The sequence below is a fragment of the Triticum aestivum genome, chromosome 4A (assembly GCF_018294505.1).
Source record: "Triticum aestivum cultivar Chinese Spring chromosome 4A, IWGSC CS RefSeq v2.1, whole genome shotgun sequence".
Taxonomy (NCBI): Eukaryota; Viridiplantae; Streptophyta; class Magnoliopsida; order Poales; family Poaceae; genus Triticum; species Triticum aestivum.
In genome coordinates, this window is record NC_057803.1 from 55,330,446 (window position 1) to 55,402,534 (window position 72,089).

General features: G+C 46.9%; 2 protein-coding genes across 3 annotated transcripts; both read right to left on the bottom strand.

The window, feature by feature from the left end:
* Nucleotides 1-19,551: 19,551 nt before the first annotated feature.
* LOC123085093 (protein DETOXIFICATION 48) lies at nt 19,552-22,318 on the bottom strand. Of its 2 annotated transcripts, XM_044506676.1 has the most exons (3): nt 22,153-22,304; nt 21,833-22,063; nt 19,552-21,512 (listed from the first exon to the last, which is right to left on the bottom strand). In XM_044506676.1, the coding sequence occupies exons 2-3, from the start codon at nt 21,980-21,982 to the stop codon at nt 19,746-19,748; spliced, it is 1,917 nt and encodes a 638-aa protein (XP_044362611.1). In that variant the 5' UTR covers nt 21,983-22,063; nt 22,153-22,304; the 3' UTR covers nt 19,552-19,745. The 2 variants fall into 2 exon arrangements, with proteins under 2 accessions (XP_044362611.1, XP_044362610.1); XM_044506675.1 differs by having other exon boundaries at nt 21,833-22,318.
* An 8,646-nt stretch (nt 22,319-30,964) lies between these two features.
* On the bottom strand, nt 30,965-40,717 carry LOC123085094 (7-methyl-GTP pyrophosphatase). Its single transcript, XM_044506677.1, has 10 exons — nt 40,583-40,717; nt 40,407-40,478; nt 40,231-40,305; nt 39,416-39,508; nt 38,471-38,540; nt 38,285-38,376; nt 37,484-37,525; nt 37,266-37,346; nt 35,662-37,160; nt 30,965-31,413 (listed from the first exon to the last, which is right to left on the bottom strand). The coding sequence occupies exons 1-9, from the start codon at nt 40,604-40,606 to the stop codon at nt 37,080-37,082; spliced, it is 630 nt and encodes a 209-aa protein (XP_044362612.1). The 5' UTR covers nt 40,607-40,717; the 3' UTR covers nt 30,965-31,413; nt 35,662-37,079.
* Between the last annotated feature and the right edge of the window lie 31,372 nt (nt 40,718-72,089).

Here is a 72,089-nt window from a genome sequence, read left to right on the forward strand (position 1 = left end):
TCTATCAGGATCATGTGTTACTAATCCGTAGACTTATAAGATTGTTGGATTTAAGCTTAAGTTCAGTTCCTACGACTTCTGTATGTTAACTGTTGATCTCGAAACCTTGGTATTGTGCTTCTGAGTGGCTATGCCACCATTTTTGTAGCATGTCTCAAATCTTTTTGAGCATTTATAGCCGTTATGCTGTCCGAGCTATCCCAGGTTTCTAAATAATCTAATGCAATTGCAAAATCCTTTCCCTCTGTTTTGGTGTCCATTTGGTCAGAATAAGCACACTAATCGCCGGTTGAGGTACTCTGTTGCCTCAGTATATATGTTGGAGCTACTATTATGACCCTAGGAGTTTTAGGGAGTCACCTAGTAAGCTAGCCATGATTTGTGTCCCAGTGTGATGATTCTGGCCTTTATTCTCGAAAGCATTCCGTGATGCTACTTAGTAGTAGGTATTCTATTCCTGGGTTTTGAACCCGAGATTCACTCTACCTACTTCATGTTGATAGTGTTTGCTAGTTCCTTTAGGATATTAGTAACTTTGCGATAGTCCTCGAGGTCCGTGGTATTTCCTTCTTCCAAATACTATGAACTGCTTATGGCAGATGTTTATTGGATCAAAAGATCACAATTAGAGTACTCTTGAGGAGATCTCCATTCATAAATCGTGACTCTGCCAGTCCTACCTCTCTGCATGGGTTATCTGGAAGAAATGTTGATCTCGCTCGACATACTAATCTATGCATCCACAACTCAGAAAATTATATGTTCCTTTGAGTTGTTCTCTTTAGTTGCATTCTGACCCTCGTCTATCAATTGATAGTCAAGAGTATGCGTGCATTCGTTTATCGAGGCCTATTACTCTTGTGGTCCGTCAAGCCATTCTATTCCGGAATAACTAGGAGAAACAAACTCCAGTACCTTGTCCATTTCCAGGATTGGGTCAAAGCAGTCTTACTCCACAGATCGAATTGCTAATCTTGCTTTTGCTCTGTTCTACCTTAGAGTATTACCATCTTTATATCAAGAGTGTCATGGGAATTGCACACCATCCTATGAACTCTTGGTACAGTGATACTTCTTGCCATCATTGTTCATTCCTCGGTTTCCGTGTTTTTGTAACCGGAATGCCGACAAGTGAATCATGGTGTGTGAAATCAATACTGCTAGCAACTCCGTTGCTTGGTAGTTAAATGGACGATAACCTCATTCTTAGCGTGTTGATTATTGAATCGTCACCCTAAGGTTGATTGTGCTACCTAGTCCTTATTTCCGGTGCACCCCTCGATCAATGAGTTAGGATTGTGCCGATCCCTCGTTCTTGTGATCATATCGTCCTGTCATGGAAAGCAAGATTGTTCTCGAGCTTAGTAACATACCGGTGGTTCGTGATTTTCCGAATTCCTTCTCGGAAGTATCACCAGGTTGTCCCCTGACTGTTATGTTGAGCTCGTGATCAAGTTGGTTTTCCAATAAACCACTTTTTCTCCAAGAATCTGTGTTGGATACCCCTGAGCTAGTTTGTTAAGCCAAACAACAACTTGGAGAGTTGGAAGATAAAAGCTTACCTGACTTAGTTCATTTCAAAGGGATATCCTTTGTATGTGTGTGTTGAAGAAAGTTGATATTTCATCGACTGACCCTCGTGATCAGTTAATGGACCTATCATCTTGTCCAACCTTTGATTTGGGTGTGGGCTATCCTCAAATCAAGTCAGAACCAACGATGTTCGTAATGTTGTCTTACTCGTGGTTTTTCCTCGAGCATACACCATTATATTCTTTGGTCTGACCAATGCTATCACCGTGTTCACTTAACTATGGAATTCCTTTTAAAAGGAAACCCGGATGAATTGTTGTTGAGCCCATTGACAACATCCTTATCTCCTCCATGATTTTGTTGAACATTAAGCTAGTGTTGGAAACTTTTGAAAGCATTTCTTCATGCTAGTTCATGAAGCATATGTTCGGATGTAAGAAGTGACTTCCTCCAGTTCATGTGCATTTGATGCAAGTTGCCGCCGTGGATTCGAGAAAGTCAATGTTGTTTCCTTTGGAATCATCCCAAATCAGTCATGCATACGTGCGAAGTATTCTGTGGTTCGGAGACTTGCAACCTCCATTCTATATGTGTCCCTAGCACACCAAGCCACTGATTGATTTGTTCAAGGTTAATAAGTTCTAAGTGCTAGTCCCGAAGGTACCAGACGGATTTGTACAAAACTTCGATATCCTCGCTGATGGTTCCCCCTCCTGAACTCGGTAGTGTTTTATTATAAGACTACTTTGTGGTCATGCTTGTCTTGGACAACATGTTCACATGTTGTAGCAGAACCAGCTCATGTTTTGGAGCTTGCTATCGTAATTCATTTCCCGAGAATCTTGCAACGTCATCTCGTCGATTTGTGTTGCAAACTTTCATTTTTCTTCCTAGACTCGATGAGTCTGGAATATCCTGACACCAACCAGATCTGAATCTCAGGCAGATGTGATGGTTGGAACATTTCCCAAGAACTATAATATTGGTCTCGCGATAACCGGTAAAGTGGATGTCGTGGCCAACACACCCCGCCGGAAGACCTATTGTTGTAGTATCTTGATTGAAGAAGTTGGCCACCTCCCCATAAGGATCTCGTAGAACTTATTCTAGTAGTTGTTCCTTATGGATTTTTGTGCTTCCGAAGTCCGACCTTTACTTGATGTTCCAGATACCAGACCATTTCAAGGAATGGGATACGCTAGTACATCAAGGAGAACATTAGAAGTGGAGTGCTAAATGTCTCTCGGTTGATCGTCCAGATTTGCCCCTTGGCCTCGCTAAGATGAAATCTGAGAAGGTGTTATCTTCTTTTGCATCCGCATCGTCCGTCAGTATTCATCGTGGTAGTACGTTGTGTTGCCAGGATCCTTGACACGGATGTTGGTAAAACCCTGATGAATATGGAAATGCTCAAGTTCTTGAGAGCACGCACAAGCGCTAGGTGTTATCATCCACACTAACTGGGATGCTCTCAGTTTCCTCGGTTATGCTATAACTTTTCAAACAGTGGACTCACTCTCTACTGTTGAGCTTCTCCCCAATTACTAAAATCATCCCTTGTGTGGTTTTCAACAAGGTAATCCACATCATCCAAGTCCGAGTATGCCATTCTACCGACCCCCTCCAAACGATCGCTCGAGAATTGCCTTAGGCTGGTTTAAAGAGTTTCAATGATCTCTGAATCAAAGGTAATTCTTTTTGCCACTTAAGGGGATATATCTACGAGTCACCATCCCTAAGGTGCCTCGTTGTGGTATCATGGCAACTCAACTCCTCGCTACGTTGACAATCGTTTACCACCTTTTTAAGTGTGGAATTGTAGTCTACCTGGTAAACCTCCGTCATTTGTTCCACTCCTTTCTGCTAGAGGTGTGCTTCATCTCTCAGCTCAAGAGATGTTGCTATGTCTCGTTCCGTGAGTTAATCCTGAGTTGTTCGACCCTCGAGAAGAACGATTCTTTTGGGGTCTTTCCTTCCTCTCGTTGTCATGATAGTTGGAGTTCTCAGAGCAAGACATTGAGACAATGATGGTGAACGAATCAACGTTCATTTGAAGTGCAACCTGGATCGTGAGGATTATACTAGTTTCCGTTCCCCCTTCATCTTACCCTACGCTTGAATCTCGGGACGAGATTCTTGTTTAGTGGGGGTGAGTTGTCACATCCCTGGTCCTGTTATGCACTAGGCTAGACCCTCATGTGAGCATCATATTTTAATTCAAATGAAATTTGAATTGAGGAATTTTCAAAAGCCTCAGAAGACCTCTAAAAATAACCAACATTTAAATCTCATCAAATGAGTCCAAAGAAATGTTCCTGTTACTCTGTGAAAATATTGGTAAGAGTTAAAATTCAAACCAATATTTTTGGAATCACAGAATTATTTATTTTTGGGTCTTTGACTTAAACCAATGACATATTTGAGTTGAATTTATTTCTATTATATAAGAAATAAAGTTCAAATATTTTTGTAAGTTGCCTGTGACCTTGGACTAGTTTCTGAGCTCACATACAATTTACAGAAAGTTTTAGAAAAATGATTTGATATTTTAAATCAAATCAAAACCAATTGCAGAAATAGAAAAGAGAAAGAAAGAGAGAGAGAACCCACCTGGACTTACCTGGCGCCACCAACCGGCCCAGCTCCAACGGCCCAGCCCATCACCGCCTCCTCCCTGTCGTCTTCCTCCCTCGCCAGAAGGACGGAGGCGCGTGCCCGCCCCGCGCCGGCCACCTCCTCCCTCCCTGCCTGCCTGGCCCCTCTCCGATGCGCCTAGACGACGCCATGGAGATGCCGAACCCCCTTGACCTCTCTATCACTCTTCCCGTGGCCCTCCTCTCCTCTGCTTCCTCTCTCTCACTTGCCCGAACGCAGCCATCGCCACCGACGCCGTTCGCCGCGGCCACCGGCCACCCCTTGCCCTGCCGCTGGGCTCAGGAGCTCCGCCTCGACCCCCTCTTCCTCCCCACCGATCCACGGCCCTCCGGAAGCCCTGCAGCGTCGCCCTCAAGCTCATCTTCACCCTTCGGCCGCTGTCAACCTCATCATCGATTCGCCGCCGTTCGTGCTTCCTCGAGCTCGCTGACCCTTCCTGCATGATCCCCGTGAGCCCCTGAATCGATTTCCCCTCTCCTTTGCCCTGTAAGGCCGTTGTAGCCGTGCTAACCACCGCGGCCGAGAGCTTCTCGCCGCCGGCCATGGCGTGGCCGTGGCCACAGCCACCGCAGCTCGCTCCCGAGCCCACCGTCGTGCTCACCGCAACCTCAGTAGCCCGTAGCCACCACCAGCTCCTCCTGCCGTGCCTCCTAGCGACGACCCCGAGCTCGCCCGAGCTCTGGCAGCCGCCAACGTCGTCGCCGGTGTCTTTTCCGACCATCCCGAGCCCAACCGCCACCACCACTCGATGCGCGAGCTCCCCAGCTACGCGTAGCGCATCTCCGCCGTTGATTTGGTCGATGGAGGACCAAATCCGAGCCTCGCCGCCGTGTCTGGCCTCGCCGGTGTCGAGTCGTCGGCGGGTTTGACCCCGCTGACCAGGGGTTTGACCTCCCTGGGATTAACACGCGTGGGCCCTACACCTGACAAGATTAGTTTAGGACTAATTACCCCTACTGACACTGACAGTGGGCCCCGTGGCTATTAATTTGATTAGTTAGAATTAATTAACTCTGTTAGTCACTTGTGTCACTGACGTGTGGACCCCGCTGGTCAGGTTTGACCCGGACCAGCCCCTGTTGACCTGCTGACGTCATGCCAACGTCATGCTGACGCAGTAAACCCTTTTATGGATTTTAAATAAATCTAAACGATTTATTTATTTCAGAAAATAGCTAAAACTTCTAAAAATCATAGTAATTCAACCGTCACTCCAAATCAAACAAATTATATATGAAAAATTATCAGAAAAAATCAAGGAATCCATCTGTACCATTTTCATGCATGTTTGAACAATGTTTGTCCTCTGTTTTGGACAAAACAAATAAATGGCATTTAAACTCTCACATATGGAGTTTGAATTTGAATCTTGTATTCAAACCAACCCCATTTAACTTGTTGCTAGATGCATTAGCCCAAAACACATTCATATTGCCATGTCATAGCATGCATCATACTGTGCATTGCATTGATCGTGTTTCTTCTGTGTTTGTCGGTGTTGTTCCCCCTCGGTAGACGCTGTACCGATGATGTGATCGTTGACACTGATGAAGACTGAATGTTATCTTCAGAAGTGCCAGGCAAGCAAAAACCCCTTGTTCATTCCTATACAATCCTACTCTCTCGCCCTGCTCTCTTTTACTGCATTAGAACAACAACGAGTCATTTGTTACTTGCTGCGGTAGCTGAACCCCTTTATCCTCTACATGACCTGTCATTGCCACAGTAAATAGATGAAACCCACTAGTATGAGTAGGAGTTGTTTGAGCCATGTTGTGCCTACTCATTCATGTTTGTTTGTCATGCCTGCTACTGCTTAGAGTTGAGTCAGGTCTGATTCATCGGTAATGAATCAGAGGTGTGTGAACATGTCCTACTGTGTGTGAGCTAAGTGGTGAACACGATTTGGTAAAGGTAGCGGTGAGAGGCCATGTAGGAGTACATGGTGGGTTGTCTCATTTAAGCCGTCCTTAGGAACCGAGTTCTGTGTTTGTGATCCATGATTCAGCTACTACCATACATTGGGCCCTGAAATATGACCCCGCTCGACTTCTTATTCACCCTAGTCCTTTGTCCAGGAGTTGCAAGTAGTTTCTGGTGTTTGTAGCTTACAGGAGGCCGTGGACAGCGCTGACCGTAGGGGTGGGCTGTGATGCGGTAGGTACGTGGCACGGTGTACCGAATACCCGTTAGGTATCTCGGGAGCCCTGTACACATCGTTCGGGGCCGTATGGGAAACCTCAGCCGGACTCCCTGCGGATGGAACCTGGATAGGCGATAAACCTGGACTAGAGACTTAGGTGTTTAGGTAGGTCGTGGTCTACACCCACGTCGGCTTTCGCTTGAAGTCTGCCGAGCACATGTCGTGTGCAGACGCTAAGTGGTGGAAACATGTATGAAGAAGTACACCCCTGCAGGGTTAACATCATCTATTCGAATAGCCGTGTCCGCGGTAAAGGACTTCTGGGTTGCTTATATCAGTTCATAGACAAGTGAAAATGGATACCCTAAAATACGCAAGATAAGCGTGAGTGCTATGGATGGCGTTCTCGTAGGGAGACGGAAGCGGATCCATAGTGGTGTATTGATATGGTGAATATGTGGACTCGTGTGCGCCACCTCAAAAGAGTTACTTGCAGTCGTAGTTCAGGATAGCCACCGAGTCAAAGCTGGCTTGCTGCAGTTAAACCCCACCATCCCCTTTGTTGATAATGATGCATATGTAGTTAGTTCTGATGTAAGTCTTGCTGGGTACATTTGTACTCATGTTTTCCTATTTTATCTTTTTGCAGAGAGACTTCAGTCTCACTAGTAGTTCCACGTGGACTTCGATGTTTAGCTTGTTACCTCAGCTACGATCTTGTGCCTCGGCAGGATTTGGTAGATAGTCAGGCTTCTCAGCCTTTTTCATTTATAGATGTCTGTACTCAGACATGATAGCTTCCGCGTGTGTTCTGACTTGTATGCTCTGAATGTTGGGTCGTAGGACCCATGTGTGTAATATCTCGCTCCTCGGAGCCTATCGAATAAAATACTTGAGTTGTAGAGTCATGTTGTGATGCCATGTTGTATGTGCACATATCGAGCATATTGTGTGTATGTTATTGAAATGCTTGGTATGTGTGGGATCTGACTATCTAGTTGTTTATTCTTAGTACCCTCTCTTACCGGGAAATGTCTCCTAGTGTTTCCACTGAGCCATGGTAGCTTGCTACTGCTCCGGAACACTTAGGCTGGCCGGCATGTGTCCTTCTTCGTTCCTGTGTCTGTCCCTTCGTGGAGATGTCACGCGATGAATACCAGAGTCCTGTTAGCCCGCTACAGCCCGGTTCACCGGAGTCCTGCTAGCCCAGTGCTACAGCCTGGATTCACTCGCTGATGACCGACACGTTCGATGCTGGGTCATGGATGCATTCCCTGTAGGTTTGTGCCACTTTGGGTTTACGACTAGCCATGTCAGCCCGGGCTCCTTATCATATGGATGCTAGCGACACTATCATATACGTGTGCCAAAAGGCGCAAACGGTCCCGGGCAAAGGTAAGGCGACACCCATGAGAATACCGTGCGTGAGGCCGCAAGGTGATATGAGGTGTTACATGCTAGATCGATGTGGCATTGAGTCGGGGTCCTGACAAAATCGACACCCACAACAACTTGTGTTCTACTCGTGCATAGAAACTATGCATAGACCTAGCTCATGATGCCACTGTTGGGGATCGTAGTAGAAATTTAAAATTTTCTACGCATCACCAAGATCAATCTATGGAGTCATCTAGCAACGAGAGGGAGAGGAGTGCATCTACATACCCTTGTAGATCGCGAGCGGAAGCATTCAAGAGAACGGGGTTGATGGAGTCGTACTCGTCGTGATCCAAATCACCGATGATCCTAGCGCCGAACGTACGGCACCTCCACGTTCAACACACATACAGAGCGGAGACGTCTCCCGCACCTTGATCCAGCAAGGAGGAGGGAGAGGTTGAGGAAGAGAGCTCCAACAATAGCACGACGGCGTGGTGGTGGTGGAGCGGCAGTACTCCAACAGGGCTTCGCCAAGCTCTTAACGGAGGAGGAGAGGTGTTGGGGAGGGGAGGGGCTGCGCCTTTGATGTGGTGTGCAGCCCTCCCCTTGTCCCTCTATTTATAGGGGAAGGGGGAAGGGGCCGGCCCCCTCTAGATGAGATCTAGAGGGGGGCGGCAACCAAGGGGAGGGGCTTGCCTCCCAAGCAAAGGGGGGCGCCCCCTCTAGGGTTTCCCCCCAACCCTAGGCGCATGGGCCCAAGGGGGGGTGCGCCCAGCCCTCCAAGGGCTGGTTCCCTTTCCTCTATGGCCCATGAGGCCCTCTGAGAGAGGTGGCCCCTCCCGGTGGACCCCCGGAACCCCTCCGGTGGCCCTGGTATAATACCGATATGCCCCCGAACTTTTCCGATGACCGTATGACAACTTCCCACATATAAATCTTCACCTCCGGACCATTCAGGAACTCCTCGTGACGTCTGGGATCTCATACGGGACTCCGAACAACATTCGGTAATCACTTATAAGTCTTCCTAATAACCCTAGCGTCATCGAACCTTAAGTGTGTAGACCCTATGGGTTCGGGAACCATGCAGACATGACCGAGACAACTCTCCGGCCAATAACCAACAGCAGGATCTGGATACCCATGTTGGCTCCCACATGTTCCATGATGATCTCATCGGATGAACCATGATGTCGAGGATTCAAGCAATCTCGTATACAATTCCCTTTGTCAATCGGTACGTTACTTGCCCGAGATTCGATCGTCGGTATGCCAATACCTCGTTCAATCTCGTTACCAGCAAGTCACTTTACTCGTTCTGTAACACATCATCCCGTGACCAACCCTTAGTCACATTGAGCTCTTTACGATGATGTCTTATCGAGTGGGCCCAGACATACCTCTCCGTCATATGGAGTGACAAATCCCAGTCTCGATTCGTGCCAACCCAACAGACACTTTCGGAGATACCCGTAGTGAACCTTTATAGTCACCCAGTTACGTTGTGAGGTTTGGCACACCCAAAGTATTCCTACAGTATCCGGGAGTTGCACAATCTCATGGTCTAAGGAAAAGATACTTGACATTAGAAAAGCTTTAGCAGACGAACTACACGATCTTGCGCTATGCTTAGGATTGGGTCTTGTCCATCACATCATTCTCCTAATGATGTGATCCCGTTATCAATGACATCCAATGTCCATGATCAGGAAACCATAACCATCTATTGATCAACGAGCTAGTCAACTAGAGGCTCACTAGGGACATGTTGTGGTCTATGTATTCACACATGTATTACGATTTCCGGATAACACAATTATAGCATGAACAATAGACAATTATCATGAACAAGGAAATGTAATAATAACCATTTTATTATTGCCTCTAGGGCATATTTCCAACAGTGCCATCTCTGGCTGCATTGCCTGGATCCTGAGGACCCAGAGCAGGGGCACATACCCGGAGTGCGCCTAGAAGGAGAGGTGGGAAGAATGGCGGGGCCGGTGGTGCTGGATTGTGGAGGACGATCCGCAGGAGTTCTGTTGGGTCCGTCGAAAGCCACCGGTCCGCAGGAAGGCCTGGGGCGATGTCGACGCCAACGATAGAAGCTCATGATCGCCACCAGGATCCATCGCCTCAGCTCGGCCAGGCTCACTCTCGAGATGATCGGGGCCAATTTCATCCGTCGCCGGATTGCCCCGCTGCGCAATAAGGGGAGGTCGGCCTGGACTTCAGGAATGCAGCCGACATCATGAGGCTCCGCCCCGGTCTGAATCACAACTTCACGGTGCTACAGCACGCCCACCTCTGCTAGAGGCTTTTTCATCTCAAGGTCGATGAGGGCGGCAGGGCCGAGAGGACCGGCAAGGCCGAGAAAACCGTCAAGGCTAGCAAGGTCGGCAGGTCTCTGTTCGGGTTGCCAGCGGAGGTGGTCCCGCTGAGCAACAACTCTTGCCAGACCACCATCATCGCCATGATGCCGGTCTTCAACGCGCATGGCCTCGACCCAACTTGGGCCGAGCCAGAAGCAGAGTTGGTGTAGGAATTCTTTGACAACTTGTCGGAGAGGTACGTTCGCGGTGAGCCGCAGCTCATCCGTGACACCACCGCGGAGGAGCTAGCATACATCGCTGCCCGGGCGGAGGAGGCAGTGCTTGCCTAGGAGGCCGGCAGCCTCGGCACCGTGAAAGATGAGGCCGACGTGGCTGCAGAGGAGAGTAAGTTTGCTGAGTGGATGGGAGCTGCCGGGGGGTCCAGTGACGCCAGCGTTGGGGTTCCCCTCGTTGAAGACGTGGTCGAGGAGACGGTCGAAGAGAAGACCGAGGCGGATGACCCCCCGGCCCGGGAGAGAAAGCGTGTCCTGCGGCGGGCTAGCTCCGGCGAGCCGGTCCGGCCCGGCAGGACCATGCAGTGGCAACGGGACCAGGTGTAGCTCGTGCACGAGACGAGGGTTGCGGCAATGAAGAAGGACGTGGCCGCCGCTTCTTCCTCATCCAAGTGGCCTAGGATGCCTTCGCCTTCCCCTCCCCCTGCGGACGCCGCCCCGAAGGCCGACTTCGACCTTGGGTCCTTCAGCCCGAAGAGGAAGAGGAGGCCAGCAGAGGAGGATGAGTAAGCATTTCGCCCTTCAACATTTCTGACCCTTAGCCTATGCCATCTTCCCTGACTTGATCTTATCTTTGCAGCGACACAGAGACGCTGGCTCAGAGGGCGGTGAAGAGAGCGAAAGCTTCGACGGGTTTCCAGCCCTCGCCGAGCGCTCCACGCATGCCGGTGTTGGTGGTGATCAGCCCAAACAGGAGCCCTCGACGCAGCCTCCGCTTCAGCCCCCAGCGTGAGTTCATCATTCGCTTCCCACTAGCGGGCGTTGGGGCATGAACCCTTGGTGCTGACCTTGTCGGGTTTGCAGGAGGAGAGCGGCAACAGGAGGAGCCACTGAGGGCCACCCCCGACACGCCGCCCCCGTCAACCACGCCACCCAGAGGGGCATCACCGGCTAGGGAACCTTCCGCCGAGCCCACGCGTGTGGATGAGGAGGAGGAGGCAAGCATAGGCACCAGTGGATCCGTCCCGGCAACGAACGTCGGCGGGGAGGGAACCACTTCTGCCCAGCCTGGCACAGGTAAGCAGCCTGCCTCCCATCCCTTGCTATCTCTGCCATGCAATGTGCTCTCTTTTCTTTATTCTGAACTTTGATTTTGGCCTCGTCTTATTCTCTTTTCTGGGTTCCAGACCCTCCCTCAATGGACCAAGAGGACATCGACACCGTCATCGAGGAGGTCACCAGGGATGCCAAAGCCGAGGCCGCTAAGATCGCGGCTGACAAAGCCACCAGGTCTGCTGCCGAGGAGGCCGCCAAGGAGCCTGCCGAGGAGGGGATGGCCGACGACCAACCTTCCTTGCCTGCAGCCCCTACCTCGGGCAAGTACTTGAAGGTGGGCGATGACCTATTCATTCGCCTCCCGCGGACGGCAAGCACCAGAACGCCAGCCGAAGGGGAGGTGTTTTATGATGAGGTGCTCGCCACCGTCGGGATCCAGGTTGTTGGAGAACCGAGCGCTAGCGATGGCGGTTCCCAAGAGGAGCCATGAACGCCAACTTCCAGAAGCTCCAGGCACTCCATCGTGCCCGCCAAGACAAAGTGAAATCCAGGATGGTGGCGGTGGACAAGGCGGAGGCGGATTTTGAGGAGCACATCACTCAGACGCATGTCTGGTTTGGCGAGGCCCGGGAAGAACTGAGGACTGCCCTGGGTGAGCTGGATGAGCACAAGCGAGAGCTCATCCTGAAGCAGGCCGAGATAGAGAAGGCGCAAGAGGTGGCGAAGGAACAGGACGCCAAGGACGAATCCACCCGAGTGCAGCAGCAAGCCCTGCTGGACACCCAGGAGGAAGACCTCGTTGCTCGCGAGCAGGCACATGCCGCCACGCTCCACGGCAAGGATGAGAAAATCGTCACGTAGCAGATCCAGGAGCTGGAGCAGAGGCACAAGGAGGCGCTCGATGCTCTGGCCCTGGACCACGCCGGCAAGGTGGAGAAGCTAGAGCTAGAGCGGAAGGAGCTGAAGAAGAAGGTCTCAAAGCTAAAAAAGGAGAGGGACGCGGCCAACCGCTCTCTGGCAGATTCGCAGGTCACCGCCTTCGACCAGATCAAGCTGCTCTCCGAGGCCAACAACTCCATTGATGGTCTGAAGCTGCAACTGGGCGCTTTGAAGGGGAAGCTTTCAGAGGCCACGGCCCGGGAGGAGACCCTGAACAAGGCCCTTGAGACCAAAAAGCAGATGCGGAGTAATGACGACGCTGCCCACAAGGACTATGAGGATGACGTGAATCTCTGGATCAGCCGTCTCATCGGCGTTGCAGAGAAGCTCACCGCACAGCTAGCCGTCATGGGCATGCCGGACATCAGGTTCTCCCAGGAGGTGAACACAAGCCCCAATGCCAGGCTGACCTTGTTTTTCGAGCGCGTCCTCAACGCCCTGGAGCAGCTCCGCTCTAATCAAGCGACCTATCTGGCCAATGAGTCCCGGAGGCTTTGCCGGGGTGCCCTGACCAAGGTGCTCACCAAGGTGGCGTTCTGGAACCCCAACGTCGACTTCGCTGACGTGCTTGAGAGCTTGCTGGAGGGCACAGACCTCGCGGCACTCGAAGAGCGTATCGAGCCCATCATCAGCTGTGTCGACAGGGTCAAGAGGGTAGAGGGCCAGCGCCGGGACTAGCCACCCCATTTCTCCTTGCTGCCGCGAGTTCATGCCCAAGACAATTTATCTTAAGTTAGAACCGCGGCAATCATTGATGTAATATAACTCTGCAGTACTTTGAAATGAAGCATGCTATCTTCCTGTTCGATATTACCTTGTATGTACACACCCTACGCCTAGTTGGATAGGTTTATCGGCGCATAAACCCATGCTATGGCACTTTGAGGAACGGATCCTTAGCAGCCTGCCGGGGGGCGCTTGCTGCCGGGCAAATCACCTTGCCGTTCTCGGCGCAGCCGCCTGATCTGTTGAGCAGACTCCAAACAGAACAAGGGCGTTGCCAATAGAGGAAGGGGAAGGGTTCCCTTGTGTGCAGGTTTTCCATACAAGGAGCAAGATCTTTCGAGGAAGATAACCTTATGTAAAAAAAAGAAATTGCTCAAGGTTTTATGTGACTTAGCTTTTCGTTGCCACGCGGATGGTTATTGCGGCTGCGGACAACGTCGCCTCGCCTAGCTGATGGCACCAGAGCATGGCTGATCGACGTCGCCTTCTTCTCTCGAGCCATCGCGATGAAGGAGTCGATGAGTTGGCTTCAAAACCGGATTTTCACAGCCTCAGCGCCCCTACCTGGCGCGCCAAAGATGTCGGGGCTCAGGAGCGACACCTATGGGATCCCTCGGGGAGTCCTTTCTATGGTTGGCAGGGCATGGGGCTGCGCAAAGAGTGGGTCTAGAAGATCAACACGGGGGGATTTTTACCCAGGTTCGGGCCACAAACGATGCGTAAAACCCTAGTCCTGCCTTGTGTGTATTTATTGTTCTTGATGTCTTGAACTAGTTGTGGTGCATGCCTAGCCCAAAAAGTCTGAATCCTTTCTCAGTACGCCTCGGGCCTCCTTTTATATGTCAGAGGGGTTTCCACAGTGGCACACGGGAGGTGGAAAGTATGTACAGTGTACAAGTCTATCGCCTGGCATCGTAGGACAAATGCATTTAATGCGCTGCTGACGTGCCCTCTTCCTTTATCGGGGACGGCAAAGAAGCTCGCCCCGTCCTTCGCCGCCTCACCTCGCTCTGATGCGCGTCCAAGCTGACGAGGCATGCAGCACCATGCTGGCTGGCTGGCTGCTGAGCTGGTGCGGTGGTAGGGTCTTCTCGAAGATCTGCATGCCACCACGTAGGTGCTTGGCTAATTGGCCCCGAAGCTGCATGTTGCCACGCAGGTGCGTGCCTAGTTGGCATGCCGATTACCACGTCAGAACAGGCGCGGGGCAGTGAAACTCTGGCAAGTGCGGGCCTGGCCTCGGCCCTGCAGACGCTCCCGGCAAGGGCCTTGCCGGGATCTCGTGGGCGTCCTCGGCAAGGGTCTTGCCGGGGGGCTTGCGAGCATCCCCGGCAAGGGTCTTGCCGGGGGTCTTCGGTCGTCCCCGGCAAGATCTTGCCGGGGGGTTCTCATCTAGGCTTGCAGGCCTTTGGTTTCCACAAAGATCTGCTTGCCACCATGTAAGGCACTCCCGATCCTTGGTCTTGATGTTGTCGATGGTGTAATAACTCTCAGGCTCAAGGGTGGCGGTCTTGCTGGTGTTGGGAAAGTTGCCCCGGCAAGGCTCTTGTCGGGGCCATGTTGGCCGTCCCAGCAAGGCTCTTGCTAGGGGAAGCCCATCTTGTCTCTTCGCTCTTCATGCTTCTGGCTTGAGTGCTGCCTCGGCAGCCTTGTATCTTTGCTTCCTCTGCTCTGCCAAGCATGGCCGCAAGTATGGCTACGACTGCCCGTGCACAAGTAAAGGGTACAGAAAGGCCCCTACTTTTGTACACTAACACAAGGGCTACTGGGATTAGCGGTTTTGTGTTATCATTCAGGTGCATCTTAGGTTTTAGGCCACAAACACCTTGAGGGCTACTGGCTATACATTTCGGCAGAGAATAAATTACACCAATTGAAAAAAAATCAGCCCAAGGTTGAAGTGGTGCACCACCTCGGAAGTAGTATGACATAAAGCTCGGATTCGATTGGCTGGCTCCCCAATGGACTTTTCCAGCATTAAGCTCGGCCAACCTCCTTCAAATATTTTCAAGGCCGAGGTGGTGTATGACTCCTCGGATAAAGTTTGGTGTTGGAGCTTTTTGGCTGCAAAAACACACCGACACACAGGAAATACTTCAAACCTGAGGTGTGATGTAAAAATAACAAGGCATTGATAAAGACCAAGAACTTTAAGGGGCTCCTCGGATACCCGACATATGAACTCTTCGGATACACCTCGGCGATCTTCAAGATCGGAGATGGAAAGATTTGTTGAACCAACTTTCAAGACCGATGACTAAATATGAAGAACAATTCGGAAGAACTGAGGAGTGTCCCCAACTTGAAGACCGGTTCAAGGGGCTACTGATGGAGTCATAGGCTAGGGGTACTCACCACGTCGTCTCCCGACTAGGTGGCTCAAGCCGAGGACCCCCATGACGGTTCAGTAGTGGGCTTCTTCGGGCAACCCATGACTTATACAAGGGAGATTCCACAAGACTTGACACACAAGACAAAGACTCTCCACCGATGTATTCAACTAGGACTCTTGTTATCCTAGGCCTCAGCTGCATTATATAAGCCGAGGCCAAGCTAGTCGATATATATTTCAGATTATTAGAATCATACACAACAATCTTGTGGTAGATACCTGTACTCTGTACTATCCCCATATGAATACAATTAAAAGCAAGACATAGGGTATTACCTCTTCGACAGAGCCTGAACCTGGGTATATCCATGTGTCCATGTTACCATCGCTCCAAGACACATAGCTTAGGACCCCTATCTCGAGATATGACGGATTTAGCATCGACACCCACTCGGATCACTTTTCTTCCAATCTTCCGCCGCTCCCCCCCCCCCCCCCCATGCTCTGCATCCGCACCCACCTCGTTCGACGCGGTCATTGTAGCTCTCAGACCACCGTCCAGGCATTGCCGGACGTCCGCAACCCACATGCACGCGCCTGTCTGCCTTGTACTATGCTGCCGCCCACCCAGGATCCATCTGCAGCGAGGTACCCTCCGCCCCGCCAAAGCCATCCATGGTAGACACCAAACCCAATAGGTGTTCTATCAAATGCCATTGAAATTTTTGTTGAACTTCTTGTTGTTTTCTATAGTAAGCATAGTGATGATATAATCGGCGATGGAGGATGAGTTGTTGTGCGATATGTGGAAGGTCGTAAGTGCGGACTTTTTAGACATGAGGCAAGTGTACTCAACCTTTTTGGCAAAACGTGCGTGCTTTGTTTCATGAGCAAAAGCACGACGTGCGCTATGACTTGCACATGATCCATGATTGCATGTGAAGTTGCTAGCCAATTGGTGGTACACCATCTTCAACTCTATCAATTTTGTGGTGTGATTGCACAAATGGTGAGAAGATGGCCACCGAGCTCGCAAACCATTGAGATTGTAAGTTTTGCTTTCGTTGCTCTGCATGTTGGTCAATTCAATGATTCACTAAATATTGCAACTTGATAATCATCATGTTGTTTAGCCTGGACACGCTGCCGTGTTGTACTACAGGACCGAGGGCATGCCATTTATGTTCATACATTATTGGAAGCTCAAGGGGCACAATGCATGGGATGACATGTGCAGATTCTGGCTCGAGTATCATTAAATTTGGAATCAGTTAGTTTGAATTTTTTGTTGAACATCCAATTATCATTGATGTAATATTTATATTTAAACTATTGTTCCACTAGGGATATTTACATGTTTTTTCTGAATGGATTGTGCTATATTTCATAATTATTTTGAGTGTTGCGGACTTCAGAAGAAAAAACCCAAAAATGAACATTTAGAGGACAGGGTTAGATGGCCACATCTGGACCCATCCACAGGGTTTTTTTTAAAAGGAGGATTGCCGCGGGCCTCTGCATCGCAATGATGCATGCATCCATACTATTAAACAAAATCTTCAGCAAGTATGTAGTGTGGTACAAAATCTTAGAAAGAGTTGAAAAAAATGAGCAAAGCCACAACCCACAAAAATAATACTAGATGCATATGCACCTATCCTATTGTTGGACCGCCATTCACAACTGAGTGTAGGTATCCCGTGCTACCGTCTTCCAATGCTTGCACCCATAAGTCATATGCTCCTTGGCTTCTGCACGGCTGAGTAACGACCACATACGGATCCAGGAAGTTGCTCTGTAGATGACATGTGTTAAAAATGACGTCGTTCCAGCAGTTCCATGTGGCCTAAATTAATGCACACACTTCGACTCGAATATGTGCCGCTAGTTTAGGCTCCACCCCATTTAACCAAGTTCCAAATAAAGTATACATACTAGGTGGACTAACATTAAAGGCCACATGCACTATGTGCCAAAGTAGTCTGGCTAGTGGGCAATTGGTAAAGAAATGTTGAATCGATTCATCATGATCACAAGAACAACACCTTTTGCTATCCTCCCAACGACGTTTTCTCAGGTTATCTTTAGTCAAGATCATTTTCATGTGAAGAAACCACATAAAAACTTTTATCCTTAGAGGCACTTTAATTTTTCAAATGTGTAGCGAGTTAGGGATTGGACGAGTGTTTATCAAAATCAATATACATTGACTTCACTGAGAACACCCCTGACACCGGAAGTCTTAGTATAGTGTATCTGGCTCATCCAATAAATTAATTTCCATTAACCTACGCACGAGATGTAGCCATCTATTCCATCCTTCACCCACTAGTGATCTTCTGAACTGAATGTTCAAGGGAACCGATCCTAGAATTGTACTGACGAAAACTTCTTTCTGTTGTACAATATTGTAAAGAGTATGATACTGAATGGCCAGTGGTGTGTCCCCTAGCTATGTATCACCAGTTCGTGGATAGGTACAATGTCCATTTTACGCAGGGACGGATCTAGTGGGGGTGGCATGGCCTCCAAAATTGTAAAATAAATTTTACTATCAGTCTTGCTAAGTCTCAGTAGACTGAAACTTAACGAAGTCTCAGTCAATGCTATATCCGTGAGATTTTACATTGAGATTCATGCAAAAAAATTCTTTTAATTTTCTTTTTTCTTTTTTTCATGTTATGCCACTTGATTGAGACTTGATTAAATCTCAGTCGACTAAGACCTAGCAGCACCCTTTTACTATATATGAACCACTAAATATCTATGAAGTTGATGCTATTTTAAAACTATTTGTTGAGATTATGATGATATTTAGCGTAAATTTTAAACCGTAGCACCCCAATGTTGAGATTGTAGCTCCCCCACGGATTTTACGGCCGAGTAGAAAGTGTGCACGGGCGAGTTAACTCGCCTACGGAGACCGGCCGAGAAGCAGGCATGCGGCAGCGAGAGGGATACACGCGAGAGACATCATGGATAGACTTGACTTACGCCATGCGCGCGCTCATGGAAAACGTCTCGTCGATCGGGCACGGCGAATAGCAGCCGGACCCCGGTAATTGGCGATGCTGATTGAGCCCCGTCAACCGTCAAGGAATCTATCTTTATCTTCTGCTGCTTCTGCTGTGCCTGCCTCCCTGCCTCCCTGCCTTTGCCGTGTCCGTGGCCAGGACAGCGGGCGCTGAAATCCATGGTACACCATGCACTTGATGAGTGGTGGCACTGGCCGTGACCCGTTGTATTTTTCCCGCTTTTCTCCTTTTGGGAAAGATTTTCTGGTCCGGGGTCATGGTGACTGGCTTAGCTGCTTAAGAAAAAGCGCAATTGTACAAATGGGAATGGAATGTGGGGAGCTCGGTGATGAGGATTGGCCTTCACAAGGCATGCATTTTCTGCCGATTCTTTATTGGTACCACAGAAAAATCTTTTCGATTCTAGTAGTATTAATTAAAGCTCACAAACTGAACGTATAAAGAGTTCACAAAAACCACACGATTACAAAATGCAAACCCGAAACAAGAAAGAGGAAGTGGTCGTGAGCAATCCACTGATGCGCAAAAGGGCCTTTTCCATATCCGAGTAGTATCACACCGGGTGCTGCCATAAACCCCCACGCTTTATTCGAAGTTTGTACGGTGACAGGGCCAAATATTTGCCGTAAGATCCTTTTAGGAAAAAAAAGGGTGATCTGGGAGGGGAAACAGAGGCATGCATGCAGCAGCAGCAGCAGCAGCAGGCATCGTTCCTTTCCTTTGCGCTGCGCCACAAAGTTTATTCTTCGCAAAATCGCAAGACACCAGGGGCAGCTTTCTCGGCGAGTGCTTTGTAGATATCGGGGGATCGTACTACGATCTTTATCAAAAGGAAGGAAACGCACAAAAAGGAGCGGCAAATGAGTTGGAGGTGGGAGCGGGCGGTGTGCGTGGAAATGGCAGCAGCGGGGCGCCACCATTGGCCCCGCACGCTTGCATCCACTCGGGGAACAGCGCTACAGCATCAACTCGTCTCAAATCATCAGGCCACCAACAGTGGCATACGTACCAGTACCTCCACGCCCGTGGTGGATGGCTGCGTGCGCACACACGTGGGAGGCACTTTTCAACTCTCATCATCCATTGATAATGTGCACTCTCGTGAATATATAAATATAAAAATATATATATTGGACCTCTTATGGTGTGGCTAGTATTTACAGAAGGCTTCCAGGAGTACCAATCTGGGGCAATGATAAGCAAGAAAAGGTGAAAATAAGAAGGCCAATATACATAATCATTTCCTCCTCAATACTCTCTCTCTCTCTCTCTCTCTCTCCCTCTCGCTCGCTCTTTATCAAAACCTCGCCACCGAAAAAGAGGATGGCGCGGAGATGGATCAAGTCAATAGCAACAGCCTAGAGTTATCAAAACCCAGAACCAATCCATGGGGCGACCACCCTAGACCTGGCCGCCCCCACGGCCATCGCCGTCGCCATCGTGCTCGTGCGCCTCCTCCCCCTCCTCCTCCACGTCCCCCACTCTGATGAGCGGGGCCCGCTCCGAGACGCACTGCTCCTTTCCTTCCTCCGCCGTACAAACAGCGCCGCTGCCGCTGAAGCTGCTGCTCTCCCTGTCCCTATCCACCGCATTCGTGTCGCCATTGCTGCCGCCGATGCTGCTGGAGCTGGCCATGGGCATGAGCCCTTCCTCCAGCTTCTGTAGCGCGTCGTCGTTGCCGCTCTCGCTGATCGGCACGTAGCCGTTCTTGTTCTTGCTTCCACCGGCATTGCTGCCGGTAGCAGTTGCCGCTGTTTTGGTGCTAGCGGCAGCACTGCCGCTTGATGTGTTGGCGTTGCATTCGGAGCTGTTGGAGCTGGTAGTGGGTTTCGTCAGCTCCTTGGCGCGCGCCACCTCGACGTCCCAGTCAGTGGCGGCCACGGCGCGCGCCATCCACACCGCGCAGGCGGCCTGCGCCGCCAGGAGGCCGAGCCACAGCCCGGCGAAGCCAAGGCGCGCGCCGAAGGCCAGCGCCAGCCCCACCGGCATGCCGACGAGGTAGAAGGAGGCCAGGTTGATGCGAGCGCCGCTGGCGGGCTGCGCGCTCCCGCGGAGCACCCCGCACCCGGCGGTCTGCGGGAAGTTGCCGAGCTCGCACAGCCCCGCGATTGGGAGCGCCACCGCGGTGAGCCGCAGGATTTCCGAGTCCGACGTGAACATGCGGCCCCAGTGGTTGCGGACGGATATCATGAAGGTGGAAGCGACGGCGCCAATGACGAGGCCGATGAAGAGCGCAGCGCCAGCGGCGCGGCGGGCGCCTCCCGGGCGACCCGCGCCGAGCTGGTGGCTGACGCGCGTGGACGCGCCCTGGCCGAGCGAAGACGGGAACACGTAGACGAGCGACGTGGCCTGGATGAGGATTCCCATGGAGGCCACGGTGGCGCGCGGGTTGGGCAGAAGCCCAGACAGCACGATCATGAGCTCGTACCACCACCACTCGAGGCAGACCGCCGTGGCAGTGGGAACGGCGAGACGGAGCATCGCCCCCCAGCCGCGGAGGCAGTCGGAGGTCGGACCCACCCACGAGTCCCTGTGGGCCCCCGAGATGGCGAGGAAGCACAGGAGCGCCAGGAGCAGGTTGAGGTCGGTGAGCGCGACGGCGAGCGCGACGCCGGCGACGCCCATGCGTAGGCGCACCACGAGGAGGTAGTTGATTGGCCCGTGGAGCAGCACAGAGAAGAGAGAGCACGCGGTGATCGGCAGCGTGAGGTTCTGCGACCGGAGGTACACCCGCAGCGGGTGCAGGACGGCCAGCACCGCCAGGTCGGCGGACGCATACGCCGCGAACGTCTGCGCGGCGCTGGCCACGCCCTCGTCCTGGCCGAGCAGCTTGAGTATGTGGCCCGTGGAGGTGATCCACAGGAGGGAGATGGGCAGCGCCACCGCGAGGAGCAGCAGCACGGTTCGGTGGAGCGCGAGCGCCAGAAGCTTGCCACGGCGCGCGCCGAAGGCCTGGCCGCAGAGGGGCTCCATGCCGAGCGCCAGCCCGGAGAGCACGGAGTAGCCCGTGATGTTAGCGAAGCCCAGCGCGAGCGAGCCGCCGGCGAGCGCCAGCTCCCCCAGCTGGCCGAGGAAGAGCATGGAGATGAAGCTGCGCGAGTACATGACGAGCCCCGTCACCGCCATGGGCACCGACAGCCGCCCGATCGCCCGCGCCTCGCCGGCCACCTGGTGCCATCCGTACACACGAGCACACGTAAGTCGATCAGCTCAGAAAAGCAAACTAGCTCGAGGAGCTTTCCTTTTCCTCCCGGCCGGTTGCTGTTACCGGCCAGGCAGTAAATAAACATTAAGCAGCTAGCTAGGCAGCGACCTTTCACGTACTGTAGCTAGCTAGCAGCTGAATGTCTACCCTGCTTGTACGTGTGCATGCCATGCCAGTATGAAATTTACCGGCCGGGGCACATGCAGATGCAGGTGGAGGAAGCTGGAGATTATAGAATGTGCGCATCTACACGTAGAGCACGCACGCGCGCGCGCGCGTATACCTTGGAGAGCGCCAGTGCGCGGGCGCGGTGGTGGCTGTCGTCGTCGTCCTCCTCGTGGTGGTCACCCACGGGGTGGAGCAGGTGGGAGGAATTCTTGAAGCAAGTGAGGGGCGGCGGCGAGGGGGGCGGGCTGGCGCCGGTGTTGCACATGATGGCTCAAGGCCGGCTGGAAAGTGCTTCTTCCCGGCCGGCGGTGCGCCGCGCGCGCGTCTGGCTGGCGCGATCTTTCCACTGTTGGAGGAGATGTTAGCCGCTGGCTGCTGTCCAGCGCTGATTGGTGGGCGGTACAAGCTACAAGTACATTTGACTCGTTAGCTTACCACCCAGCTTTCTCTGCTTCTCTCTCTCTCCCCCCGTGGGATTGGTGCTTGCTGGTCCGGCCTTTTGGTCTCCTGGGCAGAGGTGAGGCTGGCTGGTGAGTGGCGAGTGATGAGGAGGAGGCGCTCTCTTTGCTGCCTGCTTCGGGTCGCAATGTGGGAGGGGGGGCTGGGCTGGCCCGTATATATACACGCGCGCGCGCGCGGTGGCGGGGGAAGGCGCGCACGTACGTGTCCCAATTCGCGCGCGGGGCCGGGCCGGGCCGGACCGATTTCCATCATGGAACGAACGAATGAATGAACACGAATGGAATATGTATTATTATTTTCTTCCGGGCCGGAGGAATGGAGTGAAGTTGGCTCGGCATATATGCGCCTGTCTCGGAATTCCCCTATCCCTTCGCCCGCCGAATGGCATAATCTCGCACGCCTCATCTGTCGGAAAATCGGACCCAACAACCTCGCCTCCCTCCCCGCCCCGCCCCGCCCCTGACAGCGAAGTCGTCGACGCAGATTACTTACCCCGTTGCTTTTGCCCTCCCCCGGTAATTATCTACTACTGTGTCACGCAAGCGGCCCGGTGACGGGTGAATAATCGGTGGCTCGCTGCCGAACTGTAGTATACGTAGAGTAGGGTTTGGGATGGGTCGATCCCAGGCGTCTCCGCTTGACCTACACGGTTAGCTTGCGCCGCGCGGTTATTCTCGACGGGTTACTTCTTTTCCGTACCCACTTCAACTTTTTCACTTTCGCTAGCTACCCATGACGTCGTATGTATATACAGAGCCATCAGCCATGCATGCTGCCGAATTTTGGATCGCGTCCATGAGCTAGCTAGCTAGCTAGGCACCATTTTCACCCACGAAGTCTGAACCAACCAAGTTTACTGCATCGAGTTCTTCACCGCACCAGAATGTGAGTTGTGAGAATGACACCATTAGCTGAGGGGGCTAGCTAGGGCGATAAGAACCGATCAATCGGGTCGCTGTGCATGCGCGCCTGTCCGTGCGCGCTTAATGGCGCTACACGTTGAGGCCAGCCAGAAGCAGAAGCGCAGAGGCTCTCTCATGCCAATGCCATGCATATATCTGCCCTGCACTTGCCCTGTCTGCCTGTCTCTCTGCATTGTTCACCGCTACTTGCGCACAGCGATCGACCGATCGATCGGCCACTGGCGCTGGTGGCATGCCGGTGGTCCCTGCGAGTGAACGAAATGAAAAAGAATAATTGTTCCCTTTTCAGAGTGGCAGCTAGCATTTGATCCTCGCTCCTGGCCTGGGGCATGCAGATGCAGTGCAGGATTTTGCAATCTAGCGAGACGATTCGTCGGAATTAAGCCGGTCGGTGTCTGTGCGGCGAAGCCCATGCATGTGGCCCGGTTATTCGCCGCTCTCTTCCTCTGTACCCACTTTGGCTCCTCCGCCGTCCTCCGTTGGTTACTGATAAAATCGCTGCCATTTGAGTCTGAACATGGCAATAGTACGAAGCAGTGACCTTTCATTCTAGTACATTCCTACCAAAAGCTGTATGGCCTGTGTCTTGCAATACGTTCCTTTCATTCCACCGCAGCCCAGCCCCAGAGCATCCTCGACGCTCTGTGCGTGGACTCTGCATTCGCTTCCTTCGCTGCTGCACGATGATGGCAATGCTACTGAATTTGTGCCTTCCGCAACTTGACGCACCATCCCTGTCAGCCAGGTGGCCTCCATTGCGGACGATCAAGAAGCATCCTCTAATTGACGCTCCATTTTGATGGCTAGCGTGTAACGTTCGTTCCAGTGCCTGTCTACACTTTAGCCCCAGCAGCTTATCTGTGTACGGCTGCTTTTAGCCGCTTTGTTTGCTTTTTATTTTTTGCGGGTGAAAACATGTATTACTCATCTCAAAGGTTCGTACAGTCGATCGTAGCTAACTCCATAGCAACCGATTGGCCTGGCCCAACCTAGATCATAGTCCTGCCCTCAGAACGAGCAAACTTCACTATACTATCACTAACCATATTCTGGCTATAACTTACATGAATAATACAAGATTTACATAGAGACATAAGATATTTGATCTCCTTGATGCGAGATGTGTAGACTGATCTATCCACCTCTTTTGCTTGGATCAACTTAAATGCAACAGGAGAATCCATCTCGATCTCGATGGGTAATTCGCTTCTCTGGATGGTAAAAGACATACCCTCCGTACATGCACACAATTCAGCTTCCAATGCTTGTCGACATGAAAAAAGTTGCCTACATGAAGAGAAAATGACAGTTCCCTTTTCATCTCTTAAAACCATATCAACTTTGTTTCAGTTGCTAAGTAGGTGTCGTTCCCTAGCATTCCATATCTCCAACCAAACTTTCTGAACTTTAGATTACTATATAATATGGATGCATGATGATATATACAAAAAATTCAATACAACGTCAAAAGACGCCACTACGGGCATCCTCGTCCAAGACCCGAACGGTTCATCAAATCATTATGTAATAACTCGTTCGCAACCATATGGGACTGCCCACTCATTGCCGACGTTTCCAAGCAAAACCATCAGCCAAACCATCATAGATGACTCTTACTATTTTAGAGACGACTGTGGTGAAAAAAAAGACAATTGTGGATTGGAACTATCTGTGACCGTAAAATCGAGGCCAAATTAGCTCCGACCGTTCCTCGTCATGCGAGGGGTATAGTCAGTCTTAGGTCGATACTGGGTTTTATGATTAATTAATGGCGAGGTAGTTAAGAAGACACAAATTTATTTTGGAAACATAGCTCGTATTGATAGGTGGAAGCATCTTCTGTTGGAGAAATTAGGTATTTTCTGAGCGAGGCCTCCTCCACTGCCTTACCCGCCACCACGCGGCATCTAACGTTTCCTTGTATGCCGATGACGTCGTCATCTTCTGCCACCCGGACGCCCACGACATTTCTATGGCCCGAGGGATTCTCCACGTCTTTGGTACAGCGACTGGGCTTCACACCAACCTGTCCAAGTGCTCAGCGGCGCCTATCTGCTGCTCGATGAGCACCTCGCCATCATCAACACCGAACTAACTTGCACGATCACCCACTTCACGGCAATTAAAATACCTTGTTATCCCCTCTCCATCAGGAAGGCGACCACGTTGGACCTCCCATCGCTCGTCGAGAAGTTCGAGAAGAAGCTCTCTACCTGGCTCGGGTGCATGTCATCCCTCGTGGATTGGCTGGAGCTAGTCGGGCATGTTCTCTACACCATGCACCAACACTTTCTCATGGCGATTGTCCTAAACAAATCCATCCTCACAAAAGACTAATTGGATCATCCACGGCTTCTTATAGGCGCGCCGCAAGGATGCACGTGGAGGGCAATACCGCATCAACTGGTTGCGTGTTTGCCGCTCTCTCTCCCTAGGCGACCTCAGGGTTCGCAACCTACAGCTCGCCGGGGTGGCTCTACATGCCCAGTGGCTATGGTTGCAATGGACGGACCCATCGTGCCCTTGGAGCCACCTTCACTTGAGTTGTAGCTACGGTCGTGGTGAGCGTTTCTAGTGGAACTTGTTGAATTGGTGGTTATTTTATTAGTTTCATGAAAATGAAATTAGGAGCTCTCCTTTGATCGAAAAAGAAAGAAAGCAGGTGATCATGCATATCCTCGGTCACCTTGCGATGGACCGAACCCAATAGGATATCCAGACCAGTCAACCCTTTCGACTCATATAACAAACCATAAAACTCATTTTACCACCCCGTTAATTCCTTGTATACACAGCGGCAAAGCGTAGTGGAGACCAAATCGGCTGCTTGTTCATGTCTCCCGATTTCCTCTTCGTGGATACAAATTTGACCAAAACAATAGAATTTTTTTTTGCAACAAACCAAAACAATAGATTTTTTTTGAGACAATAACCAAAACAATAGATGGCCTAGGCTTACCTCAAAAGAAAATGGATGGCCCAGGCCCACTGAGCAAGAGGTTGGCCCGTTACTCGATTTCCTTGACACTCCGTCGTTGTACACACACAATGATATATGGAACTATAATATGGGCGAATCAGATTAGAGAAACGTTGATGTGTACTGTTGTTGGCACGCATATCAAGGACACGAGGGATGCATGGAAGTGACGAGAAGAGTTGGATCGAGTGGACACAAAGTGCATGTGCAATGACTGGAGCGCGGGACCGATCGAGTACTTGCTCATTTAAACTGCCCGACCTTGGCGGTACCACATTACGATCTTGGGCCACTACGAGATTAGTACCAGCCTACTACCGGCTAGCCGTAGAGAGACGAACATACAGAGACGTAGAGAGAGACGTAGGTACGTTGGTGATTAAATGGTCGCTGGTCGCTGGTTACCAGTGAGGGAGCAGATGGCTGTAGGGGAACACCTCTTCCATGCACGCTAACAAAGCACGGCCCATTCCGCACCAAACAGTATGTACACACGACACACCGTGAAGGTGGCACTTTAACGGTTGATGACTTTGTTAATTCAAAGTCAGGCTTTTCTGAGGCCTTCGTTCTAAAAAGGTGACGCTCTGCTTCACGATGGAACAACGTCCCCTTTGCCTCAGCTATGATGCCGAACGACCATCATCAAGACATAAAGCAGCTAAATCGATATAAATCCATCATAACATCACACACCACAGGTTGACACGTACTTTTTTTTCGTTTCGAATTACTTGTCGCGGGTATAGATGTATCTAGATGTATTTTAGTTTTAGATACATCCGTTTCTGCGACAAGTAATTTGGAACGGAGCGAGTAGCATGTCATCCGTCTGGTGGTGGTTACGCGGGGCGTGCGTGGTAGCAGGGCCTGCACGCGCGTTCACAATATACTCAGGAGACAGGCGCGTTCGGCGTGGGGCGCGTATACGCACGTATCTTACGTACTACGCGCGCGGCTGCATCAGAAGTCGTACCACTGGCCTTTTCAACCCCTCCTTTTGCGTGCAGCAGGCACATATACGGACACGCATGTGGCCTCCAATCCAGTAAGATGTCGATACATATACGCGCGCACCGTCCGTCCGTGCTGATTGAACCGCTCGACATGACTCGAGTCGAATCGGATCGTGCCCCGCTACAGTGGCTCCGATGCGATGCGATCCAGGCCGGCCGCGATCGACCTAGCTAGCTAGCTAGCTACCGGTACAATGGCCCGGTACTCAAAGGCCGGCCTTGCCTCTTAGCGCACGACACGAGCCAGCCAGCCAGCCACAGCCACGCCGCTGCCGGCCGGGGTGGTCCCTCGGCCTCGGCCTCGGCGTGCACGGGAACGGGGGGCGAATCGGCCGCGGTAGGAGTATCTGCTGGTACGCCCACAGTGGCCGGCATGGACGGATATACGCCGGCACAGTGGCTGGCACCGCGAAAGGGGTGGGGGCGATCGCGCCCATGTGGTGCCTGCTGCCTGCGCGGGCCGGCAGGTATCGGGGGATCATGTCGCTCGTTACCCAGGCCAGTAGCAGCGCGTCGCGTACCACCGCCACCCCGGTCATTATCGCGCCCTGTCTCTCGCGCGGCAGGCAGCCACGCCCGCCCCGTGTCACGTCGCCGTCCACCGGCCGCCCGGTCGATCGATCCATCGCCTCGCCGGAAGCGGCCGGCTGGTTGGCGCTGCACGGAATGCCATGCATATGCTAGCTCGATGCATGGTGCCGCCGGCTGGCCTGCCTTGATTGGTGATCAGGTGATGCGAGTTAGATCTTAGATGGATGCATTGCATGTTACCCCTCCACTCTCCAGCTCCGATTATTACTCCGGCTAGGAGGAGACGTGATGTGGGGAGATGATGATACTGTGGTGGAAGCGACATGCATGTGTCGCCACGCATATTGGCTTATCGGCGGACGACCCTGTCTGACTCACCCTGACACGACGGCGACGGGAGGGGGGGGGGGGGGGGGGGGGGGGGGTAGCCGTGTTGGCTCCATGCCGACACGCGAGAAAAAAGTACTTCCTCCATTCCAAAATATAGTGCGCCCGCGCTTTCCGAGGTTCAACTTTGAAAATTATATAATTGAAAACTTCTTTCGAATACGAATTCACTGATATAATTTTTGCTCCAGCCGCAATCGGTCTTGATAGTTAAATTTACGGTCAAAGTTGAAGCACGTAGATAGAGGAAGCACTACATTGTGGAATGAAGGGAGTATATTCTACTAGAAAAAACATGGCTCGTCGGGCGACACGGAGACGAGACGGGACGCGACGGGCACGCGCGACAGTAATCTGATGGGAGTCGACTCTCCGGCCGGCCTCCACTGCTCCTCGATCGTGTGGTACGTGCATGCACGGTGCGGCACGTAAACAGTGCTCGCCATGCATTGGTGGCGCAGTGACAGTGAGATGTACTTGGCTCGCAGTACATCTTCCTCATGCAATTTCACATAGGAGTACCACTTGTACGTCGCCTGCCAATTATCAAGCTAGTACGTAGCCTTAGCTAGCGGGTAATCCTGATCGATGGGTGAGGTGTCGATCGGTCCTGCGCACTGCGCAGCGGCTAGCTAGCTAGCCCCGTGCCGCTGCTGCAAACTCCACAAATTTGTTAGGTTGCAATTGATCACGGGCGTGCAACTGGGCCATAGCAATTAACACACGGCCTAAACCAAATCTCAGGACCATCTCCACGCGCGCGCATGGTCCACCAACAGCGTCAGCGTGCATTGGCCCATTTCTGCAAACACAAACATGGTCTCCATCCTCCGGACAATCATGTGCTGCGTATGTGTAATCAGTAATCATCTTTCTTTCCATCTTTTTTTCTTGCATCAAACATGGCAAAACAAACAAGTAACGACAAGGATTTTTTTTGCCGACAAAATTCATGCGCGTGTCAGATTAAAAGAAGAAGAAGAAGACATCAAGCGTTTCCCAGGGCCACGATCTGAACTAGCAACTTGATTGATTCAGATCAGAACAGCTGCAGTCTTCATGTGACATATCGACTGTGACATAGGTATGTCTAGCCCCAAACAGGCTGAAGCCGGGCCAAATTATTTACCGGACCCCCAGGGAGCCCCTCCATGCTGCAGAATTTTCTACAGCCAAGCTTGGTTATTCTTATTGGGCACATAAAGTGACAGAATGGGAACATTGCAGAATGAGAAAGGTATCGGATGCACCTTAGGATAAGCCTGCTTTAACCCCATTTCCAGTGAAGAACTTCCCCCCCTTTCCTGCTAAAACGCACTAGTGACGCACCGTTGTAATCAGTCATCTGAAGAGAGAGAAAAAAAGATTTAACATTGTAATTGGTGATCTGAAACCTGATCACTGGTCCATCTGGCTATTCCTGATGCAACAGTACCTATTGGATCACATCTCACATTTTAGTAGGTGTGTATTTTTACACAAGAAAAATAACACATGATCAGTTCATGGTCATGGGGGAAATGTACAGTGTACCTGAATATCAGAAACGGGTTGGTGTGTGCGCACCAAAATCAAATCAAGTCGGAAATATCTGGCAGAATCAATAAGAACTTTTGAAACAAGACAAGGCGTGAACAGAATATGTTCCAATGGTGAATGCATCTGCTGGGACTTACTCCCTCCGTCCGGAAATACTTGTCATAGAAATGGATACAAATGGATGTATCAAAAACTAAAATACATCTAGATACATCCATTCCTCGGACAAGTATTTCCGGACGGAGGGAGTATATGGCAATTCTGCCTGGTGTGCCTATATGTGTGCAATGCTTGTCCCGCCATCTCCCCCCCCCCCCCCCCCCCCCCCCCCCCCCCCGCCAGCTGGACTCGGTACTCCGAAAACCTGCTATGCGTGACCACAATTGCCTCTATCATGGCACACAGGGGTCGCCTCATTTCCACTCTTTCAGTTTCAGTCCAGGCTGCATAATTTTGATGAATTATTTGTAGAGAATCCGTGATCGAGAAACTGTTGGGTGAGCACCATCACTTCAAGTTGCTGTGTACTCCCTCTGTTCCAAATTACTCGTCGCATCTAAAACTAAAATACATTTAAATACATCCATACCTACGACAAGTAATTCGGAACGGAGGGAGTATTTCCTATTTTTCCTCTTCACTCTCTCTAAAATGTTTCAGAAACCTATCTCAGCCTAATTTATCAACAGGGGAAGAAAAAATAAGTAAAAGATTGCACTATGGTAACAATAAGTACATTTTCGGTACAAGTAGTTGTCCAGAAATATATTGTGATTCTACTAGTTGGCATAATAGCAGAAGTTATTGCACATGGAATGAAGATCTACTCTAATAGCAACAGCACAAGGGTGTTGGCTTGCAACCATATTCAGAACATTTAATTCACTGTGGTATGGAATTGAAGGCGATCAGGTGCCTTCAGAACCTTATTCTGACTCCTAATGCTGTAATGCAGGAATTTATTCTGGATAATGATGGACCAAGTGGCCAAAATTTAAGTCCACAGAAACAGAAGCACCACCTGTCTTCGTCAGCGATGACAGCCAGCATATCACCACATCCTCATCTCGGTTCTCAGCCACTTGGGTAATTGGTTTGCACATCAATAGCAGGCACAATCACCAAGAATTAGCATATCACATCGAACAGAATGCTGAAGAACAGTTGAGATGGTGGTGATTTTTAATATAGCATCCATTGTAGTCTTAGGTGCTCATCTTGCGGTATAGTATATCACACACAACTCAACATTAAGCCATTAACAAGTCCAGACACACACAGTTTGTGCTCAAGTGCGTAAGTAGCAGAACAAACTTATGAGAGAGATGCTTCCCAGAAACAGCCCCCCTTTCTACTTCCTAGAATGGTTTCTTCTAAAGTTATTCATGGCAACATTGGAGGCACATGCATGAAAAGATTCACAGTATAGAAAGTTGGAAAATAAATAATCAGTTACAGGGTTTCAGCAAACAGTTACAAAGAAGACCTACAAACATTTCCTCCATGATAGCACAGAAATCAATAACATGGAACTCTTTTTGCGATGCATCTACAAAGGATACAGGAAAACCTCTAGCCAACTAGAATATAGCTAAGGAGATGCAGCATAGAGCCAGATATGGACGAGCACAGGGAAATCAGCAGCCACCTACTTACTGGATATTTCAAAAGCTTCCACGAACTAGCAGCTTAGCAATATGTCCTTTGGCCCCATCCTAGCACCATAGGAGTTAGTGACCCTGATAATTGCCACCAAACACACCAAAAAAGCTGCAAATCTGCTGCTGCTGCAAAAAAGGCTGGCAATATTGGCACATTCATATAATTGATCACAGTACCTCACTTGGAAGCAGAACACCTGGTCAAGTACGAGACATACGTCAGACCGCAGTAACAATGCAGTAAGAAGTTAATTAATTATGATACGACAAACTTGCTTGGATTGTCTTACGTTCACATCTACCCCACATCCCCCAATAAACTGTCTGAATAGAGTTCTACCTATTTATTCTAAAATATTGAAAATGTATTCATCAAAGACAAGGAACAAGTGCTTTCAAAATGATATAAAAGTAGTTCGAGCTCAGTCTCCTTTCTCCTAAGATAAGAAAGAAAATGATGGCCAGTAAACTATCACAAGAATACATTAGCACTTGAGTAAATTTGGTGCCACCAACGTTTCCATACAAACCATATGGAACAAAGTACAGATCATTCTTGATTTGGAATCCAGGTTGATTTGATTTGAAACAACTAAAACCATTCTGCTGAGAAAAACCTAAGCAAATTAGTGAAAGGGTCAAACATGTCAACAACAAAGCCTTTAGTCCCAAACAAGTTGGGGTACGCTAGAGCTGAAACCCATAAGATCTCGCAACCTACTCATGGTTCTGGCACATGGATAGCTAGCTTCCACGCACGCCTGTCCATGGCTAGTTCTTTGGTGATACTCCAGTCCTTCAGATCTCTCTTTACGGACTCCCTCCCATGTCAAGTTCGGGCTACCCTGACCTCTCTTGACATGAAAGGGTGAAACATGTTTCTGGTCTAGAAATGCACAGGCTAAAAGGCAATCACAAAAAAGAAAAGAAATGTTTACAGCATTTTGAATCAGCTTCAGAGTGCTTACAACCAGGCAACCAGCAGAAACTGATACATAGTGAGTTCCTTGCTGATATCTAATGCCCAACTAAAGCATAACACCTTAGCTCGGCTAAGTTTTACCGGTGTGTCAATGGTTGTCTCAGTCACAGCTATTGTAAATAGTAGAGTTCACTTGCACCAAAAGAGAGCACAAATGGCATGATTGCTAGCTGGAACATTTATCAGTTTAGGTTAATTCTAAATTGCACTCCACATAGCTCAGGCCTAAAAGAGTCATAAAGTCAAAAAGTCTTAACATCACGAAAAATGTCCTATACACTAGAAAGAGTAGAATCTGGATAGCTGCAGGTTATCCATGTAAGCGGCTAAACCCCTAACAGAAAACATGCGATCTGACTTCAGCTTAAGCTCATCAAGGACAAAGCTCAAAGTTAGGCCAAGCAGACAGTGGACTTTGGTGGTAGAATAACAGCCAGTTAGCCACACTACAAAAATATGATAAACAACAAAGGTGAGATCCTTTCAACAAATGAATCTAATGCGTTAATTCTTCAACCCATGTACTTTGTGCACTAGTGGGCACATTTAATATTACATTATGTTGCCTCGAATCATACCACTGAAATAGGTAATAGATTCTTCACTGCAGAAGATGTAACACTTTATTTCCGTCAAAACAATGTAATGAACATTTCAACAACATTTCATTTTTGGAATCATAGGCCTATGATAAGATACTGCGGAATGTCATGTGGTGGGCCTTGGAGAAACACAAAGTCCCAGCAAAGTACATTACCCTCATCAAGGACATGTACGATAATGTTGTGACAAGTGTTCGAACAAGTGATGTCGACACTGATGACTTCCCGATTAAGATAGGACTGCATCAGGGGTCAGCTTTGAGCCCTTATCTTTTTGCATTGGTGATGGATGAGGTCACAAGGGATATACAAGGAGATATCCCATGGTGTATGCTCTTTGCGGATGATGTGGTGCTAGTTGACGATAGTCGGGCGGGGGTAAATAGGAAGTTAGAGTTATGGAGACAAACCTTGGAATCGAAAGGGTTTAGGCTTAGTAGGACTAAAACCGAGTACATGATGTGCGGTTTCAGTACTACTAGGTGTGAGGAGGAGGAGGTTAGCCTTGATGGTCAGGTGGTACCTCGGAAGGACACCTTTCGGTATTTGGGGTCAATGCTGCAGGAGGATGGGGGTATTGATGAAGATGTGAACCATCGGATCAAAGCCGGATGGATGAAGTGGCGCCAAGCTTCTGGCATTCTCTGTGACAAGAGAGTGCCACAAAAGCTAAAAGGCAAGTTCTACAGGACGGCGGTTCGACCCGCAATGTTGTATGGCGCTGAGTGTTGGCCGACTAAAAGGCGACATGTTCAACAGTTAGGTGTGGCGGAGATGCGTATGTTGAGATGGATGTGTGGCCACACGAGGAAGGATCGAGTCCGGAATGATGATATACGAGATAGAGTTGGGGTAGCACCAATTGAAGAGAAGCTTGTCCAACATCGTCTGAGATGGTTTGGGCATATCCAGCGCAGGCCTCCAGAAGCTCCAGTACATAGCGGATGGCTAAAGCGTGCGGAGAATGTCAAGAGAGGGCGGGGTAGACCGAATTTGACATGGGAGGAGTCAGTTAAGAGAGACCTGAAGGATTGGGGTATCACCGAAGAGCTAGCTATGGACAGGGGTGCATAGAAGCTTGCTATCCATGTGCCAGAGCCATGAGTTGGTTGCGAGATCTTATGGGTTTCACCTCTAGCCTACCCCAACTTGCTTGGGACTAAAGGCTTTGTTGTTGTTGTTGTAATTACTCCCTCCGATCCATAGTATTAGTCGCAGCTTTAGTACAATTTTAGTATAAAGTTGTACTAAAGCTGCGATAAGTACTATGGATCGGAGGGAGTAGTTTTTTTCTTTGCGAGGAAAATCGCTTAGTTAACATGGTACAAGATCCATGGAACCAAGCTTGTTATCCCCAGGTATTTTAAGCTTTTATAGGCATGTACAATGGACCAAGATAAAGAGAAATAACAAAATTGTAACATTGTTCTTTACTGATTCAACTTCAAGTTTCCCATCCTAATCTGACTCAAAGACCCCTATTGCATCGAATACACAGTTAGTTCACACTTTGCACCTCATAACCACGTCCCGTTAATTTTTAGATACATAGACGACAAGACAAAGTAGATAACATCAATGAGTATTGATTATTGTATCAAGGCTGGAGCTCGTGAAACGGATTCCATTTCATCTTTCAGTGACTCCTAAGACCAAAATTAGACAGCGGAAATTTGTAAGAACAAGAAGGCATCACAACAAGAGAACCAAACAGGGATAATTGTGGATATCCACCTGCCACCAAAACTTCATAAAAAAATGCGACCTCAACTTCTCAAGAAGATTTACTACGAGTGGGGTAGATAGGTATAAGCATCAAGATTAATAAGTATTTTCTGCAGCATACTTTTCATATATAATTATGAAACAAAATTTGGTACAAAGAACGGACTGAGATTAGAGGGGAATAAAGAAGCAACTGAAGTTTGGTTTTGACAGGCCAATATAAACTGAAATTGAGGCAAAAGTATGCTTATACTGTAATTTGAAATCTATGCCTAGAAATGAAACAACATTAGTCCAACAAGGCAACACGAAGGAACTAGATGATACTAATGTGAATAGATTGTAAACTCTGGATCAAATATACTTATACCCAAAAGTGCAAATCTGGACCCTGCCAGCATAGTTTATTATCATGTGGCTGGAGTATGAAGTATGTTGACACCATCTAGTCCAAGGTCATTACACAAGTAACCCCAGCACGCTTTTATGGTTCCACCCTAGACATTATCCATTTTCCTGATGCATCAGCTTCCGATTTTCCCATGGGACAAGCACTGCTAAAAGCCTAACACATTAATTCCTCGTGTGGTCAGTTGGCCAATGGAAGGTGGTGGCTGCCATAGTTGCCACAGGGAAGAGACCATGAGTGTAATGCGTACAGTATTGACATTTGTGTAGTGCTTATGGTTATGATGCACAGACATGTCTGGTGTTCATTTGGTCAGAATACACAAACAGCATAGTAGTGCACACGGACGTACATTGGTACAGGTCCATAGCCAGTGGTCTCACAACTGTAAGTAACCTGCTAAAAGGGCTTGAAGTTCACTAATCAGATTGTGTAAAAACCAATCATTCAAAATGCAGATAAGTGTTATCATCAAACCCAAACTCTTCCATTTGCTCGTAGTCTGACCGCGGGCATACAGAAGATTCAGTAACCGTTTGTGATCTTCCACAATAACGAGTGATGGATGACCGACTGCGGAGAAATCCAACCTAAGGATATCGCTGCCGAGCCACATACGGAGTATTAACCTAGACCACCCAATCCCACCGCTAATTGACCAGAATTTCAGTTTCCAGCCCTCGTTGATTGCAGTTTTGTTCCCATACCTGGAGGAGCTATATCATACCTAGCGAGTGCAGCAACTTGGGATACTGGACTACTGGACCTCCGCCGGCCAGCGGCCACCCGCGCTGCGGATAAGGACGCCGCGACTGGAGCTTCTCGGCTTCGCCGGCGACCGCAATCTCCGCTCCGCTCAGGGCCAGACTCCGCTCGCCCATCTGCGCGCTCGTGTCGCTCTGCTCTAAACTCTTGTAGTGCGTTGAACCGAACCACCAACGGGACGGCGCGGTGCAGGCTCGTGGTAAAAGGGTAATTCAACCCGTAGCCGTCGACGGCGGACGGAGTGGCGCTGGTTGCTCCAGGGCCGGATTCGCAGCCCAGTCAGCTGTTTACACAGAGAACTGCCTTTTCTTACTTCCCCAGCTCTGTTTTGAGTTTTACCTAAAAAAGAAAGAGCTCCGTTTTGAGTTTGTGAGTGATTTATAGTACTCCCTCTGTATCAAAATATACACTATAATAGAAATGCAGACACTTATTTTGGATCGGAGGGAGTAGTATTACTATTTCTGCGGGAAAACTTTCAGTCTACTCATCAACTGTCAAGGTAGTACAAAGAACACTAGAAGTGAAAAAAAATATCCAGGGTATTACTACGATACTAGATATTCCCTCCATCACAAAATAAGTGTCTCAACTTTGCATTTTCGTGCCACTTATCATCAGTAATGTCGTCAGACTCAACAACCTGTCTTACTCCCAAAAAAAAAACTGTCAGTCAAACAGACTCGGCAACCTCTACCAGATGCACACGCTGTAGCATGTTAAGATGAAAGGAACAAGACCAGACCAAACACACGCAGGTTCGAAGATTAGCATGGACTATTCATAGATCAAGCAGATAGAACCCCATAAGCCAGGATTGACCGCTGCTACACAGGGTTTTTTCCACATTTATTTCATGGAGCCCAAGCTTGGAACGCAGTGAAAGAAGGTGTGCGCTGCTCCATCAACCAAGATTTAAACCTAGTTGCTTGGTGCGAAGGCCAGGAGAAATAAAATTCTCCCCCAGAAAAGTTGGGCCTATCCTCCTTTTCAGAATATAAAGTCATAGCCCAAAACAATTCGCAACCCGCTGATCTCCTGATAGCATGCGGTAGAACAGATGACGTACATATGTTTGGTCCGTCAGACCCATAACATCACATGGAAGAATGAAGCCCATTGATGCCGTGTTGGTCACAGAAAGGTCTCCAAAAATGTTACTGGCTACTACCCAGTTCACTTAGCCACCAAGAGGAATTCAGTGAATGCTAAAATTCAGCCTATTAAAGTTGGTATAGCGAGGCTGACCAAGCTGATTAGGGTCCACTCCAATCTCCATTTGCCAGAAAGGATGAGTGTTTAGTTTTGTTCAGCACAAGAATAGTGATTTTCCAACAAGAGATCTCCCGTCGCCAGCCAGCTTAGTTCAGAAATTTGCAGCTACGGCTCTTGGAGGGAATCCTTGATGAGCTGCTCCGTGAGAGCTTTAGGAAGCCCCATTACGCTATCAATTGTACCGACCTGCACAGATTGCCATGTTGAGATGCTGTTTGACTGTTTCATTTGTCTCAAACATGGAAATATATAGTCCAACCTAGAATGAGAACATGTCAGGATGTGACTCACAATGGCTTCCACGAGAGGTGAAGTCAGTGGATGCTCTACTAGAAGGCCTCCAGCAACGTAGAAGACATTGCCCTCCTCAATCTGAAATACACACAAGCGAAAAGTTTCAGTGGGTGTAACTCGATAATGAGAGGATATGGTTCGAAATTAACATCTTCATAAACCAGGCAGGAGCACCGCAGGACATGACAAAATTAATGCTTGTTTTTCGGACTTACCAAGCTCTCAACAACTTCATTGGGTATCTTGTGGAAATAAACCTGCACAGGGACAATTATAGGGGAAAGTGTGAGGCCAAAACTCTGCAACGCGGAACTCAAACTGATGGAAACATGGGATCATAACTGGATTATGCATATTCATTAGGATTCATTTGATATTTTGTGCCAATGAAACGTTAAACATTAGACTCACCAAGAGTTAATTATCTGATACATGCACCTAAAATCTCATAAGGATTCTGAACTAAACCATGATATGATAAATTAAAGTGCCAAATGTCAAATTAGTCTCAAAACTATAAGATGGGTTTCTGCTTTATGAAAGAGCACAAGAGCATCTGAACACTAAGGCTGAATTGATGTTAGCCCATCAATTTTTCAGAGAACGCTGATATGCATACAATCTTCTTCGTCCGATCCCTGTACGATGGTGCACATCAAACCATCCACACTCTGAAAAAAATCATGGCAAACCACTGGATCGGTTGTCGTACAGGAAGCGGACAAAAAAGTGTCATGTGCGCAGAGGTTCCATTTTTCAGAAGGCCGTGCTCAAGTTAGGCCACTGTTATTTATCAGTTTACTGGGACTGAAAGCTGAACCAGATTTTTAACATGAAGCTAGCATTACACCAGATCATGTTACTGTATAACTAATCTGAATCAAAGACCAAAATTCACTGATTAGGTCGGTCCTTCAAAAAATGTCAATAATTTTAAATCAATACTGATGTCTATGTGAACAAACGACTTTGGTACTCATTTCTCAATGGAACATCAGAAAAAAATTGGTAATTACTTCAGATTTATCCCATCCTTCCCTTCTAGTTCCGGTCTTCACATTTGTAACAAGCACAGATCCAATTGTCGCAGCATGGCTTTGGGAATATCCTGTGACCAGTATGTGGTTAAACGGACAAGTCAAATAAATGATCTTAAATAATTTGAGCTCATGCCCCGACACACAACAGTCGGTAAGACAAACCTTGGATGAATTTACGTGCCTCCTCTGGAGTGGTAGGTTTTTCTCGAATAACTCCATCATGAATCACAACCTCCAAAAGAAAACAAAATACCAGAACAAGGGGGAGAGTCAAATAAGCACTAAAATGTGTGCACACACATGGTACATGCACAAGCATGCGACAGAGTATAAACATTCACTATTTTTCGAAAAACTAAGTAAACATTCCACTATGAATGTTATCGAGACTCCATTTTTTGGATGTCATAATGTGCCCCACAAACACTTTTTCGTCTCAGCAATTTTAACAAAAGTAACTACAGTAGTAATGAGCAAAAAAAAACAGCTTCTAAATCAAAGATCCAAACATACTCCTGATTATAATTATCTATCTTTCAGACCCAAAGACCGAAACATGATTAAAACACATATAAAAATGACTAAGCAAATACCCAATTTGTGCCTCTTGGCTTGGACCCAGATATTATGCAACTCCTTTGGCCTAACTGCTATCCTAGTGTGTATGATATATGGATTATCTAGGGAGTAACTTATGCAGACACCAATTTATGCTTATTGATATGGATTATTGTCTGAGCACCCTCTCAACATTCAAGATGCAATGTTGAGATACAACAGACATGTTGCATATATGCCTAACTCCTAAACCAAACAGTGATCAAGAAAATATCTACTTTTAAACAGATTGGGCCATATTTCCAGGAAACACTAGAACCAAAACTGGTAAGGCAATAAATCTTGAAATACAGTGGTGACATAATCATGTAACTACAGTCAAATAATAATAACAGTTTCCAGGATCACTCCATCCAGATTCTAGAAAATCAGTGTAAAGTGACTAATATTCTGCTATATCCACATCACCACATGAAACTAAAATCGTAATTATAAGCAAAAATCACTCCACAAAAAGGATTGTTAGAGGGGATGTTGTAAGATGCATACTTGGTCAGCAGTGATCAATAAGGTAGTCTCTTGAGAGTCAACAATCTCTTTCATCATCCCATTGTTCCGCATCTTATCCAATATTGCATCTGCCTACACCATTGACATAGCATAGTAGCACACTTTAAAACCAAAGCAAAATCAGAACTACAACTGGCACAGTTTGACAAACTCTTATTTTTCTGATGAAAAGAAATATACAAATGAGGTCCTTTATTCCAAGAAAATAGCATTAATCCCTGTAAACGGGTAGTACTACCTCTGTCCCCAAATACATGGCATATAAATCCAGTGAAAAAGTAAATTATTTCCGAGTTTGACCAGATATATAGAAGAAAATATCAACAACTGCAATATTGAATGAATAGATTATGAAAATATATCTAATGCTGGATATATTGATGATGATTCGATATTGTTTATCTTAATATATTTGTATATACGTTTGGTCAAACTTAGAGATAATTGACATTTTGACTGAATTATATGCCATCTATTTGGGGACAGAGGTAGTAACATATATAGTACTACTAAAGACCATTGTCTTGACACACACACACACACACACACAAAGAAGACAAAACTGAACCTATAATGTGCCAGCTTGCTAAATATTCGTTCTATAACCATAAATAATAAACTCACTCACCCCCGCAAAGCAAACTCCACTCCTAGCGGAGAAATAATATGATTTTGCTCTCTTAAGAAAATACTTATGTGGCCCTTGCCCTAATTCCTAAACAAAACAGCTAGAACAAATCTACAAGGACAGCAGAACCTAGTTCTTGAATAAAAGAAAAGGGAAAGGAAATTACTTTCGCGTGAGCCAAGGCGACCACCAGCTCCTCTGGCTTCTCCTTCCTGATCTCCTTCTCGTCAATGTCCGCGCTCTAAAACCCAAGCGGAGAAAAATAAGAAAAGAAAGAAGACAAATCACAAGCAAGCTGCTAGAGTTAACCATCCCCAGAAGACGAGGGGGGAAATCACCTACAAGTAATTTGAACTGGTACCCCATCTCGGCCAGAATCTGGCGGCGCGACGCCGACGAGGAGCCGAGAATCAGCTGCATCGCCAACCAAAGCAAACGCACAAGCACAATCCAGGTTAGAAAAACGAGATTGGGGGTCTTTGGGGGGCCTGGAAAAAATCACTGGGTGCTTTGCTTACTCTGAGAGCAGAAGAGGCGGCCATTGTGTTTTCCTCCCTCTCTCTCCGATACCGAGGAAAGAGGAGCAGACCTTCCGTCTTTCTTGCCTTTAATCATCAGCAGCGTGCGCGATTTGTGTGCGCTTTATGATTCGTGCAGCTCAGTTTATTATCGTGGGGAAAGGGGACGCTCGCTGCGTCCAATAGGAGAGCGGGCACAGGGCGCTTCGTGCTGGCCCAGCCCATGTAGCAGCGGGCACTGTACTGTATTTCATTAAAAAAATAGCATCCACCCAAATCTCTTGAAAATAATATTTCTTTGTGATTCAACCGTGCAAATTGAAACTCATAGGGCTCAAATAGACATGGCAATTCAATCTTGTATTTTACGTGCATTTTAAGAATCATCCAATCAAAGAAGCCATCGTTTATAGAGAAATTCATGTAGGTTGCTGTTGGGGATGTTCCCTAGCACCAAGACCCGGCTAATGTCTTAACCCGGCCAGAGAGCCAAGAGGCTCCATGGGCCAGAGCCTTTGCCGGGGCATGGAGGAAACAAGAAGGCCCAAGGCCTGACAAGATATTCGCCAGGAGGCCGGCTCGTGAAGAGGCCTGGTGGGCCGGCTTACGAAGAAGACTCAGATGAAAGATTCCTTAACTTGGGAGGAAAGATGAATATAGAGTTAGACTAGGATCATTGTTGAGAGTACGATCTGAAATCTCATGTAAACCTAGGGACTCGGCCTATTATATAAAGGGGAGTTCCTAGGAACGAAAAGACTAAGTTGCAATCTCTCGAGAGCTAGGTTAGCGAATTCGCATCCTTGTAATCGAGATCTCCAGCAATATCAATCAAGCATGAAGTAGATCTTTACCTCCACAATGAGGGGCCGAACCTGGGTAAACTTGTGCCCCTCGTTCCCGACCAACCCCGTTCAAGCAACCACCTAGTTGTGATGGCCTCCAGACTTAGTCCTTTCACGAGGACATTTGCCGTGACAAAACCACGACAGTTGGCGCCCACCATGGGGCCTGCGCGTGGTGGTGTTGAGATCTTGGAGGGCGCTCTCCCAGGGATTGAGGGATATGTGATCGGTCGGATGACGAAGAGTCACCGAGGCAAGCTCTACATCGACGACTCGGGGTGGGCCCCCGAGGCCGACTCAATCAAGTACGTGTACTAGGTACCCTTCGACAAGATATATGTCTTCATCGGCGTAATCGGCGACTCTGGGCCTGAGCCGGATATCCGCTCCGACATCGTCGAGCTGGCTCGTCGCGCTAGACCCGGCCAGGCGCAAGCCGGACGGACTAGCACCTTTGTCGGCTTCATCCATGGTGTCGACCTTTAGGGCGGTTCCGTGCCCTGCGGCGACACGCTGTCAATTTGGACATAGAATCCTCGATTGGGGACATCGAGTCAATCCTTCTGCTCTTCGATGACAGGCTCGGAGATACTCCGACAATGAGATTGATCCAGAGTTTCCCGAGCCGCCTCGCCGCGCGGCTGTCTATATGTCAGGCAATGAAAACACCGTAGGGACCACGGCGGTTGGTGCTGTAACAGGGACTGGTACCTCGGCACCGGCTCTCGATGCATCCCGCTCTAGTCGAACACCGGCTCAAGCCTTGGCAGGACTGATACCACTTTGGGCACTCTCTTGGTAGCTCTAGTAACCACAGAAATTTTGGCCGAATGCAACACTGAGGTGGCAAAGCTTCGCGAGTAGATGACTAAAGTCCGGGAGGATATTGTTGGGAAACGTAGCATGGAAAACAAAAAACTTCTACGCACACGCAATGATCTATCCATGGAGATGCATAGCAACGAGGGGGAGAGTGTGTCTACGTACCCTCATAGACCGTAAGCGGAAGCGTTTATTCAACACGGTTGATGTAGTCGTACACCTTCCTGATCCGCCCGATCAAGTACCGAACGCACGACACCTCTGCGTTCTGCACACGTTCAGCTCGGTGTCGTCCTCGCCATCGTGATCCAGCAAGTGGGGCGAGGTAGTAGATGAGTTTCATCAGCATAACGGCGTGGTGACGGTGGTGGCGAAGCAAACGTGCAGGGCTTCATCTAAGCACTTAACAATCTAGAACGGAGGAGTAAACTAGAGGTGGAGGGGTGCCGACACATGACGTGGAATAAGTTGTATTGTGTGGCACCCCTCCCCACATATATATAGGTGTGGGAGGGGAGGAGGCAACCAGGGTGCCCCAATAGGTGTGGTGGCTGCCCTAGGGTTCCTCCCTTTGGTGCGCCCCCCTGCCAAATAATGGCACAAAGGGGGAAGGAAAGGGGGGAGACGCCCCCTTCTTTCCTTCTTCCCTTCTCCGGGATATGGTAAGAGGGGGTGGCGCCCCTCCTTTACCATGTATTAGGTGCGGCAGCCTCGAGGGGGTGCACTAGCCCATGTGGGCTAGTGTGTTCCCCTCTACATGGCCCAAAAAGGCCCAATACACTCCCGGTGCCTCCGAAACCCCTTCAAGTATTTCGATAACTTTTCAGTGCATTTCGAAACCATTCCGGAGACCAAATAGCATCATCCTATATATCAATCTTTACCTTCGGACCATTTCCGAGCTCCTCGTCATGTCTGTGATCTCATCCGGGCGTAACAGCCTGGATTTTGGCCCTTTTCTTTTTCTTTTTGATTTATTGGTTTTTGCTCTGTTTTTCTTTTTGGAGTGGTTCTGTGGCATTGTCACATGGGAAATCATCTTCATTTCCCCTCCCAAGTGGCTCATCATCCTAAAAACCTTGCCAAGACCATGTCACTCCACTGCTTGGCCAAACCCTAATTTCTTTTCTAGAGAAAATTCCTTTTTCTATTAAAGGAATAACCCTATCTGCCCTAGGTTGTGAAGCAACCTATATTTCTGTCCATCCAAAAATCCCCAAATAATTCTTATAAATTTTTTGGGTCATATCTTCCTCAAATATGGAAAAATAATTCATTGGCCATATTTTCCATCATGCTCAATAAATTCATTTCCTATTCTGTCCTAAATGGCAAATTGTGAAGCAAGTGCTATTTATATTTTCCCATTTGCCCCCAAACTTTTTGGGAATGATATATCATCCAAATAATTGCCATGTGCCAAAATTAAACTTTATTTGCCTAGCCAAACTTCCTCAGTGAGTTTTCAAAAGTTCCTGTCTGAGAGAAGCCTTTGTGAAGGAAGTGCTAGCTAGGGTTATCCAAATGAGTTGAAATTTTGCACACTCCTTCATGTGCTCATATTGTCCTACTCTTACAAATATCAGCTCCATCCCTTGATCTATGTGAGCACAACATCAAATCTTTGATTCTATCAACATTTTCAGGTTGTGAAGCAATTATATTTTATCTTGCTTCATTTTGCCTGAAAATTTACCAGAGCATTCTCCTGCCCAACTAGCTTATCTCCACCAAATTTGGAACCATTTCACATAGCCAATATTTCTCTAGAATTCTTGCAAGTTTCTGGTCAGCAAGGATATTTGTGAAGCAAGTACCATTTTGGTGAATCAAATTGGTATGAAATTTTTACAGCACCTTTATCTGGCCAAATCACTAAGCCCTACCAAGTTTTACCTCAAGTGGTTACTCCATGTGAGTGCATCATCCAAATCTTGATTCTGGACCCACAATGTGAGTTACAAAGCAACTATATTAGTTTGAGATCCATTATGCCCCAAAACCTCCAGGATCATAGTCCTTCCATAGATAATCACCCCAGACAAACTCTTTGGCGCAAGTAAAATCCCTGTTGCTCAGCAGTTCTCACCCAAGTTTACCGCAGTAAACTTCAGAGGGTGGTTACCTTTTAACCATAGCAGTTTTAACCAAACTACCACCGTAGTTGAGACCTACCCTGGATGAACTACGCACTAGACAACATGTCCAAGCCCCTATCCCCCACTACAAGCCAGTGCACGCGGTGACCGCGTTAATGGCACGCCTGTGCGCGCGCTCTGCTACCGTTGGCCGCGCCCAGGGTGGATTCTTGCTCGGGCCCCTCCTTTGCTCGGTGTCTCAGCGAGCACGAGCATGTCTAATAGATTTACCGTGTCGTCATCGTCCTCCTGGACCTCTCTCCCTCTTAGTAAAACCCCTCACCGACGCTCGCCGCCGAACGCCCACGAGAGCACAATGGTGGTTTGGCTCTGTTTGTCGCCGTCGTCATCCCCCCGTGCTTCCTTGGCCGCCTCTGCTCCGTGAGAACCTCCACTGTGCCTCCCTCATTGCCTGCCTCCGAGCTCATGCGCGTGGGCACGCGTCCGCGGCGACGACAGCGCGACACACCCCTCCCCTGCCTATATATAGACCACCTCGCGGCCTCCCGAGCTCTCCATCACCTCTCCCTCACTCCCAGCAACCTCCCTAACCACTCCAATCGCTCCCGGAGCCTCTCCTCGTCTCCCATGGCCACCACAGCCGCCGTCGAGCTCCGCTCAAATCGGAGCAGCCCCGGGCTCCTCCCCTCCTCCTTCCACCTATAGAGGCCCCCATCCACACCCTAGATCCACCCCAACACTCCCAGTCCTCCTCTGGTAGCCTCTTGCCAGGAGTTCTCCGATGGCCGAAGCCCCTGTCCGCCGGCGCGAAGCTCGTGCGTCTCGGGTCCTCCCACCGGCCGTGGATAGGATCTTTGGATGCGCCATTGAGCGCTGAATCCATCCATAGCCGGAGCTCACCGTAGATGCCCCGTAGCGCCGGCAATCGCCGTCAGGGCGTGCCTCTCCCCTCGGACAGGGCTCCCCGAGCGGGAGGTTGAAAACAGTCAGGCCGGCAGGCCCCTCCCCGCGGACCCCACCTGTCAGTGCCTCAAGCCCGGCCCCGCCATCCACGTCAGATAAGTGGAAACGCAGTTCACCGAAATACGTTTCCGTTTAGCGAAAGCGTATTTCTGTCTTAGTTCGGTGGCAAATACGTTTTCTTTATGAGAGCGTATTCTCATTTAACTACGGCTAGAAATACGTTTTCTCTGCTGTGAAAGCGTATTTTTCTGAGAATGCGTTTTCTATTTTTCAGCTCAGGGGCCTGTTTGTAGAGTTATTTTTACAGATTGGTCCCTAAACTTCGTCGGGCTATAACTTTTCGCTCGCAACTCCGTTTGAGGTGAATCCAAAGCCCACGGCTTCATTTCGTTGAGCCCGTTATGTTGGTCACCTTTTCACCATGTTTTTACATTCTGAAAATGACCATTTTGCCCCTGCCCTTATTCAGCCCCTCCGAGAGAGAACGTTTTCCGGCAATTCTTTCCGCGGCTTCACCGCACTTCTTCTCGGTGATTTCTTCCACCCCGGGCAAGCCACACCCTTCATTTGCATGATTGCAATGCAGTGACATGGTTTATTTATTTGAACTTGTTTAAAATAGTGCATTAGCTATGTATGATCTGTTCATGGCATTTCTCAGAGTATTGTTTTGATGTTGATGTTGCCATGATATTGCTTGGAGTTCTAGGACTTATATTTTGATGATTTTGTATATGACATGTTGCCTTTGGATTCCTAGTGGCTAGTATGATTATTGTCATGATGGTATCTGTTATTACCTTGGAGCATTACTTTGGATATCATGTTGCCTTTGAATTATTAGTGGCTAGTGTTATTTTCATCATGGTGCTAGATGATATTATGTTTTGGAGTATGATGTTGGAGATGATGCTTGCATGTGGATCATAGTTGGATAGTTAGTTCTTGATATTTGAGTAGTAGTCCTATCATTCTTGGATTCATCATGATAGTAATGTTAGACTGTCCTCGGAGTATGTTGATATGACGATATTAAGCTTTGGATTAATTGTTGGATAGTGCCATGACTTGGATTATAGGTTGATAGATGATATCAGAGTATCAGTCATTACTATTATATTTTGGGGATAAATCCCGTCATTAAGTTGGTCAGGTGCCACTGAACCGGGCTTTTCCAGTGCAACCACTGTTGGGGAACGTAGTAATTTCAAAAATTTCCTACGCACACGCAAGATCATGGTGATGCATAGCAATGAGAGGGGAGAGTGTTGTCCACGTACCCTCGTAGACCAAAAGTGGAAGCGTTAGCACAACACGGTTGATGTAGTCGTACGTCTTCATGATCCGACCGATCAAGTACCAAATGCACGGCACCTCCGAGTTCTACACACATTCAACTCGATGACGTCCCTCGAACTCCGATCCAGCCGAGTGTTGAGGGAGAGTTTCGTCAGCACGACGGCGTGGTGACGATGATGATGTTCTACCGACGCAGGGCTTCGCCTAAGAACCAGTACGATATGATCGAGGTGGATTATGGTGGAGGGGGCACCACACACAGCTAAGAGATCAAGAGATCAATTGTTGTGTCTATGGGGTGCCCCTGCCCCCGTATATAAAGGAGCAAGGGGGAGGCGGCCAGCCTAGGAGGAGGGCGCACCAAGGGGGGAGTCCTACTCCCACCGGGAGTAGGACTCCTCCTTCCCTTGTTGGAGTAGGAGAGAAGGAAAGAGGGGGAGAGGAACAAGGAAAAGGGGGCTGCACCCCTTGTCCAATTCGGACCAGAGGGGGGGCGCGCGCCTCCTTCCTTTTGGCCTTTCTCCTCTTTTCCCGTATGGCCCAATAAGGCCCATATACTCCCCGGCGAATTCCCGTAACTCTCCGGTACTCCGAAAAATACCCGAATCACTCGGAACCTTTCCGATGTCCGAATATAGTCGTCCAATATATCGATCTTTACGTCTCGACCATTTCGAGACTCCTCGTCATGTCCCCGATCTCATCCGGGACTCCGAACTCCTTCGGTACATCAAAACTCATAAACTCATAATATAACTGTCATCGAAACCTTAAGCGTGCGGATCCTACGGGTTCGAGAACAATGTAGACATGACTGAGACACGTCTCCGGTCAATAACCAATAGCGGTACCTGGATGCTCATATTGGCTTCCACTTATTCTACGAAGATCTTTATCGGTCAAACCGCATAACAACATACGTTGTTCCCTTTGTCATCGGTATGTTACTTGCCCGAGATTCGATCGTCGGTATCTCAATACCTAGTTCAATCTCGTTACCGGCAAGTCTCTTTACTCGTTCTGTAATACATCATCTCGCAACTAACTCATTAGTTGCAATGCTTGCAAGGCTTTAGGTGATGTGCATTACCAAGAGGGCCCAGAGATACCTCTCCGACAATCGGAGTGACAAATCCTAATCTCAAAATACGCCAACCCAACAAGTACCTTCGGAGACACCTGTAGAGCACCTTTATAATCACCCAGTTACGTTGTGAAGTTTGGTAGCACACAAAGTGTTCCTCTGGTAAACGGGAGTTGCATAATCTCATAGTCATAGGAACATGTATAAGTCATGAAGAAAGCAATAGCAACAAACTAAATGATCAAGTGCTATGCTAACGGAATGGGTCAAGTCAATCACATCATTCTCCTAATGATGTGATCCCGTTAATCAAATGACAACTCATGTCTATGGCTAGGAAACTTAACCATCTTTGATTCAACGAGCTAGTCAAGTAGAGGCATACTAGTGACACACCGTTTGTCTATGTATTCACACATGTATTATGTTTCCGGTTAATACAATTCTAGCATGAATAATAAATATTTATCATGATATAAGGAAATAAATAATAACTTTATTATTGCCTCTAGGGCATATTTCCTTCAGTCTCCCACTTGCACTAGAGTCAATAATCTAGTTCACATCGCCATGTGATTTAACACCAATAGTTCACATCACCATGTGATTAACACTCATAGTTCACATCGTCATGTGACCAACACCCAAAGGGTTTACTAGAGTTAATAATCTAGTTCACATCGCTATGTGATTAACACCCAAAGAGTACTAAGGTGTGATCATGTTTTGCTTGTGAGAGAAGTTCAGTCAACGGGTCTGCCACATTCAGATCCGTAAGTATTTTGCAAATTTCTATGTCAACAATGCTCTGCATGGAGATACTCTAGCTAATTGCTCCCACTTTCAATATGTATCCAGATTGAGATTTAGAGTCATCTGGATCAGTGTCAAAACTTGCATTGACGTAACCCTTTACGACGAACCTTTTGTCACCTCCATAATCGAGAAACATATCCTTATTCCACTAAGGATAATTTTGACCAATGTCCAGTGATATACTCCTAGATCACTATTGTACTCCCTTGCCAAACTCAGGGCAGGGTATACAATAGGTCTGGTACACAGCATGTCATACTTTATAGAACCTATGGCTAAGGCTAGGGAATGGCTTTCATTCTCTCTCTATCTTCTGCCGTGGTCGGGTTTTGAGTCTTACTCAACTTCACACCTTGTAACACAGGCAAGAACTTCTTCTTTGACTGTTCCATTTTGAACTACTTCAAAATCTTATCAAGGTATGTACTCATTGAAAAACTTATCAAGCATCTTGATCTATCTCTATAGATCTTGATGCTCAATATGTAAGCAGCTTCACCGAGGTCTTTCTTTGAAAAACTCCTTTCAAATATTCCTTTATGCTTTGCAGAATAATTCTACATTATCTCCGATCAACAATATGTCATTCACATATACTTATCAGAAATGTTGTAGTGCTCCCACTCACTTTCTTGTAAATACAGGCTTCACCGCAAGTCTGTATAAAACTATATGCTTTGATCAACTTATCAAAGCGTATATTCCAACTCCGAGATGCTTGCACCAGTCCGTAGATGGATCGCTGGAGCTTGCATATTTTGTTAGCACCTTTAGGATTGACAAAACCTTCTGGTTGCATCATATACAACTCTTATTTAATAAATCCATGAAGGAATGTAGTTTTGTTTATCCATTTTCCAGATTTCATAAAATGTGGCAATTGCTAACATGATTCAGACAGACTTAAGCATAGATACGAGTGAGAAACTCTCATCGTAGTCAACACCTTGAACTTGTCGAAAACCTTTTTGCGACAATTCTAGCTTTGTAGATGGTAACACTACTATCAGCGTCTGTCTTCCTCTTGAAGATCCATTTAATCTCAATGGCTCGCCGATCATTGGGCAAGTCAATCAAAGCCCATACTTTGCTCTCATACATGGATCTCATCTCAGGTTTCATGGCCTCAAGCCATTTCGCGGAATCTGGGCTCATCATCGCTTCCTCATAGTTCATAGGTTCGTCATGGTCAAGTAACATGATCTCCAGAACAGGATTACCGTACCACTTTGGTGCGGATCTCACTCTCGTTTACATACGAGGTTCGCTAGTAACTTGATCTGAAGTTACATGATCATCATCATTAGCTTCCTCACTAATTGGTGTAGTAGTCACAGGAACAGATTTCTGTGATGAACTACTTTCCAATAAGGGAGCAGGTACACTTACCTCATCAAGTTCTACTTTCCTCCCACTCACTTCTTTCAAGAGAAACTCCTTCTCTAGAAAGGATCCATTCTCAGCAATGAATATTTTGCCTTCGGATCTATGATAGAAGGTGTACTCAACATTTTCTTTTGGGTATCCTATGAAGATTTACTTCTCCGATTTGGGTTCGAGCTTATCATGTTGAAACTTTTTCACATAAACATCGCAGTCCCAAACTTTAAGAAATGACAGCTTAGGTTTCTCGCCAAACCACAGTTCATACGGTGTCGTCTCAACGGATTTAGATGGTGCCCTATTTAACATGAATGTAGCTGTCTCTAATGCATAACCCCAAAACGATAGTGGTAATCGGTAAGAGACATCATAGATCGCACCATATCTAATAAAGCACGGTTACGACGTTCGGACACACCATTACACTGTGGTGTTCCAGGTGGCGTGAGTAGTGAAACTATTTCACATTGTTTTAACTAAAGGCCAAACTCGTAACTCAAATATTTTACTTCTGCGATCATATCGTAGAAACTTTTATTTTGTTACGATGATTCTCCACTTCACTCTAAAATTCTTTGAACATTTCAAATGTTTCAGACTTGTGTTTCATCAAGTAGATATACTCATATTTGCTCAAATCATCTGTGAAGATCAGAAAATAATGATACCTGCCGTGAGCTTCAATATTCATCGGACCACATACATCAGTATGCATGATTTCCAACAAATCTGTTGCTTGCTACATTGTTCCGGAGAACGGAGTCTTAGTCATCTTGCCCATGAGGCATGGTTTGCAAGCATCAACTGATTCATAATCAAGTGATTCCAAAAGCCCATCAACATGGATTTTCTTCATGCGCTTTACACCAATATGACCTAAACGGCAGTGCCACAAATAAGTTGCACTATCATTATTAACTTTGCATCTTTTGTCTTCAATATTTTAAAAATGTGTATCACCACGATCGAGATCCAACAAACCATTTTCATTGGGTGTATGACCATAGAAGGTTTTATTCATGTAAATAGAACAACAATTATTCTCTAACTTACATGAATAACCGTATTGCAATAAACATGATCCAATCATATTCATGCTCAACGCAAACACTAAATAACATTTCTTTTAGGTTTAACACTAATCCCGAAAGTATAGGGAGTGTGCGATGATGATCATATCAATCTTGGAACCATTTCCAATACACATCGTCACTTCACCCTTCACTAGTCTTTGTTTATTCTGCAACTCCTGTTTCGAGTTACTACTCTTAGCAACTGAACCAGTATCAAATACCGAGGGGTTGCTATGAACACTAGTAAAGTACACATCAATAACATGTATATCAAATATACCTATGTTTACTTTGCCATCCTTCTTATCCGCCAATTACTTGGGGTAGTTCCGCTTCAAGTGACCAGTCCCTTTGCAGTAGAAGCACTTAGTCTTAGGCTTAGGACCAGACTTGGGCTTCTTCACTTGAGCAACAACTTGCTTGCCGTTCTTCTTGAAGTTCCCCTTCTTCCCTTTGCCCTTTTCTTGAAACCAGTGGTCTTGTCTACCATCAATACTTGATGCTCTTTCTTGATTTATACCTTCACCGATTTCATCATCATGAAAAGCTCAGGAATTGTTTTGATCATCCCTTGCATACTATAGTTCATCATGAAGTTCTACTAACTTGGTGATGGTGACTAGAGAATTCTGTCGATCACTATTTTATCTGGAAGATTAACTCCCACTTGATTCAAGCGATTGTAGTACCCAGACAATCTGAACACATGCTCACTGCTTGAGCTATTCTCCTCCATCTTTTAGCTATAGAACTTGTTGGAGACTTCATATCTCTCAACTCGGGTATTTGCTTGAAATATTAACTTCAACTCTTGGAACATCCATATGATCCATGACGTTCAAAACGTCTTTGAAGCCCCGATTCTAAGCTGTTAAGCATGGTGCACTAAACTATCAAGTAGTCATCATATTGAGCTAGCCAAACGTTCATAACATGTGCATCTACTCCTGCAATAGGTCAGTCCCCTAGCGGTGCATTAAGGATATAATTCTTCTGTGCAGCAATGAGGATAATCCTTAGATCACAGATCCAATCCGCATCATTGCTACTAACATCTTTCAACTTAATTTTCTCTAGGAACATATCAAAAATAAAACAGGGGATCTAAACGCGAGCTATTGATCTACAACATAGATATGCTAATACTACCAGGACTAAGTTCATGATAAATTAAAGTTCAATTAATCATATTACTTAAGAACTCCCACTTAGATAGACATCCCTCTAATCCTCTAAGTGATCACGTGATCCATATCAACTAAACCATGTCCGATCATCACGTGAGATGGAGTAGTTTCAATGGTGAACATCACTATGTTGATCATATCTACTATATGATTCACGCTCGACCTTTCGGTCTCCGTGTTTCGAGGCCATATCTGTTATATGCTAGGCTCGTCAAGTTTAACCTGAGTATTCCGCGTGTGCAACTGTTTTGCACCCGTTGTATTTGAACGTAGAGCCTATCACACCCGATCATCACGTGGTGTCTCAGCACGAAGAACTTTTGCAACGGTGCATACTTAGGGAGAACACTTGTACCTTGATAATTAGTGAGAGATCATCTTATGAAGCTACCATCGAACTAAGCAAAATAAGATGTATAAAAGATAAACATCACATGCAATCAAAATATGTGACATGATATGGCCATCATCATCGTGTGCCTTTGATCTCCATCTCCAAAGTATCATCATGATTTCCATCGTCACCGGCATGACACCATGATCTCCATCATCTTGATCTATATCAATGTGTCGTCACATGGTTGTCTCACCAACAATTGCTCTTGCAACTATTGCTATCGCATAGCGATACAATAAAGAAATTATTTGGCGCTTGCATCTTATGCAATAGAGAGATAACCATAAGGCTTTTGACAGTTGCCGATAACTTCAACAAAACATGATCATCTCATACAAAAACTTATATCTCATCACGTCTTGACCATATCACATCACAACATGCCCTGCAAAAACAAGTTAGACGTCCTCTACTTTGTTGTTGCAAGTTTTACGTGGCTGCTACGGGCCGAGCAAGAACCGTTCTTACCTACGCATCAAAACCACAACGATAGTTTGTTAAGTTGGTGCCGTTTTAACCTTCTCAAGGACCGGGCGTAGCCACACTCGGTTCAACTAAAGTTGGAGAAACTGACACCCGCTAGTCACCTGTGTGCATAGCACGGCGGTAAAACCAGTCTCGCGTAAGCGTACGCGTAATGTCGGTCCGGGCCGCTTCATCCAACAATACCGCCGAACCAAAGTATGACATGCTTAGTAAGCAGTATAGCTTATATCGCCCACAACTCACTTGTGTTCTACTCGTGCATATTACATCAACGCATAAAACCTAGGCTCTGATGCCACTGTTGGGGAACATAGTAATTTCAAAATTTTCCTACGCACAAGCAAGATCATGGTGATGCATAGCAACGAGAGGGGAGAGTGTTGTCCACGTACCCTCATAGACCTAAAGCGGAAGCGTTAGCACAATGCGGTTGATATAGTTGTACGTCTTCACGATCCGACCGATCAAGTACCGAACGCACGGCACCTCCAAGTTCTGCACACGTTCAACTCGATGACGTCCCTCGAACTCCGATCCAGCCGAGTGTTGAGGGAGAGTTTCATCAGCACGACGGCGTGGTGACGATGATGATGTTCTACTGACGCAGGGCTTCGCCTAAGAACCGGTACGATATGATCGAGGTGGATTATGGTGGAGGGGGGCACCATACACGGCTAAGAGATCAAGAGATCAATTGTTGTATCTATGGGGTGCCCCTGCCCCCGTATATAAAGGAGCAAGGGGGAGGCGGCCAGCCTAGGAGGAGGGTGCACCAAGGGGGGAGTCCTACTCCCACCGGGAGTAGGACTCCTCCTTCCCTTGTTGGAGTAGGAGAGAAGGAAAGAGGGGGAGAGGAACAAGGAAAAGGGGGCTGCACCCCTTGTCCAATTCGGACCAGAGGGGGGGCGCGCGCCTCCTTCCTTTTGGCCTTTCTCCTCTATTCCCGTATGGCCCAATAAGGCCCATATACTCCCCGGCGAATTCCCGTAACTCTCCGGTACTCCAAAAAATACCCGAATCACTCGGAACCTTTCCGATGTCCGAATATAGTCGTCCAATATATCGATCTTTACGTCTCGACCATTTCGAGACTCCTTGTCATGTCCCCGATCTCATCCGGGACTCCGAACTCCTTTGGTACATCAAAACTCATAAACTCATAATATAACTGTCATCTAAACCTTAAGCGTGCGGACCCTACGGGTTCGAAAATAATGTAGACATGACCGAGACACGTCTCCGGTCAATAACCAATAGCGGAACCTGGATGCTCATATTGGCTTCCACATATTCTACGAAGATCTTTATCGGTCAAACCGCATAACAACATACATTGTTCCCTTTGTCATCAGTATGTTACTTGCCCAAGATTCGATCATCGGTATCTCAATACCTAGTTCAATCTCGTTACTGGCAAGTCTCTTTACTCGTTCCGTAATACATCATCTTGCAACTAACTCATTAGTTGCAATGCTTGCAAGGCTTTAGGTGATGTGCATTACCGAGAGGGCCCAGAGATACCTCTCCGACAATCGAAGTGACAAATCCTAATCTCGAAATACGCCAACCCAACAAGTACCTTCGGAGACACCTGTAGAGCACCTTTATAATCACCCAGTTATGTTGTGACATTTGGTAGCACACGAAGTGTGCCTCTAGTAAACGGGAGTTGCATAATCTCATAGTCATAGGAACATGTATAAGTCATGAAGAAAGCAATAGCAACAAACTAAACGATCAAGTGCTATGCTAACGGAATGGGTCAAGTCAATCACATCATTCTCCTAATGATGTGATCCCATTAATCAAATGACAACTCATGTCTATGGCTAGGAAACTTAACCATCTTTGATTCAACGAGCTAGTCAAGTAGAGGCATACTAGTGACATACTATTTGTCTATGTATTCACACATGTATTATGTTTCCAGTTAATACAATTCTAGCATGAATAATAAACATTTATCATGATATAAGGAAATAAATAATAACTTTATTATTGCCTCTAGGGCATATTTCCTTCAACCACATTTGCCTTTATGGGAAGGCCCTAATGCGGTCTATTGTTGTGCCTCTCGCCGGTGCCTCCAATGAGGGAAGGTTATGGGCGTGCGGTACCCTGGCCCGGTAAGCAGACATAATCTTGTGTGCCCGTTGTTGTTGTTGTTGTTGTTGTTATGTGCACGGTCCCTGTGAGGGACGTTTTGGCCACGACGGTGGTCGTTGTGTCTTTGGTAGACACGGGGCCACCCAGGACTAGCCCAGTTGGGAGTGGGTCGGAGTGGCCGGGAGAGTGTCATGGCAGTAGATTGGTTTTGTCAGAACGCCGTTGGTCCACCCGAATGGGAGTGCGAGGCCATGGGTTCCGTGGTGTGGGTAAAGTGCGCTACCTCTGCAGAGAGTGTGTATTTAAATCTATCAATAGTCGCGTCCTCGGTCATGGGCATGGGTTCGTACTAGGTCACACCGTTCGATCAACACTCACATGACGGAATGACTTATATGTGATTTATATGTTGATATGTTGAGCAGTATAGATTGGCAGGATGTTGATGATGATGTTGGAGACCCAGTGTTGGTCGTGGTAGTGATCGCCGGAAAGATCACCGTTTGAGACCAAGCATTGGTCATGGTTGTGATCGCCAGAATGATCACCGTTTGGTTTTGATCACGAGGTGATCGAGATGGTATACTGGTTGGCCGGTTAGCCAAGAGAGATATGGTTATGAAGATCTGAGATGGTGATTTATTAGTATTGCATTAGTTTCATACCATGCTTAGTAGTTGCTTCATAATAATAGTTGTTAATTTAATTAACCTGTTAAATGCTATGTTATTGTCTTGCCTTGATGTTTATGGTTGTTGTAAGCTTGCAAGTACACTCAATGTACTGACCTGGCATGTCATGCCAGATTGCAGGTGATGCTATGATTGCTTGACTGCTTGTCGATGGTTGCCATGCGTGCGAGCTAGATCGTGTCCCAGCCAGAGTCCCTGCGGAGTGGAGTTCACCACCTTCATCGTTGTTCCGCTGCTAGACGTATTCCGCTATTACGAGTTGTTTCGCTGCTAGCATAGAGCAAGTGTAGTATCGCAGGCATAGTGTCGTCGTGCTGATGTGTTTCTTTGTAACATCATACCCTTGTATTATTATTCTTGTAATAAGAGCTGATTTGTTCTATGTCAAGCAGTGCCATATTCCAGAGACTTCTCCTCGATCTCTGGGCTAGAATACGGGGCGTTCCGGTTTCTCTAAGCCGGGGTGCCACATGCTTGGTATCAGAGCAGGTCTGGTTGTAGGACACCCTAGTCAGTGCGAGCGGTAGAAACTGATAGAACTCGGTAGTTTAAGTTTGGCTTGTTTATTGCATTTGGTTGCTGCATTTGTTTGTTGCACAACATGCATATATCCTTAGTATTTGTTGCTGACGGTTTATCTGGTGAGTGTAGCTGGCATCAGCTCGGATCCACTACAGCTCAACCTTTGCATTTCTTCAGTTTTCTTTTCTTGTTCGTTCTTTGGTGTTTGGTGTCATTTCTGTCCCAGCAGAGTGATGCCAAGTGATCCTAACACGGTTTGCAGAAATGGTGCTCAAGTATCTCGCCGATATCCTCCTTTCAGCCCCATCTATCGTTTCGGTGATGAACATGCATCTATCATGAATTGCTCTTTTTTTGTCGTGTTGGCAACCCTTAATGATCTGAGTTATCAAGAAAGGGCAATGTCAGTAGCCTCAGTTTTCCCCGTTATCCTATTTCTTGGATGAGTACGGATATTTTCCGTCCGCTTGAAAATAATGTGGTCGCGACATTCGTGTGCTGCTACATGGTTACCAAGTACGTCCTCGCCTCCGAGATAGTCCAGGTTGCTACCTGGCTAAGCTAGCACTTGGTGTAGCGCTGTTTACACCAATTCTTCCACACATTTATTCGTCCTCGTGCACATCATCACAGCATGCTAGATCGTAGAATCGGAGATCCCGAGAGATTTGTGTGCTTAAGTAGGCATGCTTATTGTGTGACTAGCAGTAATATGTGACACTGATTGAGTGTGAATTGATTGTTGTTGTGTGCATTTTCTTTTGCTTCTTCCTTTTGGGCCCCGGTGTTACATTATTTTCCCCCTACAAAGAGTTGCTCATCAATCGACACTGGACTCGAATAAGCAACAAGGAGTTTATTTGGAAGCTCAACTAAACAAAATGGAATTCTTAGCCGACTGCAGTAAAATGGGGAATATCTGATCGTGAGGCTGATAATCAAATTTTGCATTAGTATGCACTCCTCAAATAGTACTGATAACTCAAGCATGTATCAGTACAAAATCCTCACAATAGTAATGATCAAGTCAGCAACAAGACAAGTCAGGTACAAGATCAACGATATATTTTCAGTCAAAGGTATGGGTCATATACAAAATTTTGGCTCAGCGATGCATGATGCTTTAAATATGTTATCATCCGAAATAAAGTCAGCATGTGATATGTTCAAGGAAGATGGTCAAACAATTTTTCTCATGCAAATAATCAGCCCCAGAATATTGTGGGCGTGTGTGTAGATTTCAGTCTGCATATTAGTATGAAGCTTTGGATGTAAGAAACCCAGTCTTCTTCCACACGTTATCGGAAGAAGTTTATGATACAAGGCTCCTCAATTTTCCTCAACATGATATGTGAAGAATTTCCGGTCCAAGATACCTGGTCTTTCTCAGCAAGATACCTTGGTAAAAGCTTCGGACAGACGGAAATAAATTGTTCACAACAAGCAAACCCAAGGAGAAGCTTCTCAAGTACGGAAACCCGGCTTCTCCTGCACAATACTCATGTCAAGCTTCGTGTGTAAGCTATCGAGGCTTCTTCTGAATGCTACCCAAACCAAAGCTTCGAGCAGAAGCTAACGAGCCTTCCTCAGCAAGCTGCCCGGATGGTTTCCCGCGTAAGCCACTCAGTCCGTGTCAGTATCACACTAATGCACCGTCCCCAAAGATTATATGACGAGTTGGCAATATTTGACAGTGCAGTTCAAGGATCAGATTTGCAATAATTTTGTCAGAGGTACAATGTAGTCAAAACATATGCCTACCGCAAGGATCAAGTGTTCGGTTGCATATGATTCTCACACATATGGTGAGCATGCATCCCCAATCATATCAGTCACTTATACGAGGTACAAATCCAACAGATATACCTAAGGAAAGTAAGGATCCCACAATCTCACAGGTAACAAAGGAAAATGAGCAGAGATACACCTCATGAATTACAAGGATCGACAAGATCTGGGGATGACATCACATAATCCATAGTCTTGACAATGGTCACCAAGGTCATTATTCCCGCACCAAACAAGGTGATATCATGAAACCTTGTCACCTTCTTGTATGATTGGACTCAGCAATGAGCTCTGTACAGCTACAAGCTCCGAACATATGTCATATGTGTGTGGACCCAGGTCAGAAAATAAGCAAAAGGAATAATGCCAACAATATAGCACTAATCACGTCCATGGTCATACGAAGAATCAAGGACATGTATGGCCAAGATATTTCAGTAAGGTATCCTGACAAAGAAAATCATGATTGTTAAAAGGCGAGACCGACAACAAAGGTATGATTATTTTGCACGACCATCAGGGCCCGGATACCCCAAGTCAGTTGGAGGCCATAATCCCATATGGATCCACAAAGATATACCCTCAGAGGCCTACTTTGTGTTACAAGAATTTCATATCCCGCTGCCCCGCTTGGAATGGTTAGTGTGGAAAATCCAAATGAGTATACCAACAAAATGAGAAAGTCAAAAGCCGAACAATCATCTCAGACCCGGTATACTCGCCGATGAAATCAAGTACATGGTCAGTCAGTCAGGAAAATCATTTGGCCGTCAGCCACCTGTCGGGCAAGGTCTCAAGATGAAAATATTTGAGGTATGATATATCTATAACTCCATACACCGGTATATTGCTCCTGACAACTGGCGGTCAGATATTTGGTACATATCTCATGCTCGAGCCAAAGAAATAAATCAAAATCAGTACCACCTATGAGTAGTCAGATCCTGACAGAAGATTGTCATGATCATTTCTCAGCATTTATTGAAACCAGAAGGCTTGCATTTACTTGAAGCAAACCCATGACAGAAGTAAAAAGGTTTGACCGAAGGAAAATTTATGCTCAGGCCCATTGGATATCACCGCATGTATGAAAGAATCAACGTCAGCAAAAGGATTTGGTATATGAGCAAAGACCTGTCAGGATTTGGGGAAAGGTGAAGCAAACCACCCCGAGCAAAGATAATGAAATCATCTAAAATTCTTGGGGGAAACAATAAATAAAGGAAAAAGGATACCCGAGTTGGAAACGATGTCCTCAAGACATACTTGTCCCCTGAGCAACTAAATCTCGAGGATGAGATTTCTTTAAGGGGGTAAGAGTTGTAACAGCCTGAATGTTGGCCCTTTCCTTTTTCTTTTTGATTTATTGGGTTTTGCTCTGTTTTTCTTTTTGGAGTGGTTCTGTGGCCTTGTCACCTGGGAAATCATCTTCATTTCCCCTCCCAAGTGGCTCATCATCCTAAAAACCTTGCCAAGACCATGTCACTCCACTGCTTGAACAAACCCTATTTTTTTCTAGAGAAAATTCCTTTTTCTATTAAAGGAATAACCCTATCCGCCCTAGGTTGTGAAGCAACCTATATTTATGTCCATCCAAAAATCCCCAAATAATTCTTATAAATTGTTTGGGTCATATGTTCCTCAAATACGGCAAAATAATTCATTGGCCATATTTTCCATCATGCTCAATAAATTCATTTCTTATTTTGTCCTAAATGGCACATTGTGAATCTTTGCCCATTTGCCCCCAAACTTTTTGGGCATGATATATCATCCAAATAATTGCCCTGTGACAGAATTCAACTTTGTTTGCCTAGCCAAACTTCCTCAGTGTTTTTTCAAAAGTTCCTGTCTGAGGGAAGCCTTTGTGAAGGAAGTGCTAGCTAGGGTTATCCAAATGAGTTGAAATTTTGCACACTCCTTCATGTGCTCATATTATCCTACGCCTACAAATTTCAGCTCCATCCCTTGAACTATGTGAGCACAACATCAAATCTTTGATTCTGTCAACATTTTCAGGTTGTGAAGCAAGTATATTTTATGTTGCTTCATTTTGCTTGAACATTTACCAGAGCATTCTCCTACCCAAATAACTTCTCTCCACCAAATTTGGCACCATTTCACTTAGCCAACATTTCTTTAGAATTCTTGCAAGTTTCTGGTCAGCAAGGATGTTTGTGAAGCAAGTACCATTTTGGTGAATCCAATTGGTATGAAATTTTAACAGCACCTTTACCAGGCCAAATCACTGAGCCCTGCCAAGTTTTACCTCAAGTGGTTACTCCATGTAAGTGCATCATCCAAATCTTGATTCTGGACCCATAATGTGAGTTACAAAGCAACTATATTAGTATGAGCTCCATTATGCCCCAACACCTCCAGGATCAACCAAACTACCACCGTAGTTGAGACCTACCATGGATGAACTATGCACTAGACAACATGTCCAAGCCCCTCTCCCCCACCACAAGCCAGTGCATGCGGTGACCACGTTAATGGCAAGCATGTGTGCGTGCTCTGCTGCCGTTGGCCGCGCCCAGGGTGGATTCTTGCTTAGGTCCCTCCTCTGCTCGGCGTCTCAGCGAGCACGAGCATGTCTAATAGATTTACCGTGTCGTCACCGTCCTCCTGGACCTCTCTCCCTCTCAGTAAAACCCCTCACCGACGCTCACCGACTCTCGCCGCCGAACGCCCACGAGAGCACAGTGGTGGTTTGGCTCTATTCGTCGCCGTCGTCATTCCCCCGTGCTCCCTTGGCCGCCTCTGCCCTGTGAGAACCTCCACTGTGCCTCCCTTGTCGCCTGCCTCCGAGCTCATGCGCGTGGGCACGCGTCCACGGCGACGACAGCGCGGCACACCCCTCCCCTGCCTATATATAGACCACCCCGCGGCTTCCCGAGCACTCCACCGCCTCTCCCTCACTCCCAGCAACCTCCCTGACCACTCCAATCGCTCCCGGAGCCTCTCCTCGTCTCCCATGGCCACCGCAGCCACTGTCGGGCTCTGCTTGAATCCCAGCAGCCCCGGGCTCCTCCCCTCCTTCTTCCACCTCTAGAGGCCCCCATCCACACCCTAGATCCACCCCAGCACTCCCAGTCCTCCTCTAGTGGCCTCTTGCCAGGAGTTCTCCAATGGCCGAAGCCCCTGTCCGCCGGCGCCAAGCTCATCGTCGTCTCGGGTCCTCCCACCGGCTGTGGATAGGATCTTTGGATGTGCCGTTGAGCACTGAATCCATCCATAGCCGGAGCCTCGTTGGAGATGCCCTGTAGCGCCGACAATCGCCGTCGGGGCGTGCCTCTCCCCACGGCCAGGAGCTCCACGAGCGGGAGGTTGAAGACAGTCAGGCCGATGGGCCCCTCCCCGCGGACCCCACCTGTCAGCGCCTCAAGCCCGGCCCCTCCATCCACATCAGATAAGTGGAAACACGGTTCGTCTAAATACGTTTCCATTTAGTGAAAGCGTATTTCTGTCTTAGTTCGGTGGCAAATACGTTTTCTTTATGAGAAAGCGTATTCTCATTTAACTACGGCTAGAAATATGTTTTGTCTGCTATGAAAGCGTATTCTTCTGAGAATGCATTTTCTATTTTTCAGCTCAGGGACCTGTTTGTAGAGTTATTTTTACAGATTGGTCCCTGAACTTCGTTGGGCTATAACTTTTCGCTCGCAACTCCGTTTGAGGTGAATCCAAAGCCCACGTCTTCGTTTCGTCGAGCCCGTTATGTTGGTCACCTTCTCACCATGTTTTTCCATTCTAAAAATGACCACTTTTCCCCTGCCCTTATTCAGCCCCTCTGAGAGAGAACATTTTCTGGCGATTCTTTCCGCGGCTTCACCGCACTTCCTCTCGGTGATTTCTTCCACCCCAGGCAAGCCACACCCTCCATTTGCATGATTGCAATGCAGTGACATGGTTTATTTATTTGAACTTTTTTAAAATAGTGCATTAGCTATGTATGATCTGTTCATGGCATTTCTCAGAGTATTGTTTTGATGTTGATGTTGCCATGATATTGCTTGGAGTTCTAGGACTTATATTTTGATGATTTTGTATATGACATGTTGCCTTTGGATTCTTAGTGGCTAGTATGATTATTGTCATGATGGTATCTGTTATTACCTTGGAGCATTACTTTGGATATCATGTTGCCTTTGGATTATTAGTGGCTAGTGTTAGTTTCATCATGATGCTAGATGATATTATGTTTTGGAGTATGATGTTGGAGATGATGCTTGCATGTGGATCATAGTTGGATAGTTAGTTCTTGATTTGAGTAGTAGTCTTATCATTCTTGGATTCATCATGTTTGTAATGTTAGACTGTCCTCGGAGTATGTTGATATGATGATATTAAGCTTTGGATTAATTGTTGGATAGTGCCATGACTTGGATTATAGGTTGATAGATGATATCGGAGTATCAGTCATTACTATTATATTTTGGGGATAAATTCCGCCATTAAGTTGGTCAGGTGCCACCGAACCGGGCTTTTCCAGTGCAACCACATTTGCCTTTATGGGAAGGCCCTAATGCGGTCTATTGTCGTGCCTCTCGCCGGTGCATCCAACGAGGGAAGGTTACGGGCGTGCGGTACCCTGGCCCGGTAAGCAGACATAACCTTGTGTGCCTGTTTTTGTTGTTGTTGTTGTTATGTGCACGGTCCCTGTGAGGGACGATCCCTGTGAGGGACGGTCCTCGTGAGGGACGTTTTGGCCACGATGGTGGTCATTGTGTCTTTGGTAGACACGGGGCCACCCAGGACTAGCCCAGTTGGGAGTGGGTCAGAGTGGCCAGGAGAGTGTCATGGCAGTAGATCGGTTTTGTCGGAACCCCGTTGGTCCACCCGAATGGGAGTGCGAGGCCATGGGTTCCATGGTGTCGGTAAAGTGCGCTACCTCTGTAGAGAGTGTGTATTTAAATCTATCGATAGCCGCGTCCTCAGTCATGGGCATGGGTTCGTACTAGGTCACACCGTTCGATCAACACTCACATGACGGAATGACTTATAGGTGATTTATATGTTGATATGTTGAGCAGTACAAATTGGCAGGATGATGATGATGTTGGAGACCCAGTGTTGGTCGTGGTAGTGTTCGACACCGTTTGAGACCAAGTGTTGGTCATGGTTGTGATCGCCGGAATGATCACCGTTTGGTTTTGATCACGAGGTGATCGAGATGGTATACTGCTTGGCCGGTTAGCCAAGAGAGATATGGTTACGGAGATCTGAGATGGTGATTTATCAGTATTGCATTAGTTTCATACCATGCTTAGTAGTTGCTTCATAATAATAGTTGTTAATTTAATTAACCTGTTAAATGCTATGTTATTTTCTTGCCTTGATGTTTATGGTTGTTGTAAGATTGCAAGTACGTTCAATGTACTGACCTGGCGTGTCATGCCAGATTGCAGGTGATGCCATGATTGCTTGATTGCTTTTCGATGGTTGCCGTGCGTGCGAGCTAAATCGTGTCCCAGCCAGAGTCCCTGCGGAGTGGAGTTCACCACCTTCGTCGTTGTTCCGCTGCTAGACGTATTCCGTTGTTATGAGTTGTTTCGCTGCTAGCATAGAGCAAGTGCAGTATCGCAGGCGTAGTGTCGCCGTGTTGATCTGTTTCTTTGTAACATCAGACCCTTGTATTATTATTCTTGTAATAAGAGCTGATTTATTCTATGTCAAGCAGTGCCGTATTCCAGAGACTTCTCCTCGATCTCTGGGCTGGAATACGGGGCGTTCTGTTTTCTCTGAGCCGGGGTGCCACACCGGGACTCCGAACAATATTCAGTCACCAAACGACATGGCTCATATAATACCAAATCGACATTGAACGTTAAGCATGCGACCCTACGGGTTCGAGAACAATGTAGACATGACCGAGACACCTCTCCGGTCAATAACCAATAGCGGAACCTGGATACCCATATTGGCTCCTACATATTCTACGAAGATCTTTATCGGCCGAACCGTTATGACAACATACGTAATTCCCTTTGTCTATCGGTATGTTACGTGCCCGATTCGATCGTCGGTATCTTCATACCTAGTTCAATCTCGTTACCGGCAAGTCTCTTTACTCGTTCCGTAATACATCACCTCGTGACTAACTCCTTAGTCGTTTTCTTGCAAGCTTATGATGTCTATTACCGAGAGGGCCCAAAGACACCTCTCTGATACTCGGAGTGACAAATCCTAATCTTGATCCATGCCAACTCAACAAACACCTTTGAAGATACATGTAGATCATCTTTATGATCACCCAGTTACGTTGTGACATTTGATATATATCACACAAGGTATTCCCCGGTATCCGGGAGTTGCATAATCTCAGAGTTGAAGGAATATGTATTTGACATGAAGAAAGCAATAGCATTAAAATTGAACGATGATTATGCTAAGCTAACGTCTGGGTCTTGTCCATCACATCATTCTCCTAATGATGTGATCCCGTTATCAAATGACAACACATGTCCATGGTTAGGAAACCTTAACCATCTTTGATCAACGAGCTAGTCTAGTAGAGGCTCACTAGGGACACGATATTTGTTTATGTATTCACACATGTATTTTAAGTTTCCAATCAATACAATTCTAGCATGAATAATAAACCTTTATCATGAATAAGGAAATATAAAACAACAACTTTATTATCGCCTCTAGGGCATATTTCCTTCAGTCTCCCACTTGCACTAGAGTCAATAATCTAGTTCACATCATCATGTGTTTAACACCCATAGTTCACATCGCCATGTGACTAACACCCGAAGATTTTAGTAGAGTCAATAATCTAGTTCACATCAACATGTGATTAACACTCAAAAGAGCACTAAGGTGTGATCATGTTTTGCTGTTGAGAGAGGTTTAGTCAACGGGTCTGCTACATATAGATCCATATGTATTTTGCAAATTTTTATGTCTACAATGCTCTGCATGGAGCTACTCTAGCTAATTGCTCCCATGTTCAATACGTATCCAGATTGAGACTTAGAGTCATGTAGATCAGTGTCAAAGCTTGCATCGATGTAACTCTTTACGACGAACTCTTTATCAACTCCATAACCGAGAAATATTTCCTTAGTCCTCTTAGGTAACTAAGGATAATTTGACCGTTGTCCAGTGATCTACTCCTGGATCACAATTGTACCCCCTTGCCAAACTCATGGCAAGGTACACAATAGGTCTGGTACACAGCATGGCATACTTTATAGAACCTATGGCTGAGGCATAGGGAATGATTTTCATTCTTTCTCTATCTTCTGTCGTGGTCGGGTTTTGAGTCTTACTCAACTTCACACCCTGTAATAGAGGCAATAACCCCTTCTTGGACTGAACCATTTTGAACTTCTTCAAATCTTATCAAGGTATGTGTTTTGTGAAAGTTCTATTAAGCGTCTTGATCTATCCCTATAGATCTTGATGCTCAATATGTAAGTAGCTTCACCGAGGTCTTTCATTGAAAAATTCTTATTCAAGTATTCTTTTATGCTATCCAGAAATTCTATATCATTTCCAATCAACAATATGTCATCCACATATAATATCAAAAATGCTACAGAGCTCCCACTCACTTTCTTGTAAATACAAGCTTCATCATAAGTCTGCATAAAACCATATGCTTTGATCACCTCATCAAAGCCTATATTCCAACTTCGAGATGCTTGCACCAGTCCATAGATGAATCGTTGGAGCTTCCACACTTTGTTAGCACCATTAGGATCGGCAAAACCTTCTGGTTGCATCATATACAACTCTTCCTTCAGAAACCCATTAAGGAATGCAGTTTTGACGTCCATTTGCCAAATTTCATAATTATAAAATGCAGCAATTGCTAACATGATTTGAACTGACTTTAAGCATCGCTACGGGTGAGAAGGTCTCATCGTAGTCAACCCCTTGAACTTGTTGAAAACCTTTCGCGACAAGTCGAGCTTTTTTAGATGGTGACATCACCATCAGCGTCTGTCTTCTTCTTGAAGATCCATTTATTCTCAATGGCTTGCCGATCATCGGGCAAGTCCACCAAAGTCCACACTTTGTTCTCATACATGGATCCTATCTCAGATTTCATGGCCTCAAGCCATCTATTAGAATCTGGGCTCATCATAGCTTCTTCATAGTTCGTAGGTTCGCCATGGTCTAGTAACATGACCTCCATGACAGGATTACCGTACCACTCTGGTGCGGAACATGCTCTGTTTGACCTACGAGGACCAGTAGTAAATTGATCTGAAGTTTCATGATCATCATCATTAGCTTCCTCTCTAGTTGGTGTAGGCATCACGGGAATGGATTTCTCTGATGTGCTACTTTCCAAATTGAGAGAAGGTACAATTACCTCACCAAGTTCTACTTTCCTCCCACTCACTTCTTTCAAGAGAGATTCTTCTCTAGAAATGTTCCATTCTTGGCAACAAAGACCTTGCCTTTGGATCTGTGGTAGAAGGTGTACCCAATTGTTTCCTTAGGGTATCCAATGAAGATGCACTTCTTCGATTTGGGTTCGAGCTTATCAGGCTGAAGCCTTTTGACATAAGTGTCGCAACCCCAAACTTTAAGAAACGACAGCTTAGGTTTCTTGCCAAACCATAGTTCATACGGTGTTGTCTCAACGGATTTAGATGGTGCCCTATTTAACGTGAATGCGGCTGCCTCTAATGCATAACCCCAAAACGATAGTAGTACATCGGTAAGAGACATCATAGAACGCACCATATCCTATAAAGTATGGTTATGAAGTTCGGATACACCATACCTACTTAAATTCTTTAAACTTTTCAAAATGTTTCAGACTTCTGTTTCATCAAGTAGATATACCCATACCTACTTAAATGTCTGTGAAGGTGAGAAAATAACGATACCCACTGCGAGCTTCAACACTCATCGGACCGCATACATCGGTATGTGTTATTTCCAATAACTCATTAGCTCGCTCCATTGTTCTGGAGAACGGAGTTTTAGTCATCTTGCTCATAAGGCATGGTTCACAAGTATCAAATGATTCATAATCAAGTGATTCCAAAAGTCCATCTGCATGGAGTTTCTTCATGCGCTTTACACCAATATGACCTAAACGGCAGTGCCACAAGTATGTTGCATTATCATTATCAACTTTGTATCTTTTGGCATCACTATTATGAATATGTGTATCACTAGGATCGAGATTCAATAAACCATTTATATTGGGTGTATGACCATAGAAGATTTTATTCATGTAAACAAAACAACAATTATTCTCTGACTTAAATGAATAACCATATTGAAATAAACATGATCAAATCATATTCATGCTCAACTTTGGAATAACATTTATTTAGGTTCAACACTAATCCCGAAGGTAGAGGGAGTGTGCGATGGTGATCATATCAATCTTGGAATCATTTCCAACACACATCATCACCTCGCCCTTAACTAGTCTCTATTGATTCTACAACTTCTATTTCGAGTTACTAATCTTAGCAACTGAACCAATATCAAATACCAAGGGGCTACTATGAATGCTAGTAAGGTACACATCAATAACATGTATATCAAATATACCTTTGTTCACTTTGCCATCCTTCTTATCCGCCAAGTATTTGGGGCAGTTCTGCTTCTAGTGACCATTCCCTTTGTAGTAGAAGCACTCAGTTTCAGGCTTGGGTCTAGCTTTGGACTTCTTCATGGGAGTGGAAACTTGCTTGCCATTCTTCTTGAAGTTCCCTTTCTTTCCCTTGCCCTTTTTCTTCAAACTAGTGGTCTTGTTAACCATCAACATTTGATGCTCTATCTTGATTTCTACCTTCGCTGATTTCAGCATTGTGAAGAGCTTGGGAATCGTTTTTGTCACCCCTTGCATATTATAGTTCATCACGAAGTTCTAGTAGCTTGGTGATGGTGACTAGAGAACTCTGTCAATCACTATCTTATTTGGCAGTTTAACTCCCACTTGATCCAAGTGATTGTAGTGCCCAGACATTCTGAGTTCATGCTCACTAGCTGAGCTATTCTCCTCCATCTTGTAGGCAAAGTACTTGACAGAGGTCTCATACCTCTCGACACGACATGAATTTGAAATACCAATTTTCAGCTCTTGGAAAATCTCATATGCTCCGTGGCGTTCATAACATTTTTGAAGTCCCGGTTCTAAGCCGTAAAGCATGGCGCACTAAACTATCAAGTAGTCATCATGTCAAGCTTGCAAAATGTTCATAATGTGTGCATCTGCTCTTGCAACAAGTTTGTCACCTAGTGGTGCATCAAGGACATAATTCTTATGTACAACAATGAGGATAATCCTCAGACCATGGACCCAGTCCGCATCACTGCTACTATCATCTTTCAACTTAGTTTTCTCTAGGAACATATCAAAAAAATATAGGAGCTAAATCGCGAGCTATTGATCTACAACATAGATATGCAAAACTATCAAGACTAAGTTCATGATAAATTAAGTTAAATTAATCAAATTACTTAAGAACTCCCTCTTAAATAGACATCCCTCAAGTCATCTAAGTGACACGAGATCGAAATCAACTAACCCATGTCTGATCATCGCGTGAGATGGGGTAGCCATCAATGGTGAACATCTCTATGTTGATCATATCTACTATATGATTCACGTTCGACCTTTCGGTCTCCAGTGTTCTGAAGTCGTGTCTGTACATGCTACGTTCGTCAAGTTTAACCCAAGTATTATGCATGTGTAAAACTATCTTACACCCGTTGTATGTGAACATAGAGTCTATCACACCCGATCATCATGTGGTGTCTCGAAACGACGAACTGTAGCAACGGTGCATACTCAGGGAGAAAACTTTTATCTTGAAATTAAGTGAAGGGATCATCTTATAACGCTACCACCGTTCTAAGCAGAATAAGATGCATAAAGGATAAACATCACATGCAATCAAAATATGTGACATGATATGGCCACCATCATCTTGTGCTTTTGATCTCCATCTCCAAAGCATCATCATGATCTCCATCGTCACCGGCTCAACACCTTGATCTCCATCGTAGCATCATTGCGCCGAGGTTGTCACGCCAACTATTTCTTCTACAACTATCGTTAACACATAGTGATAAAATAAAGCAATTACATGGCGCTTGCACTTCATACAGTAAAGAGACAACCCTAAGGCTCCTGCCGGTTGTCGATATTATAAAACATGATCATCTCATACATCAACATATATCACATCATATCTTGACCATATCACATCACAACATGCCCTGCAAAAACAAGTTAGGCATCCTCTACTTTGTTGTTGCAAGTTTTACGTGGCTGCTACGGGCTTCTAGCAAGAACTGTTCTTACCTACACATAAAATGACAACAGTGATTCATCAAGTTTGTTGTTTTAACCTTCTTCAAGGACCGGCCGCAGTCAAATTTGATTCAACTAAAGTAGGAGAAATAGACACCCGCCAACCACCTTTATGCAATACTAGTAGCATATCAGTCGGTGGGACCGGTCTCATGTGCGTGGACATGTAAGGTTGGTCCAGGCCGCTTCATCCCACAATACCACCAAATCAAAATAAGACGTTGGTGGTAAGAAGCATGACTCTCACTGCCCACAACTCTTTGTGTTCTACTCGTGCATATCATCTACGCATAGACCTGGCTCGGATACCACTGTTGGGAAACGTAGCATGGAAAACAAAAAATTTCTACGCACAAGCAATGATCTATCCATGGAGATGCATAGCAACGAGGGGGAGAGTGTGTCTATGTACCCTCATAGACTGTAAGCGGGATCATTTATTCAACGTGGTTGATGTAGTGATACGTCTCCAACGTATCTATAATTTTTGATTGCTCCATGCTATGTTATCTACTGTTTTGGGCAATATTGGGCTTTATCATCCACTTTTATATTATTTTTGGGACTAACCTATTAATCGGAGGCCCAACCCAGATTTGTTATTTTTTTGCCTATTTCAGTGTTTCTAAGAAAAGGAATATCAAATGGAGTCGAAACAGAACGAAATCAACTGGAGAAGTTATTTTTGGAAGGAAAGCTACCGAAAAAGCTTGGAGTGCACGTCGGAAAAGAAGGGAGGTGCCCACGAGGGTGGGGGCCGCGCCCACCCCTCTAGGGCGTGCCCCCTTGCCTCATGGCCCCCCTTCGGTCCACCGACGTACTTCTTTCACCCATATATACATACGTATCCTAAAACTTTCAGAACGCACAATAGATCGGGAGTTCCACCGCCAGAAGCCTCCGTAGCCACCGAAAACCAATCTAGACCCGTTCCGGCACCCTGCCGGAGGGGGCAATCCTTCTCCGGTGGTCATCTTCATCATCCCGGTGCTCTCCATGACGAGGAGGGAGTAGTTCTCCCTCGGGGCTGAGGGTATGTACCAGTAACTATGTGTTTGATCTCTCTCTCTCGTGTTCTTGAGGTGATACGATCTTGATGTATCGCGAGCTTTGCTATTATAGTTGGATCCTATGATGTTTTTGTTGGGTAACGTAGTAATTTCAAAAAAATTCCTACGCACACGCAAGATCATGGTGATGCATAGCAACGAGAGGGGAGAGTGTTGTCCATGTACCCTCGTAGACCGAAAGCAGAAGCGTTAGCACAACACAGTTGATGTAGTCGTACGTCTTCACGATCCGACCGATCCAAGTACTGAACGCACGACACCTCCGAGTTCAGCACACGTTCAGCTCGATGACGTCTCGCGAACTCCGATCTAGCAGAGCTTCACGGGAGAGTTCCATCAGCACGACGGCATGGTGACAGTGATGATGTTGCTACCGACGCAGGGCTTCGCCTAAGCACCGCTACAATATGACCGAGGTGGAATATGGTGGAGGGGGGCACCGCACACGGCTGGGAGAGATCAACTGATCAACTTGTGTATCTAGAGGTGCCCCCGACCCTCTATGGGCGCGCCAGGAGGAGGAGTCCTCCTCTGGTAGGAGTAGGACTAAGGAAGGAGGAGAAGGAGAAGGAGGAAAAGGAGGAAAGGGGGGCCGGCCCCCTAGTCTAATTCGGTTTGGGCTAGGGGGGCTGCGCACCCTGCCTCCTCTCTTCCACCACTTGGCCCATGGGGCCCATTACTTCTTCCTTGTATTCCCGTAACTCCCCGGTACCCCCGAAAATACCCGAATCACTCGGAACCTTTCCGATGTCCGAATATAGTCATCCAATATATCGATATTTACGTCTCGACCATTTCAAGACTCCTCGTCATGTCCCCGATCTCATCCGGGACTCCGAACTACCTTCGGTACATCAAATCACATAAACTCATAATACAATCGTCACCGAAACTTTAAGCGTGCGGACCCTACGGGTTCGAGAACTATGTAGACATGACCGAGACATGTCTCCGGTCAATAACCAATAGCGGAACTTGGATGCTCATATTGGCTCCCACATATTCTATGAAGATCTTTATCGGTCAGACCGCATAACAACATACGTTGTTCCCTTTGTCATCAGTATGTTACTTGCCCAAGATTCGATCGTCGGTATCTCAATACCTAGTTCAATCTCGTTACCGGCAAGTCTCTTTACTCGTTCCGTAATACATCATCCCACAACTAACTCATTAGTTGCAATGCTTGCAAGGCTTAAGTGATGTGCATTACCGGGAGGGCCCAGAGATACCTCTCCGACAATCGGAGTGACAAATCCTAATCTCGAAATACGCCAACTCAACAAGTACCTTCGAAGACACCTATAGAGCACCTTTATAATCACCCAGTTACGTTGTGACGTTTGGTAGCACACAAAGTGTTCCTCCGGTAAACGGGAGTTGCATAATCTCATAGTCATAGGAACATGTATAAGTCATGAAGAAAGCAATAACAACAAACTAAACGATCAAGTGATAAGCTAATGGAATGGGTCAAGTCAATCACATCATTCTCCTAATGATGTGATCCCGTTAATCAAATGACAACTCATGTCTATGGTTAGGAAACATAACCATCTTTGATCAATGAGCT

Excerpts from the sequence above, each read along its gene's own strand:
- LOC123085094 (XM_044506677.1), bottom strand. The coding sequence starts at position 40,606 with ATGGCCGCCTCTTCTGCTCTCAGA. Across the intron at positions 40,306-40,406 it reads GGTACCAGTTCAAATTACTT|AGCGCGGACATTGACGAGAA; the intron begins GTAGGTGATTTC and ends CTTGGGTTTTAG. Across the intron at positions 38,377-38,470 it reads GGCACGTAAATTCATCCAAG|GATATTCCCAAAGCCATGCT; the intron begins GTTTGTCTTACC and ends TACTGGTCACAG.
- LOC123085093 (XM_044506675.1), bottom strand. The coding sequence starts at position 21,982 with ATGTGCAACACCGGCGCCAGCCCGCCCCCCTCGCCGCCGCCCCTCACT. Across the intron at positions 21,513-21,832 it reads GCGCACTGGCGCTCTCCAAG|GTGGCCGGCGAGGCGCGGGC; the intron begins GTATACGCGCGC and ends GGATGGCACCAG.